We start from the raw sequence: 72,089 nt of genomic DNA, 5'->3' as shown, positions 1-72,089 counted from the left end.
AGAAATTCCTCTTTATAAATTAACAGTCAAAACTTTTCCAAATTAATCACCTGAACCCCAGTGGAGAAGAAATCCAAGTACGAAAGCACAGCCATGAGAGCACCAGCTCGTAAACAGGTGGTTGGGTGCTCCTGAGATATCTTCTTCAAAGCTTGGAGAGACTGTTTCCAGCATTTCAACCAGAAAGATAAGAATGCGGACTAAAGCAAATCTACAATATTCTACTTTCTAATTCGAGTCTACATCTATGAACAATGTAGTAAACTCTTCGTTATTAGAAAACCAGAAAACAGATAATTTTAATGGTTAGTTAGAGAACAAGCCAATTTTCCACGACACAGGCCCTCAGCGAAATGCATAAACATCTCAAATTTATCTCCATTCATACCAATTGGACCTAATTTCTAGTATAATTAGCTTGTTACACTCTAGTTTGCAATGAAATACAAGATATCATTCACTAAAAGAAGCTCATGTTTGATCACAAAAAAAAATTCTCATTATCTAATAATCAATAATTTTGAAAGTAACCAAATAAAAACCAACCTGTTCAGCCAAGTCCATATATTCTATAGTGAGCAACCTAGCACAAAAACACGAAACTGCACCATAGTGCACCACAGCAGCACATGAGGAAGGCAAAACATCACATAAATGAGTCAGTGCCCTTGCTGCAAGAAGCATGATATCAGGATTACTCTCATGATTAAGCAACCCAACGAGCACGGGAACAAATAAATCCACAGAAAACGTGCTCAAGGACTCTTCAGTCCCAATCGAAAGCATCTCACACAGCTGCGTCAACGCCTCCACTTGTTTCCCTTCCTCTCCATCAGCACGCAACCCGGAGAGAATCTTCTTCAACCTCCCGCTTTGATGAGATGAAGATGCAGAACCCATACCCGATGACGGAAGTAAATCATCAAGCCCAGCACCAAGCTTTCTCAACAAGCCTTGTAACGCGCTGCTTGCTGACGTCAGATTCTGGTGCAAAATACCTACACCTCCTTCGCTATCATTATCATCGTCTTCGCCTCCGGAGGTATCCAAAATCAACCCTAAATTTCTCTCAGGGTCGTTAGAATTGTTATTGTCTCTATTACCCTTATCTCTATCTCTGTCACGAACACTTGGATCACGTTCTTTCTCTTTGCCCCTATCGGAGGCGAGATTCGGACTGTCACTTGTTGTGGTCTGATTAGCTTTGCTGGAACGGCGATCGCGGTGAGAACCAGAAGAAGATTCGGTGGTGGTGAAGTCCATTAAAGTAGCGGCAGCGCGGGAAGAGGGAGAGCGAGTCGTGGCGGCAGTTGCAGCGGTAGAAGAGGAAGAAAGACGTGCGCGCTTATGAGAACGAGTGGTTGGTCCAGAGGGAGAAGATGAAGGGGCAACTGAGGAGGCCTCCGCCCGCTTCCGGCTCCGAGTTTCCATACAAAGGGGACCACCGCCCCTGGGTTAATCGGGAGGTCACCGCAACAAGATCAAACGATTCCTGATCCGATTGCTACCTGCGTCTAAAGAAAACCTAATTCGATACCCTAGAAACGAAATTAAAGCAAATCACAATTCGGATAAACGTGGAACACCCTGTAATAAACGATCAAGGAACGTGGCCTCAATCTTCGTTTAATTAAAGAAATTGGATTTCGATTATCAATTGAGGATGAATTTGTGAAGGTGGAGGTTAAAAAGGCATAGAAAACTGAAACCCTGAAGTGAGGAAGGAATCAAGAGGCCGAGGATTTTTTGGCATGGTTTTCAGAACCGGACAGGTTTCTATGCTACTGATTTATTAGTTCAATTGTTTGAATTAATTTAATCAGAAAAATCGAACGACATCATAATTATTTAAAAAATTAAATAAAAATATCAAAAATATTTAATAAAAAATAATTTTTTATATCACAAGTCATAACATATATAAGTTAAAATTTATAAAATCAAGTGAAACAAAATAATTCAAATTAACTACAACATAATAATTAAGGTAAAACATATTAAATAATAAATATAATTATATAACTATAATTAAAAATTAAATCTGAGGCTAAAAAAATCATAACAAAATAATATTGTTTGGTTTAATTTTTTTTAAAATAATCTCACATGGCTAAAAAATATAGAAGAGCATCCAAAAAATCTAAAGAGTAAAAATATAATAACAAAACAATCCAACATGGTTAAGAAACATAGAAGAGCATCCCAACTAACTTCTATAAATAATAGAGTTAATTTGACATTCAAAATCATAGAGTCTTTTGGTGAGCATTGAGTGGACTATTCTTTCACTTTAATCAAGCTCGAATTTTAGGCTTCAATCGAGCATCTAAATTTTTTTTGAGTTCAAACCTTTTCGAGTTCAAGTTTCAATATTATATTTCGAGTTCGAGTTGAACTTGATAATTTTTAGCTCGTGAGTTTGAGTCGAGTCGAGTTTACTTTTAAAGTTTTCAAGTTCGAGTCGAGCTCAACAATACTCGAGTTCGACTTGTCTCGTTTAACAAACGACGTTGTTTGGTGTAATTTAAAAAAAAACAAAATTGGCGGTTTTTCTGGTTTTTCCCGGTTTTTTCCGGTTTTCAGTCGGTCCGGTTTGAACGGTTCAGCGGTTTCAGCCGATTCACTAATAGCGATTCCCTGTTGAACCGGACTAGACAGCGATTTTCGGTTGAATCGGTTGAATCGACCAGTTCGATCCGATTTTCAAAACAATGCTTTTTAGATATATATTTTTTATTTTTATATATTTTCTAATGTGCATTAGTAAAGAAATATTATGATTAAAATAACATATTTTTTAAGGAAAAAGAAAAAGGAATATAATAGCTTCCTTCCACGATGGTGAATTCTTCACCGCTTGGACCATCTTTATCGGGTTGCTTTTCCGTATTTTTTTCTTTTCTTTTAAGCTGAGTCTGATGACAAATATTCGCCTTACAATTTTTTTATTAATTATAAATTTATTCGCTTAATTACGGTCATTTATTATTTTTATTAACTCAAAAAAAGTTATTTTTATCTATACAATATTTTTTATTTTTATATACTTAAAAAGTGTGATTAAATTTTGTATTATTAATTAATCGAAACTAAACATCGTTATAAGTATTATTTTAATAATGTTTCTGCTTTTATTCTTTTATATAATGTAATTAAAATAACTTAAGATTTATTACATAATATATATGAAGTATTTATCATTCTATCTAAAATTATTCGTTAAAAATAAATATTTATAATATAACTTCGCCTATTATATTAAAGATGAAATCATCTTTTATATTCATGTTATCTACCGTTTCTATTATAAAATAAAATTCAATTTTTATAATGGTTCTAATATCACTTTTTATAATTTTTTAGTATTTAATTTATTAGTTAATCTATTTATATTTATTTTTATTAATTAATCTATTTTTATAATTTTTATATCTATGGTTTTACCATTTTTCTCTTTGTCTTGTGACACGTCTTAGGGTTTTGCCCTCCTAATTTTTCTATTTTTCGGTCGACGAGTCTTGTTTTACTTCTGGTTTCTATTTGTGTGGGATAATGGGATACATTAAACATGATAAGGAAAATATATGATTAGGAGAAGGGGAGGAGGAGACGCTGTCATTTAATGTTAATAGGCAGGTTCCTACTTTATCTTTTGAGAATTGTTTTGTGGGGTTCTTCCTCACTTCAAGTGTGATCAATACCCAAGTGATGAGAACTACGTTGGCAAATGTTTGACATTTAATCGAGAGAATTACTCTTACATATATTGGGGAAAAAAGATTTTTATTACGGTTTTTATCATACGATCGATGTTGATCAAATTGAGATGGATGTGCCTTGGTATTTTAATTCTCATCTTCTGGTTTTGCATAGGATGGAAGCGGGCTAGGATCCGAGGGTAGTCCCTCTACAAACAGTGGATTTTTTTGTCCATATAGTTAACCTACCAGTTGTTTCTGAGGCAATGGTTAAACAACTTGGGGATTTCATTAGCAATTTTTTTTGCTTATGATGCAACCGTTGTCATGTTAGGATATAAAGGACATATCCAAACTCGTGTTTGGATTGATATCAGATACCCTCTGAAGAGGAAGAAGAAGTTGGCATTGTCGGATGGTAAGCATACTTATGCACTGTTTCAATATGAGAAATTGTGTCTGTTTTATTTTTTGTGCAACAAGTTAGGGCATAAAGAGGGCTTCTGCCCGATCCGTATTCTCAAAGAAAAACAAGACCATATTCTTTTTTGGGATATGATTATATAATCCTACTCATGCGGTTACTCATTTTCTTTATACTTTTATCTTGTTTCACAATGATGGAAGGCAAAAGAGCCTTTACATACTTTTTACATTCTTATTTTACTTATTTCATGCATACTCATAATGTCATTCATTCTTTACATATATAAACATGTTTTGATCATCACATATCATGTTAACTTACTTTATTATTTGCATCTTATGATAAGCCTAATGTCCATATACTTTAGACTTCATATATTGCATTTCATTTAGGTTGCGTAGCATGATAATAGCTAAATCTTGCATACATGAAATAAGCGACATCATGCATTTGATTCATTTATAGCTCACACAATACTAATTTACTTGTTTTCATGATTCATACAAGTGCAAGCAATGACAAGAAACCATATGGCAACTTGGTGATAAGGAACTCAAAGTATGATAATTCACACTAGTTAAAAGAAAAGGAAAATAAGCTCACCTTAGCTAAAGGAAGCTCAAAGGATAAGGATATTAGCTCAAAGCTAGCTAATAGAGTTGAATGTGAGCTAAATTTAGCTGAGAATAAGATGAAGACTTAGTAGCTAAGCTAAGGATTGGAGGTAACTAGAAGATAATTGAAGTGGTAGTTGAGTAGCTGGGGTGTCACTAGCTAGCTAGCTTGAGTCTACCTAGCTACTATTCACCAAACTAGCTACCTAAACACTCACCTAGTCACGAATTTTCTCAGATAAGGACCAAACAAATCATTCATCGGTGCTTGAAAAGTTGCAGGTGCATTGGTTAAACCAAAGGGCATCACCTTAAATTCAAAATGGCCATGATGAGTTTGAAAGGTTGTTTTAGGAATATCTTCTTGTGTAATCCTTATTTGTCAATAGCCTAACCTCAAATCCTATTTAGAGAAATAAGTTACCCTAGACAATTCATCTATGAGATCTTTTACCACCAGAATAGGAAATTTGTTTTTCACCATTAGGGCATTAAGCGTTCTATAGTCAATACACATTCTACAGCTCCCATATTTCTTTTTGACCAGTAAAAAAGGTGAGGCAAATAGACTCTTGCCGGTCTAAATCACATAAAAATATAACATTGTAGTCACTTTTTTTAACCTTGGTCTTCTAAAGCTATGGCATTCGATAAGGTCGGATGTTAACTACTTTAACACTAGATTTGATGACAATAGAATGATCAAGCTTCCTCTTAGGTCATAGACCAGAAGGTTCCTCAAAGACCATTTGATATTCTTGGAATACTTTTTGAATTCCCAGTAATAGATGTCTCACAAGTATCACTTTCCAGTATAAAAATTTCACCACAAAGTTTCGCATCATTCTCCACCAATTTTTGCATCTTACTGCCTGAAATCAATTTGACCATAGGAATAATTTGTTCACCCTTCAATGTGATTTCTTGACATGCACTTTGAAAGGTAATGGTCATGTGATAAAATCTATCCACATGGGGTTATAGTTTTTTTAGCCAGTCCACACCAAGAACTACGTTGGAAAAACTTTGGCATTTAATCGACGGATCTTAGGAAAGAAAGATTTTTATTCTGGTTTTTATCATGCAATCGATGCTGATCGAATTGAGATGGATGGGACTTGGTATTTTAATTCTCATATTCTGGTTTTGCATAGGATGAAAGCGTGGTAGGATTCGAGGGTAGTCCCTCTACAAATAGTGGATTTTTTGGTCCAGATAGTTGACCTACCAGTAGGGTTTGTTACTGAGGCAATGGTTAAACAACTTGGGGATTTTATTGGTAATTTTTTGGCTTATGATGCAACTATTGTCATGTTAGGATATAAAGGATGTATCCGAACTCGTGTTTGGATTAATATCAGATAACCTCTGAAGAGGAAGAAGAAGTTGGCATTGTCGGATGGTAAACATACTTATGCACTATTTCAATATGAGAAATTGTGTCTGTTTTATTTTTTGTGTGCAGCAAGTTAGGGCATAGACACTCGTGCAATTACTCATCTTCTTCATACTTTCATCTTGTTTCACAAGGATAGAAGTCAAAAGAGTCTTTACATACTTTTTACATTCTTATTTTACTTATTTCATACATACTCATATTGTTATTCATTATTTACATATATACACATGTTTTGATCATCACATATCATGTTATATGACTTTATTATTTGCATCTTATGATAAGCCTAATGTTTATATACTTTAGACTTCATATATTGCATTTCATTTAGGTTGCATAGCGTGATAATAGTTCCAAATCTTTATACTTAACTTATATTATGTTTTGCATTATTTCCTAGCTCATTTGCATACATGAAATAGGTGGCATCATGTATTGATTAATTTATAGCTCACAAAATACTAATTTACTTGTTTTCATGATTCACATAGGTGCAAACAATGGCAAGGAACCATATGGCAGCCTTGTGATAAGGAACTCAAAGCATGATAACTCACACTAGTTAAAATAAAAGGAAATGAAGCTCACCTTAGCTAAAGGAAGCTCAAAGGATAAGGATACTAGCTCAAAACTAGTTAATAGAATTGAACATGAGCTAAATTTAACTGGGAATAAGCTGAAAACTTAGTAGCTGAGCTGAGGAATGGAGGCAACTAGAAGATAGTTTATGTGGTAGTTGATTATCTGGAGTGTCATTAGCTAGCTAGCTTGAGTCTTCCTAGCTACTATTCACCAAACTAGCTACCTAAGCACTTACCTAGTCACCTAACATCCATTATGTGCTAAGCATGCCCATAGTCGAACCTATCATCAACTCTTTAGACATGGAAGGCATGTGACATCAAGGGAAAAATCATATGCAAGGCTATATCATGTGCTTACCATGTAACCCCTCTAAACTCCAAGTGAAACCAAGGGATGTAATTATTCGGCTAAGGCTTGTGTCACTCTATCTAGGAGCCAAAATGAAGCATTACAATGCCTATTCAGCCAAAACACATGACCCCTCATTCTAGCTGAACCAATATCTTTATTCATCATCTTTGTAATTGAAAATCATTTACATATGAAGGGAAACAAGGGCTAGCCAAAACATCATGTATCCATTCGATCTTAATTTTCAATTTCCTATAAATAACCAATTTATTTGGCATTTGTAACACATCTTTTTGCTTAATCAATACACTTGTGAGAGTTTTTCTCTTCAGTCTTTTTATGACTTTATCGACTTATCAAGTAGCAATACTTGTGTTATCAATCACCTTCATTTTCATATTGATACTTGTAGTTCCTACCTCTAGTATCCAAAGGCCAAATCAAACTTTATGTTTTTCTTTTTTCCTTAGTCGATTCAGCTAAAGATAGATTATTTTATTTATTGCCTAATTTAATTGATACATGGATTGATATGTCTTGATTGTTTCTTGATAGGTTTTTTCCTACTGCTAGAGTAAGAGAATTAAGGAGAAGCATTGTAGGGATTCGACAAAAAAGATAACGAGTAATTATATGAATACTAAGAATATTTCAAGAAATTGTGCATCAATTGTCTGCAACATGGCTTGATAGAACAAACATTTATACAATACTTCTACGAAAAACTACTCCTCATAAAGATGAAAATGATTGATACAATAAATGGATGAGCTCTTATGAACATAACCCCCCATGTGGCTAAAAATTTGATTTCAACTGTAGCCTCACACACATAACGATTTTATCCATCTAATGAACCCACTTGATAGATTCATGAGATAAATACTCATTCCATCAAAGATAAGATTGATAAACTTACTAATTTGTTTAATCGTTGCTTATAGAAAAAAGAGTATGGCTCACTTATTTGGAATTTGTACCATGCCTGCTCATCTGACGGATTGTTGTCCAACACTTTAAGAGGATACTACGACACATGTAAATACTGTAGAGAACTTCCTATGACCTCCTCAAAGGGATACAACCCTAACTCAAATACATATAATTTTAGTTTGAAGGTCTATCTTAACCATAGTTATGGGTCAAATGCTTAATTCAATTAACCTTATCAACCGCTACCACATATTCCATAACAATGTCAACCACAAAAATCATATTTAGAGTCAAAAGTAGAGAGGCTTGCACTTTCCCAAGAGAAGCTTCAACAAAAGATCAAGGAACACTTTTAAGAAATTGACAAACAAATGAGTCAACTTACATTAGATGTAAGTCGTTTGGAGTAACACGAAAAACTTTCATCTCAAACGAAACCAAATCCAAAACAAAGTGTGTGAGCTATTACCCTTCGTATTGGAATTGTCATTGAATATGGTTCCCTATAAGAAGTTGGCACAAATCCCATAAAGAAAAAAGAAAGAACCGAAAGCGTTGGTGGACCACCTGTTTTGTTGTTATATATCGTACCTCCCTTATTCCCAAGAAGACTCATCAAATGTGATAAGGAGACTGAAGAAAAAGAGATCTCGGTGTATTTTGGAAAGTGAAAATCAACATATCCCTTATCGACGTCACAAAAAGTTTTACGGTGCATGAGGTTTTTGAAAGATCTCTGTACCGAATAAAAGAAAGCTCAAAGGGGATAAAAAGGGAAATTTATGTGAGAATGTTTTTGTCGTTATTCGATGTCAAATCCCATCTAAGTACAAGGATCAAGGTATGTTTACAATTCCCTACAAAATTGGCAAGGTTGGTATAAAAAGAGCTATGTTTGTTTTGGAAGCTTCAATTAATGTTATACCGTTGTCGATCTATAATTTACTGAGTATTGAACCTTTGAAGGAGACATGTATGACGATCCAACTTGTTGATAGATCAGTGGTGTATCCAGAAGAATTAATAGAAAATGCTTTTGTAAAGATAAATAAGTTAGTATTTCTAGCCGACTTCTATATCATTGATATTATGGATGATCGATCAAACAACTCTTCCAAAATTCTCCTCGAAATACCTTTCCTAAGTACGACTCAAACAAAGATAACTCATTTTTATTATTTTGTCAATTTTATTCTTTTATTTTTAGGTACCCTAGTATTTATCTCATCAAACTTGGAATTAAAGATGTGACGTTAGTTCAAATAAAATTTTGGATTTTATCGCGAGCAGGGAGCAATGTTCTAAAAATTATCGTGCGAACCTATTTCTTCTTTTTGCTAAACATGCATTTCGTTAATTCGAATGACTCAGGTGCACGATAATATTTCTCTTTTCCATCTCAAGTACATGTTAGTCTTTCCCAAAACATCTATTTTTGCATAGTTTTTCACCAAATTCAAACCATAAATTTTATTCTTTTTGGGTATCGCATACTTATATAATAAAATAAACTAAAACAAATTCCACCGTTTGAGTTCCAAATTAACAACCATGGGCCACACGCTGATTTTTAGGGCATTTTTACCCAAAAATCACCTTACCATTAAATAATTACCTGTCACGCACCGATTGCCATAATTTTACTGATTTAACACCCTTTGTGATAGTGTGACAAAAAGGTGCGATCACTATCTGCATCTTTATGGGGTTCGTCCGAGCTGATGCCACGTAGGGGTAAAGGGCGGATCACCATACGTGGCTTCCTGGGGTTCTGACATACGATCGTCTGCCTTAATTACCCCCTCCCCTCCCTTATAAATACCCCTTCATACAACCCTCAAATCACACCAAAACAAAAATAGTATTTTCTTATCACTCATTTTAACAAAGCTCTAGTAGGTTATGTTATTATTCTTAGAAGGTAAAATTATTGTTATTATATTATAATTATTAAATGGTTAATTATTTTATTATATTTTACAGTTATAAAATAGAAGTTAGATTGCTACGTTTAGATGAGAATCATATCGTGAGTCATTTTACTGATACAATAACAATTTATTTAATTTGTATTAGTTTTATTATTGTGTTATGTTAATTATTATGAATATTTTATTTATTTATTTATAATATTAGTTTATATTTTAATTTGTATACTATTTATTTAATTAGGGGAATGACCGTATATTAGACTCATTTATTCGTAATGCTAAGTTAGATATACCAAGTTGTGTCTGGCCGTACAGTGGAGACTGGATTCATTTACATAGCTATATATGAAGGGCATTGTAACCTTGAAAGTAATCTTATTTCTGCACTGGTCGATAGGTGGAGACCGGAGACATACACGTTCTATTTTCCGTGTCAGCATTATAAGATTACGCTGGAGGATGTTTCCTTACATATGGGGCTACTGATATATAAGGATGTCATTTTGGGTATGGCAGATGATGACTTATATTCGTTGTGCGATGAGTATCTTGGAGGTATCTCGATTAATTTCAATAGTGGTAGAACACTGTTATCATGGTTGGCGACATATGTTGAACATTTGAGTGAAGACCGTTCCTAGGAATAGGCTAAAAGCGTTGATTGGGCTTGCATATTATAACTGATAGGAGAGGTATTGATGCCCGATAAATCTCGCAACTAAGTTCATTGTAAGTGGTTGTGTCACATCGCCAATTTTTGAGTTTTCAGGTCATTCAGTTGGGCTCCGCAGTTTTGGCATCTCTGTATAAAGAAATGTGTCGAGTAACTGATTATCGGAAAAATGTTATCGGCAGATGTCGCTTGCTTCTATAATCACGGGCATGGTATCACATGCCTTTTTTATGTCTAGTGGTGAAGAACTTGTTAGTCTTCTCGTTTTTGCTAAGGTAATTTCAATACTGAGTTTGTATATAAATAATTTTTTTGAGTATATAATGAATATTTTTTACACTAAATAGGTGGTCATGTGTAAAAAAAGATCATCATGATATACCAGACGAATTAGAAAAAATTTAACTATTCATTCATCAAAAAGTTGGTACACGGGTATGTATTTAAATTTTGTTATTTACCTTTAATTATCATTACATAATTAAAATATTATTTTGAAAAGAATAATATATATTTGTTGTAGTTTCAATGGACTCCTTATTATACTGATGAAATGAAGCACTGTACCTACCTAATATGAGTGGCCCACTGGATATATGGATGGTAGTGGTCCCTCTTATATGTTATGCTATTGTCGAGTGGTATACGATTGATCGCGTGCTACGATAATTTGGTTTCGTATAATCTATTCTAGAAGTACCTATGAATCTCGAAAATTTGCATAACATCGATTAACGGGGAAAAAGAAGTCAACTGGCTGATGAAACACAACGAGTGAATGATGATATGAGATGATCGATGTGGACACATTCCCCATAGGGAGGCAATTTATGTGGATCAGTATTCGATTATAGATTACTACTCTTAGTGGTTCAACACGAACGGTAAGTTGTTCATGCTATTCGAGGAAGCACGAGCATGGAGCATTCATCAACGTCGAGAAATGCATCCACCGTCACAGTCGCATGGTCCCTTGACTCGTGGACGAAGAGCAAGCGTTTTTTGTCCACCTTCAGCTGCTACACTGGAACCATCACAACAACCACCGTCTATATAGAGTTATATTCTATAGCCATTTTAGATGGGGATGCAGCTATTTCAAATGGCTTCACAGCTATTTTAGACACCATTGCCTCTATTTCAGATGCCACCACAGTAGGTTTTGATGCCATCACCGTAGGGTTTTATGACCCCTCTAGATGAATATTACAGTTCCATGCTTGTAGATCCAACGTAGGCTTCATATATTATTTATTTGGCGGGTGATGCGCCACGACAGACTCAGACACCTCCGACCCAGTTTTCGTATTCATCGATGTCTATGTTTTCACAATTTTCACAAATTTCTATGAGTAGGTGGGATAGTTAATTATACACCTCCAGGGTCCTTATTCTGTGGAGATGGTACATCATCATCAGTCTTTGATCAACAAAATGTACATGCTACTACTGTTGCTACTGCTATTGCTGCTGCTGCTGAGAGTGAAGAGGAAGAATTACTTATACGAAGAAACCCTCATCAAAATAGACAACTATCGCCATGTGAAACACATTCGAGACACATACATTGATAGACTTATTTAGTTTGTAATGTTTTTATTTAGTTTTCTTTATTTAACAGCAAATGTAATATTTTTATATAATAATGACTTTATTTATTTATTTTGTCTATTAATTAATTTGTTGAATTATTTTTATTATTTAGTTTGTCTAATTTTTGTATTAATCGTCACTTGAGTAGCTCATTACTTGAACATAAACGAAAATGAAATAACACAAACTGATATTTCAGAAAAGAAAAAAAACAATTTCATCAGCACAACATCAATTGTTACGTAATGATAAAAGAAGTGGACATTTTTTTTTCCTATTATGGCCAAGGTTTGTACAATGCCCACATATTTTATTTTCTTTGGATGTCTCTTGAATATCTATATCATAGTGAATCCGAGTAGATTTTGGATGACATGCTTCCCTTAATAAGGAAGTATCTGGTACAATCGGAAGCCAATTCTGAAGCTCGTTTGGGTATTTTTCATTACCTATGGGGGAGCTCAAATTCATATACTTTAAATACTTCTGAAAGCCAATATATGAGATCCACAAAATGGTTAAAGTCTTGATGGGTATATGAGCAAACTGCTTGGAATGGGTACATGGATACTTCAGAGCTTGAAAAAATCCACCGTCGTACCACCTGTCGTGTAGATTAACTTTAAACGAGTTAGATTCAATCCATTGAAGAGGTCGTGGCATTTCTTTAACATGAAATAATTTATGGACTCGAAATAAGCTAGTTACAGACATTCAATTTGAAACAATAATTCTTTTTTGTAGATCTACAAATAATCTTGGGTGATAAACATGACTATTTTGCGTTCAAGTTTGAGCTTGTCCACCGAGCTTGGCAAAAAGTACCCCCAAACAAAAATACGTCATTTTAACCAAAGTTGTAACTGGTAAATGATGTGCCCTCTTTAAGGTTGAATTGATAGCCTCAGCTAAGTTGATCATTATATGTTCATATCGATATCCACCATCATATGCATTTGTCCATATTTCTTTGTTGATGAGGCTGATATAATTGTATTCTTGCTCATTTTTCCTCGTAATTCTTTAAGCCTGGATTCAAATGTCTGAGGTAGTAGTTCGTAATCTGAGCGATTTATGCAGTACTTATTGTTAAGTTCCCATAAAATAAGAAAATTCTACAGAAATAAAATTAAGAAATGTGATATACCCATGTGCACAAGTAATTGGCGTTTATCATTCTTCATGAACTTTTCATGATAGTTTACAACAATATATCAGACACGATACCGATGTTAGGCAAAGGGTGGTTGTCACATTGGACCCAAAGAGTCTATTACTGCTTTTATCCTAGCTCCGCGATCTGAAATGTCACATATTTTTTCCCTCGTGACAATATGTAAGCGTAAGTTTTTGAGGAAAAAATCCTAAGAATATGTATATTCTCCTTCAACAAGGGCAAAAGCAACTGGAAGAATATTATGATTATCATCTTGAACAACTGCCAATAGTAGAACTTGCTTGTATTTTCCATACAAGAATGTCCTATCAATCTGGACCACAGGTTTGCATTATTTCACTGCATTAATGCACTGAGGGTAAGTCCAAAACAGTCGGTAGAATTGACATCGATTGCGAAGCACTCAATCATTATTGTATGCATGAAAAGTTTCAAAGTCCAATATTATCCCATGATTCAGTATGCGCACTACCCTAAACTAACTTAATAGATCATTATAAGATGAATCCCACTCATCGTGCAGTTTGTTAATGTCATTTTACTTTTCCTTCCATATTTTCCTGTAGGAGATGATGTACTCATATATAGATTGTATAGCTGAAATCAAAACAACAATAGCTATATGGGAGCTTGCTTTGACTATTGGTACGATGTATTGACAGATAATGTCAGTTTCTATGTTGGGATGATCCTGGTTGATCATTCTAACACTGCATGTATTAGGACCTTTGTATACTATTAGTTCCCATATATTATTTTTTTTCTTTTCCTTTTCGATACACGAACCGTCCAGTTAATCCGTTATCATGTTGGACACAATAACATACATACTTTTTATTGGTGGATCGGTTGACTCTGGAGTGAACAGAATTATGAATGTTGTAATTCTTAATAGCAATCATCACTTTTTCTTTCGATGAAAACTCCATTCCGATATATAAATCACCATCATTGACTGATAGTTAAATCCATATTCACCAACATTAGGCATATATATAAATTATGGATAGTACATTGCTCTATAGTCAGCTTCATACATGTATGTTGGAGGTTTGGTGCGTACCGTAATTGTGGGAACTTCATCTACATCATCATCATCAGAGTTTATACTAAATTGCGGTGATTTTGGCTCAATAAATAGTCCAATCTCAATACCATCTGCACCTGGCTTACTAAGAGGTTCTTCTGGTGGATATGAGGGTTCATCTGCGATGCATATATTTAGGTCGAACAAGCTGATAGTTGAATGTTTTCCCCTTGAACTTGAAGGCATCATGTCATACGGGTTTTATACTTAGTGTTGTGTCACAGGTATCTCAACATTTAGGTCAAAGAAGCTCGCAATTGAATGCTTTCCCCTAGAATTTGAAGGCATCGTGTCAAATGAGTACTGAATAGATTGTTGTGTCGATGGCATTCCCATTTTCAAGTAAAAAAATTGGGAGACGAATAGATTCCCCTTGAACTGGAAGCAACGTTGCCATATGGATTATTCATAACAAGTTGCTGATGAATGTCTCCCCATTGAACTTGATGGGGTGGTACCATGATTTGGATTTCCCATTATGGCATTAAAATCATTACATATTATTGTAGTTGGTTTGTAACCTTGATCAGCTTGTTAAGTCAACCCATAGTGAAAACTTAATGACATACCATGAACTGCAAACAGTTCAACAAATGTCGCATACATCTGTGTATCGACGTCTGTATTCTGATTATGATAATCAACCATAATATCAACATCGTCATTGTTGGAGAGTTTGAGCACTATATAAGTTAATGAAAATACTACTGTTGGAAATTTGTACTGAAGTGAAGACAATCTTCTAGTACTTCCAACATGAACATTCCTTAAACTTTTAGTGATCATCTCCTCAAGAGTGATGTTTCTCTTTAAGGATATTTTGACAAAATGATTTGATGCGAATACAACATCTATTTCATCTTTCCTACTATCTCCATCATAGTAAACAATAGATGAAATACGCCTCATTTTTAGAGTTTGAAAGTTTGAAAGATTGAGATTCTTATATATGCAAAAACAATAGATTAAATATGCCTAATTAAATAAATAATATACGAACTTAAAAATAAACTAATGCTAAAACATTTAAAAAATTTCACAGTAAATTTAATAACACAATTTAACATTGTTACTGTCTCGGTAAAATGTCTCGAGATTTGATCCTGCCTTCCATTTTAAACCCACACAAAATAAAACAAAATTATTAGTACAAAAACTTTAATCCAATAATTAAATTTAAAATAGAAATAATATAATAAAAAATTAATTTAACCATCTAAGAACTATAATCTACTTAGTTTGATAAAGGAAAATTATAGAAAGAAGAATATCAAATTAAATTTTTGGTGTGGTGTTATTTTTATTAACGATGCTATTTATAGGGGAGGGGTGAGTAATTTGTAGGATTTGAGTAATGATAGAGTACCCAATAATTGAAGGAAATAATGGAAGGCGTGGATCACCGCATGTCAGAACCCCATGAAGGCATGAATGGTCATCCGTGATTTACCTCTACGTGGCGCCAGCTCAGACGAACCTCATAAAGGTACTGATGAGGATCCACACATTTTCACCACACTGTCACAAAGGGTGTTAGATCGGTAAATTACGATGATCATTGCATGATAGGTAATAATTAAATGGTTGGGTATTTTTGGGTAAAAATGCCGATTTTTAGAACAAAATTTTCATTCATAATCTCATTTATTTATTTATTTCTTCAACCCTACCCGTTTGACCACAACCAAAACTCAACCTTTTATATTATGGACCTCACCTCACATCTTTCACTCATTTTCTAATTAAAACAACTTTTCTTTTTCTTTTAGTAAACTCTCTCTGCATGCTTTAATAAAACCCCTTTTCACCTTTTACCCTAACCCTCATCATTTTCTTGCTTTCTTTCTTTCAACACCCAACCATTCCAAACTAGAAGTTGTGCTTCATCATCGCACCACTCATCGCTATTTGTTGCTCATCTTTAATGACAAACTTCAAGCGCTTCTTCATTTTCTCACAGTAACCACTATGATTTGTGTCGCAGAGATCCTTCGTGTGGTCTCAGATTTGCATTTCAACTTGGAATCGTGATGATGGAGTCGCCACCGATCATTTTGAACGAAGTATATCAGACACCTTAATTTTGGCCACTTAGTGGATCTGTGCCTTATAAGAGATGTATCGGATTCGGGAGTCAGTTACAATCGGAGAAGGATGAGCACCCCGTGTTGCCTTTTCGATACCACACGGTTACCGGGTTGTTTAAATTGTGAAAATTAAACATTTAAATAAAAATTTAAAATTCGATCCTAGTCAATTATCTTTGTTGATTATCGAGAAATTTAATGGGTTTCTAAAAAGATGAAATCAATATTAAAATAAAATAAATATGAAAAAGAAAATAATAAAAAAGCTGAATAAAATAAATATAAAAAAATAATTACAATACTGCAAAACAAGGAAAACAAAATTAAAATAAATAATAAATAATAAATAGGCATAATGCAAACAAATACCCCTAACGTTTGACAGTATTGTCAAATTTACCCATATTGTTTTAGAACATTTGTCCCCCAAACGTTTCATTATGGGTAAAAAAGAACATTCGTTGGATGAAAACCTTAGTCAACTAACGGTCAACGTATGGTGTTGACCAAACAAGAACACCTGGACTCAGATGCTGATGTGTCATGTCCAAGTCATGATAGATTATGACGTGGCACTGCCACGTTAGATTTGTAAATAAAAATTAAAATATTATTTTTAATATTTATATATTTTTATTTAATATTTTTTGTCCAATGATATGATGACACGTGTCAACACCAAATTGGTTTAAATTTAAACCAAGCAAAACATGCTTTTATGGGGAGTTTTACTGGGCCAAATGCTTGGAACCCATCATCTAACCACCAAGCCAACTATTTCATTTGTTTATTTTTTGCATTACAAAATATTTAACATATATGTTATGTCTCTCACACATTTTATCAAATACCTTCTTCATCACTCTTGACATGCAATTTCTTCTCCCTTTGCGTGATTTTACACAATGCATCTCTCCCTGTAAATTTTGGAGGTGCTAATTTGGGTTTATAGAACTTATCTTACAAAAAGATTTCAGGGCCAATATCATCAGGTTTTACGAAGCAAATTCCTCATAAAGCTATCATTGATCTCTCATTCAATAATTAACTGTGCAATCCCGGAGTTTGCAACTTTGATTAATAAGAAAACTGAGACTTTTTCAGGTAACTTGGATCTATGTGGGAAACCATTGAAAAACCCTTGCTTAATTCCTTCAACACTTTCAACTCTACCCAATACGTCCCAATCCATATTACCAACCATTGCAGTGATACCCAGGTTAATAGACTCAACCCCAGTTGCAAGCTCAGCACCTGGAGAACCAAATAACATTCAAAACCAAGTGAAAGTCGGTCTAAATCCAGACACAATAACAACAATAGTTGTAGCAGATTTATCTGGCATCTTCATTATCGGCATGATCGTTCTCTACGTATACCAACTCAAAAAGCGAAAAGCTCTTACACAAAGCATCACAACAACAACAACAACAAGCAACGTTGAGAAAAAACCAGACGTTTCTTAGAGAGAGTAACGAACATAGATAAAGAAATGAGGATGTATGGCCATCGTAACAAGTGGATGGATGACGAACAATGGCTAAAAGGGGTGGCGATTGGTTAATGGTGTGTGCAGGTTGTTGGTTTCATGGAAAAAATGCAGATAAAAGGTCAAATAAAATAAAAAGGGTTTTTGGTTTAAAATATAAAGAGCACGTGGGGTTAGGGGTGTTGTAGAATTTAAATTTAAAAGGGAATGGATGGATCCGTCAAAAGTTTTAAGAGAAGGAAAATTGTTTCAAAATTTGAAAAAAAAATCTCGACAATAATGCCATCGTCGTGTTAATGCATCAAGTTAAAGCGCTTTTAGACAGATCGAAGACAACCAATTCTGATAACGAAATTGAAGAAAAAAAATAAGGGTTCAATGTGAACTAGAAAGGAGGGGAGTTAGTGACGGTGAACGAGGAAATGGAGCACTTGGAGTTAGAGACTTTGTTAAAATTATCAGCTTATGTTTTAGGTCGAGCATCATGTATAAAGCCGTGCTTGAAAACAACACTGCATTCGTCGTGCTTGAAATCCTTTGTCTTTTTCCCTCTTTTACTGCAAGAATCATCAAGTTGTGTGATTATTTACCGTATATATTAAGAGGAGAAGAAATTGCATGTCAAGAGTGATGAAGAAGGTGTTTGATAAAGTATGTGAGAGACATAACATATATGTTAAATATTTTGTAATGAAAAAAAAACAAATGAAGGAGTTGGCTTGGTGGTTAGGTGATGGGGTTCAAAGCATTTGGCCCAGGTTCAACTCCCTACAAAAGCATGTTTTGCTTGGTTTAAATTTAAATCAATATGGTGTTGACACATGTCATCATCTCATTGGACAAAAAATATTAAATAAAAATATATAAATATTAAAAATAATATTTTAATTTTTATTTACATTTCTGACGTGGTAGTGCCACATCATCATCTATCATGACTTGGACTTGCCACATCAACATCTGGGTCCACATATTCTTGCTTGGTCAGCATCATACGTTGATCGTTAGTTTACTAACTGTTTTTATCCAACGAAGGTTCTTCTTGACCCATAATGAAATGTTTGGGGGTTAAATGTTCCAAAAAACATTACGAGAAAATTTAACAATATTGTCAAACGTTAGGGGTATTTGTTTGCATTATGCCTAATAAATAATGTAAAGGATGAAATTGAAATGACATTACAATTAAGAGGTAAAATTAAAAATGATGGCAAAAACGAATTAAGCATCAAAAGGTGAGGGCTGATAAAATAATTTAAGAATCTTGAAATTGCACACCAGTCCCTTATATATATATATATATATATATATATAAACCCCAATCTTCCCATTTTAGCTCATTTGTAACACTTTCTTTCAGGCTCTTCATCCCAAATCCTCTCTAATTCCCTCTCTCTCTCTCCGGTCGAAACCTCCTCAAGCCACCACCATATGCTCGCCGGGCCACCTTTCCGGCCACCAACCACGGTGGCCGAAAATCCTATGACTACCCATAAACGTTCGCCTTACACTCCAAACACAGAATCCAACCTCTGTTTAACCCGAAAACAACCACATCAGCGAGGATCTAACAAAATAAGTTTGGTTTTTATTTTCTCCGACTGTGACGATTCGTTTCCCGACAACGATCTGACCTCCAGGCAACCCTCAGAAGCTAAACTCTCTCTTTTTATTTTATGGTGTTTTCGAATGATTCCCCTTCCTTTTGATTTTTCGCAGGAATATATAGCCGACTGGAGATGTTGTTTTCCTTCGATGTGTGATTCGAACCGCATAATCTATGAGATCTGAAATGATTTCGTTACTTGCTTGTTTCATTTTCTTGTTGATTTGTTGCTTTCTGTTTCGGGGTTTAACTTGCTCATGACTTATTTCTTGTTTTGGATCGATTTACTGTCACGATTTTATTCCTATTTTGGTGAAATTTGATTTTGCTGCCCTTTTGCGGATTGGATTGAATATTCATTTGTTGCCATTTTGTTCTCGGTTCGAATACGGTTGCCTTTGGTGTGGGTTTCTTGCCAAAATAATATGGAAGTAAACTTTGAATTGGCGCGTGTGAGTTATATTGCTTGTGCGTGGCTCTAATTAACCGATCGGTGACATCCAGACTTCTGGAACATTCTGGGATATGATCTCTACCGTTGGATTGGTTACAGATCCAACGATCTAGATCTAGGTGCAATGATACCTTGAACTGAGGTTAGACCACGAATTGTCCTAAAAATTAAAATAAAAAAATAAATAAAAGTAAATGAAAATAAATGAAAATAAAAAATAAAAAAATAAATTAGTAGTAATAATAATATGTTTTATACTATATATATATATTAAAAATTATAGATTTTCAAAAACTACATAATATATTATATAATATATTATATTTTCAAAAACTAAAGTTTTCAAAAATTATATATATTATATATATTTTCAAAAATTATATTATATATTTTTCAAAACTATATATATATATTTTCAAAGCCATATATATACAATAGCAATTATTGGGGTGACTTCTAGACGAAAATGGGTATATACAATTATTACTTCTTGTCCATTGTCGTGTAACAGTAATAGGGAAAAGATAAAAGACACGGGTTTTTGTCCAGTTCTCAAGATAAACGAATCATGGAAGCAAGGTTACTCATCTAATGTTGAGTCATTCAGTCTTTCTTCGAGGATCGAGTTGAATTTTTGTAAATGATGGTTTTAGCTAGAGACTAGTTCGTCGTTACAAGACTGCAGTTGATCTTGAAACCTTGATCGAAAGATAGTTCTTTGTAATTAACACGACGACCAATGTACTTTTGAGTTGAATGGAATCGAACTTAAAGGTTTTGGTTGACTTGAACTCTGTCGCAATATGGGATGGGAGGTAATTCTTCATTTCTACCATACGATTAATGTGCCTTCGAGCTGAATGAAGTTGAACTTGAAAGCTCTAATCCTTGGTCCTCTTCTGGACCGAAAGACCTCAGTTTGATGCTTGATCAAAAATTAGTTCCTCGCTACGACCATGCGGTCGGTGCACTCTCGAGCTGAATGGAATTGAACTCGAGTCTTCTTCTTGACTTAAAGACCTAGGCTTGATGTTTGACCGAAGGGTGATTCCTTCTTGTTACCATGCGGCTAATGTATTCTTCAAGCTAAGAGGAATCGAACTTGAAAGTTTTTTTTGCTGGATAGTTCTCCTCACCTTGAGCTATGTCGAAATTTAACTGGGAAGTGGCTCATTGTTGCCAAATCGCAGTCAACCTTGGTCTTCTTCTTGGCTTAAAAACCTCGGTTAAAAATTCAACCGGAAGGTAGTTCATCGTTGCTACCATACGGTTAATGTGCTCTCATGTTGAATGGAATCAAACTTGAAAGCTTTGTTTACATATAGCTCTTCTCGACTTAAGTTATGCTGTAAATTAGGCAACCTAGGTATTCTTCTTGGCTTAAAGATATCGGTTTGAATTTTTACTGAAAGGTAGTTACTCGCTGCTACCATACGGTCAATGCACTCTCGTACTGAATGGAATCAAACTCGAAAGCTTTGGTTTACAGATAGCTCTTCTCGACTTTAGTTAAGTTGTAAATTTGGTAACCTTTGTCTTCTTCTTGGCTTAAAGACCTCAGTTTTGAATTTTGATCGAAAAATAGTTCCTCACTACTATCATGCAGTCGATGCACTCTCGTGCTGAATGGAATTAAACTCGAAAGCTTTGGTTTATAGGTAGTTCTTCTCGACTTAAGCTATGTTGTAAATTAGGTAACCTAGGTCTTCTTCCTGGCTTAAAGACCTCGGTTTTATATTTTGATCGGAAGGTAGTTCCTCACTGCTACCATGCGGTCGATGCACTTTCGAGCTGAGTGAAATCAAACTCGGAAGCTTTGGTTGACATATAGCTTTTCTCAACTTAAGCTATGTTGAAATATGACTGAAAAGTGGTTTCTTGTTGCTAAATCATAGTCAACCTAGGTTTCTTCTTGGCTTAAAGACCTCGATTAGAATTTTGATCAGAAGGTAGTTCCTCGATGCTACCATGCATTTGATGCACTCTCGAGTTGAGTGAAATCGAACTCAAAAGTTTTTGGTCGATAAATATCTCTTCTCATCTTAAACTATGTCGAATTTTGACTGAGAAGTGGTTCATTGTTGCCAAATCACAACCAACCTTGATCTTCTTCTTAGGTTAAAGACATCGGTTTAAAATTTAACAAAAATGTAGTTCCTCGCTGCTACCATGCGATTGATGTGCCCTCGTGCTGAATGTAATCAAACTCGAAAGATTCTATTGACAGATAGCTCTTCTCACCTTGAGTTATATTGTAAAAGGTTCCTCCAAGTGAAAGATGACTCCCCTTCGTGGGTCTAAGCCAAACAAGATAACTTTCCTTCGCGGTTTAAGCCAATCTTGGTTCTTTGGATGACTCCTCTTTACAGGAAAGCTAAGTAAGATGACCATAAAGTAATTTTTTGTTACTACATTGCGGTCGACGTGTTCTCGAGCTAAGTGGAATCGAACTCAAAAGAGTTGGTTGACAGCTAGCTCTTCTCGACTTAAGCTATGTTGTAGATGATTCCTCCAAGTGAATGATTCTTTGAATGGCTCCTATTTGCGGGTTTAAACCAAGCAGGATGACTTTTCTTTGCAATTTAAGTCAATCTTGATTCTTTTGGATAACTCTTTTTCGCGAAAAAGCCAAGTGAAACGACTCCCTTTCACGGGTCTAAGCCACTCTCGAGTGGTATTGGGTTTGATATCCTTTGTCATGAAGATGAAATATTGACCAAAACCTGAGTTGGAAGTAATTCATTGTTGTTGAGTTAAGCTAAATCGTGAATAATTTGGGGTCTTTTTCTAGGCTTGAAGACTCGTAAAAAAAATAGCCCATCGTCATTAAATTGGACTATGTTGTGGATGACTCCTTCATCGTGAGTTGAGTTGATCTTGGGGTGCTTCGAGTGTAATATTATTCGTCGTGAAGTTCAAATTGACTCGAACAATCTGTAAAATTATGATGCATAGAATAATGAATGTGATGCTCCTAAGTATCTCTAAGATGTATGCAAAAATGTATTATTTCTCATTTTCATTCTTTGTCTGTTGGTCTTGTCTTTGAAATTGATCATGCCCCAGCACTGACAGCTTCATGGAAAATATCTAATCTTTACTCATTTTCTTGCCCAATCTAGTGATCATGTACTGATTGTATGGATCAATTTTAATCATGAGATTCTTAAGCGCTCTTTTAGCCTTGGTTTACTCGAGGGAGCAAGACTCTTTTTCATTTTGATTGATGATCGACTACTAGAACTGGTTGAATAATCATCGTAGTTGACACATCAATATTCAGTGAAAGGCTTCCTTACACGGCTTGGAAGATCAAATGTCAACCTCTACAGCCAATGCTACATTCTCTACTGCTTGTAAAATTATTCTGATTGTCATGGAAAAAAGACTGGAGAACAAGAAGACATGCTGCCTTGAAATTATATCAAGCACAATCAGTGCTTCTTGTGAGTTCTCCGATTCCTGTATTCGCAAGGTACTTTGAATTTCTTGCATGAGAATTTGGCAGCAAAACTTATCTCTACTTAAGTGTATTTGAGTTATAAGGTCATCTTTTTTTCATCCTTTCAAGCTCATTTGGACTGTCATTGTCATCAGGGCTTGCGTTTCCATTGTCTCTATTCGACATGGCATTCTCAAGTACAATAGTAAACTCATGCTTGTTATTTGGAAGGGTCTGATAGTGACCAAACTTTTCTCGCCATCATAGGTGAAATTCTTTCCAGCCAACTCATTGTTGTAGGTCTCTTGCACCTTCTCGGGCGACCATTTTTATAGTAAAGAGATACACTATAATGAAAGAAGTAACCATCTGTACTTCCCACATTCAGTTTGAAATGATTAGTTAGAATAATTATCTTTTATCCATTTGATTTAGTATCACGTTTGGCCATGGATTGTAACACTACCTTTTTCTTCATAGCGTTAGACTCTACTTTGATAAGAACTACATCATGAGGCATATGTGATGGAAGGGGAAGAGATTGGGATGCCTCACTTTATCTTGTGTTCTTTAAGTGAACCTTCGAGAAAAATATGTCTTGTTTGATAAATGTCTTGAATAGTTTGATGTAAAAGTGATGTCAAAGCGATTGAAGTAGAATATCAGTTCATTGAATATCAAATAAACAAATCACATATGTTGATTTCAAAAATTATAGCCCTTTGATAAGTGTCAAGATCCATGGGTGATCTGAGTTTTATCTTATTAGGATTTCATGGTTTTTAAATGATTTTCGAATGGCAAACGGACAAAATAACGCAACTGTCAAAATTCATTGCAAAACTTCTTAGAGAGTATTTTTATTTTAGTTCTCAAGAATATTCCATTTGTTCAAGTTTCATAAACTCCTTAAGCAGATATAGTGTATAAATATCGATCTAAAAACAAAATTCGTGAGTGCTTTTGTGTAGTCGACTATAATAAATGTTTTTTGACTCCCTTAGTCAACATTTCATCAAAACTCATTATCAATCCACATTTACTTTAGGCCTTACCGTCTTTCTTTAAATTATACCTTATCAACTTTGATGTGCTCTCTTTAGATTTTGTTGGAAAATTCATCTCGACACATAGATACTAATATCATTATCTGAATATAATCGTATTCATAAAGTTAGGGAAATTGACATGGCCCATTACTTTAGCAGAATACCCTTAGTTAAAGGATTCAAGTGTCAGAAAGTCTTTGACTTGACAAACTCGAACGAAACTCACTTCATAAAGCTCAAACATTATCTCCATATCTGCTTTGGACATTACCTCTGAAGATTAACAACTTACTATTTTTAGCGGAGTGCCCCCAACAATGTTAAAATTAACTTTCATTAATACCATATTATTCCTTGAGTTTTTTATTTAAAGATTTTCTAAGCTCGTCAAGAAGAATTTGTTATAGTCTGAGTAGAAGTGAAAATCAGGAAACTTCATCGTTAGAGCTCAATTTTCAAGCAACTGGTCTAAGCCAAATTCTTCTATCCCACTATTCCATTTGTGAAGAAAATATATCGTCACGAAATGTCCTTAAAAGATACGCAAGCTAATCAGTCTTGCATTGTCATGTATCAAAATACGCTATTTTGTCTGGTTTTATACTTACCTAAATATCTGATGACTTTGTTGTGTAAGGGAAATGTTTTTTTTTATTTTTTTTTATTTTTAGGGGTCAATGATGAATGGACCTTGTCTTTATGGGAATTTGATCTCATCATATGTCAAAAGGTTATAATCTCGTTTCAAATGTACATTTAATTATATTTGATATTCACTAAATTTCAAAAAATGCTTCATTGCTCAAAGAAATGTCATCATTGTTTTAAAAAAAGTTTAGGCATATAAAAGACAAACTCAATCAAGACATATTATGCTTTAGGTGGCATAACTCTGTGATTTTTTCTTGTTTCCTCACAAGGATGCCCCATTTGATTTGCACCCTATTTTTTGATCAATTCTTGATTTATCACTCTGCGAGCTTCTCGATTTCCTCTGTGAGTGATACACATCTTCCAGTAGGGTGACTGAATGCCTCCATGGATCATAGTTGTATACAGACGAACTAGTCAATACTCTTGAACGTTAGGAGCTAGATATCGTCCTTTCATCAAATGTGGAAGCAAATCAGGAATAGGTTCTTGAAACACCTCGAGAGCTGCATTGGCTGAAGACCTCTTCCATGGTAAATATTGGCACTGAGTCATTTTTATGTCGTTTTGTCTCTTTCATACTGTTTAAGATGTGACCTCAAGATTGGAACAATGCATATTCTTCTTACCCTCTTGGCTGACACTTTGACTTCTTTGATGTTTCTCCTTCCATTATTCCCACAACATCCTCTAGGATTGACGTCGATCTCTGTCGCATCGTGTTTTGCTTTTTCCAATCTTTTGAGCGTTTAGCAATGTCTCATGAACTGGCCCCAAACCATTCTCTTTTTTTTTTATCAGAATACTTCTTTTGGCATGCGCAACCATCATGCTCATCATCTTAGAGATTTGCCCCATTGATTCATCTTGGAACCTCTTCGATTGATCACTCACCCCCGTTAAGTTCAGGCCATATATACAATGTCTTCATGATAAATGTATGCAAAATAATTAATATGATTCATAAAATAAAATACAAATATGCAAGATGCAAGAGGTACAATAGAGCTAGATCCTCTGAACTCTAGACAACTACTAGTAGGTCGATAGGTCTTCATACTCCACTGGTCACAGGCTGAATGCCTTGTTTCACTACCCCCATCTTCTCTAGTCAAATCCTACAGTGATGGTTTACTTTACGGACTTGCCCTAGGAACTCTCGCATAAGTGTTTCACTTACATTAGGTTCATTCCTTACTGAAGTCCTCCACCTAGTGATCGCTATTTTTTTTGTCTTTTTCCATGATATTTTACGCTTTTTATAGACTCTACGTTTAATGATTTCTTTAATATCACCATTTTCTGACTCGATCTACTCTTGCAGTCTTCGTTATGTTTGAAATGGATTCAACACGTCATGTATCATGTCTTCATTTTTATCATGGATTTTAGAATTATACTAGAGCTATAGAAATGCATTAACACCTCATCTCGTGTTTACCCCACATGCTTTGCAGCTCTTGGTCGTCATTTTGCTTGATTGATGAGAAACAGGCTAACGTAGATGTCTCGTGATCTTGTTTTCTTTTGGGTCTTCTTAGATCGCAATAAGTCCTTGCGTCATGACCCCTTTATCTATTAATGAAGATTATTCAGGGTTTGACAAACACTTTGTGGATCAATACCTCTTATGAAATAATGCAAATGATAAAAAATAAAAACAAAATGAAAAAAACAAAAGAAAATAAGTTAGTATAATGAATTAATAATCTCAGTAAAAGAAAAAGGAGTTAGTGTGATGAATTAATAATTTTAGCAAAAGAAAAAAATCATAACGATTCCTACTTGCATGATATCTACCCCACATGCTTTTGTTCCTACCCAGACATGGTTTCTAATCTGCATGCTTTTCAACATACAATAAAATAGAGTCATGAAATAAGACAACTACATCATAGTGTTTGTATGAGGTCTAGAGGTAGACTAATTCCGGTAGCGACATGGTTTAGGTTCTAAAAAGGGACCTAAGTTTTCCTTGTCGGTGCCCTCTTGGGCTTGTCGGACCCTTGATCCTAAACCCATCATAGGATTATATGGATCGAGTTAAACTTGAGGGGACATATTTCCTTATGTCTGACACAAGGAATAAATTCCTACGAAAACATAAGGCGTATGAATCCCGAAGGCTAATAGCTAAGCCTGACACGAAGAATAAATTCTCACGAAGGCTTCGCATTCACCCACACTTAAAGGGTTTGGAGCTCGGGTATAAAGTCTGAAAAATATGGAAACAAATTTTCGTTGAAGAAGACAACCGAGTAATTGATTTTGGCCTGACCCTAAAAGTTCCCAACAGAGTTGCCAAGCTATCGTAACAATCTTTCGCGTGGTCCTGAATTCACATTTCGACTTGGAATCGTGATGATAGAGTTTCCATCAATCATTTCGAACGAGGTAGATTGAACACGTGATTTTGCACAATTACCGGATATGCACCTTAACAAAGATATGTCAAATTCGGGAGTCGATTACAATCGGGGAAGGATGAACACCTCTGAGTTGCCCTTTCAGTACCACACGATTACCAGGTTGTTTTAATTGTGAAAATTAAAAATTTAAATAAAAATTTAAAATCCAATTCAATTACCATTGTCGATTATAGAAATTTAATGGGTTCCTAAAAAGATGAAATCAATATTAAAATAAAATAAATATGAAAAATAAAATAATAAAAAAGGGAATAAAATAAATATAAAAAGAAATAATTACAATGATACAAAACAAGGAAAACAAAATTAGGCGCCAAATTAAAATAAATAATAAATAATGTAAAGGATGAAATTAAAATTAAATTAAAATTGAGAGGTAAAATTACAAATGGTGACCAAAATGAATTATACATCAAAAGGGGAGGGATTGAGGGAATAATTTAAGAATGTTGAAACTGTACATCAATCCCTCCTATATATAACCCCAAACTTCCCAGTTTAGCTCATTTATAACACTTTATGTTAAACTCTCCATCCCAAATCCTCTTTCATTCCCTCCCCCTCTCTCCGGGCGAAACCTCTTTAAGCCACCACCTGTTGCTTGTCTAGCCACCGCCCACGGTGGCCAAAAATCATATGACTATCCAAAAACATTTGCCTCACACCCTAATACAGAATTTGTCCTTTGTTTAAACTGAAAACAACCACATCAGCGAAGATCTAACAAAATAGATTTGGCTTTTATCTTTTCCGACGGCGACGATTTATTTCCCGATGACGATTCAACCTCCAAGCAACCCTCAGAAGCTAAGCCATCTCTCTCTTTATTTTTAGTGTTTTCGAATGATTCCCCCTTATTTTGTTTTTTTACAGGAATATATAGTCGATGGGAGATGTTGCTTTCCTTCGATGTGCAATTCGAACCCCATAATCTATAAGATCTAACATGATTTCGTTTCTTGCATGTTGCCTTTTCTTATTGATTTGTTGCTTTATGTTTCAGGGTATGACTTGCTTATGACTTATTTCTTGTTTTGGATCGAAATGTTGTTACAATTTTATTCCTATTTTGACGAGATTTGATTTTGTTGCCTTTTTTGCCGATTGGATTGAATTTTCCTTTATTGCCATTTTGTTCTCGATTCGAATTCAGTTGCCTTTGGTGTGGGTTTTTTGCCAAAATAATCTGGAAGTAAACTTCGAATTGGCGTTTGTGATTTATTTCACTGGCGCGTGAGAACTACGCGCCGTTAATTAATCTATTAGTGACTTTCGGGATTCTAAAACATGATGGGATTTGATTTCGGCTGTTGGATTGGTTTCAAATCCAACGGTACAGATCTGATTGCAGAAGGATTTCTTTTCTAGGGTTTTCACTTTCGCTTTATTTCAATTCTGTCGATCCTTGAATAAGATTTTACTCCGGTTAAATGTCAGTTATAGTCCACAAGGTTCAATCCCTGTAGCTTACTTTTCTCTTCAGTGATTGATTTTCCCAAAACAATTTTAGAAATCTCAATCTTTGTTCGGATTAATTACGACTATCGTTGTTAACTTAAAATAGTTTAAAAGCTTTGGAAAACCCTAACTTGAATTATGTTTTCTCTATGAAAATCGAACCTGATCCTAATTTCCCTTAGCATGTCGGTTCTAAATGTTTTCAAGGGAATTCGAATCAATTTATTCTATAATCCCAACGATAAACCATAACAACATTCAAGCCAAAGCCATTTTGAAATAAAACCATTATGATTTTAAGAAAGATTGTTCGCTAATCTAGTTTCCAGAAAATTGAGAATTTAACTCAATGGCATGAAGTGCTTTTTAATCCTCACAACTGGAATTGATTCATCGCTTAAGCCCTTGGCTTACGAGAAAATTACTAAGAATGATAGAAATCATACTTAACATTTAAAAATAAATAAAAACTTGAAAAGTAAAAAAGTAAAAAAGCAAAAAAAAAAGTAAAATTTTTATAAAAAGAAAACAAGAATAAAGAAGTTCAGAAAATCTGAGATGTCTTTTCAGACTTATCTCGATGTGGTATTTATAGTCTCCTGAAAAACTTAATACTAAAAATTCTAAAAGATAATTCTTGAAATTAAATCTTAAATATAAATATAATTTCTAAATTTAAATTCGAAATTACGGCTGAGTCTTTTGCCTTTACCCAACTGTAGATAGGACTTTCTAGAATATGTTGACTGGATGCCACGTCAGTGCTTTCATGCCCGATTTCATGGCCACTAGGTCTCCCTTGATTCCAAAAAAAAAACTCCAGAATTTCATCCTTTTAATCATAGTTTATGGAATTCAATGTCATGTACCGAAAATAAATAAAAACACCCAAATCAGTAGCAATAATAGACAACACGGAGTAATTAATAGTCAAATAATAACGAAATCAAACACTCATCAAATTCTCTATCACTTATCCAATGCTTGTCCTCAAGAATTTCCCAATCAACACATCAAAATCGCAAGTTGCCATTTCTTTATTTCACAACATTCTCATGATATCCAAATAAATCAAGATCAATGCAATTATCGAAAATTAAGAAACAATCAACTAAAGGCAAGACTAAGAACATATTTAAGTAAAACTAGACATCCCAATAATCTGCTAATTTTCAATGAAGCAAAACTTAGTACCTCACAAAGGTGCACTCATTATGCTCAAATTGTTTTGGGTGAAAAAATTGCTCAAGCTGGAATTAATCAAAACATTACCATAAGCTTGTACTAAATCAAATCTCCACTACTAGAAATGAACATAATGCAAAAATCAAGGGGTCTTTGAAAAGGGTTGTAACGGGGCTTAGGTTCAAGTAGGAAAAAGGTCAAAATATGAGTTTAATGTCAAGACAAGAGATACAAATAACTAAATCAAGTCCACGGATAAACAAAATTAAATAAAAGAGATGCAAAAATATAAACATCAAACAACCCTAAGTAAATAAAATGGATACAAAAATACAAACATCAAACAACCTTTTTTATTTTTATTTATTTATTTTTTGTGTGGATCATGAACATACATCAGATAACTCATTCTATTGTCCTAACTAGGGTAGAAAAAGAGCATAAAATAAAAAGGCTCGGGTTTTCAGTGGGGGTAAAACAAAGAAAATGAATAATGCTCAAAATTGGTTTATCTAAGGGAAAATCAACAAAGGGTAGGAAATTTTTTTGGGAATGGAAAATAGATAAATCTTAAGTGCCCCATATCACACTAAAGCATCAGATTCAAGTATGTAATCTCGACAAGTATTACGTTACAAGTTCTAGAATTTTAAGAACTAGTTTGACACACTCAATGAAACAAAGAGCAAGAATGAAAACATATGCTCGTTAGGCTCAAAGCTCACATGAAAGGTGAAATATGTACTAAGTCATGCAATAAATCAATTAACGAATATATGGAATGTCAAGTAAATTTTTTAAAGAAAATCAATAGTCATGCCATTTAGCTATCATGTATCCTAAATTCCAACAAAAACAAGATTGCAATTCATAAGGAAATAAAAAAAATAAATGCAAAATGTAGGATAGACAACCAGAAATTCTAACATAGTTAAATCAAGAAAGCTTAATTTTAACCAATCGAATAAGCAAGGAAAAATTTGATGCAATTTCTACCATTCACTTAAATCATATTGTCCCAATATGAAAATGAAAGCACATGAGAGGGAACAAAATTACTCCCATTTTAAAGACGACCAATCGAAAATTGTATGATGACGATAAGACAGTTCGGAAGAGTTACCGTCGAAGGATGTACTCATGTTAAAAATTTCCAGCAAAGCCAAAAGTGTAGCACACCAATAATGGGTAATAAAACTGAGCTCATTTTTACCAAAAAAATTTCTAATTCGACAATTGGTAACGGTGTTCATGGTTATCTGATGTCGATGTCGACCGAAACCTGTAAGGTATGAACAATGGCGCTTATAAAATAAAGTGATGTGCGATCGATGGAGCAGTGGCGAAATGTTTGAGTGGTTTGGAAAGAAAGGATTAAATTATGAGTGGAGTCCAGGGGTGTTAAAACTTACGTGGGGTGTTGGGTTTCAAGAGAAAAGAATTGGCTTGATTTTAATAAATAGGCGTAGGGCGCAAAAATAAATAAAAAAAGGTGAGTTTGAAAGAAGGGCTTCAATTTCATTATTGTTCGCACGCATGTTTTGTTCTAGAGATGAAAATTTTACACTCTTCGACTGAAAATACAATATCTTACTCTATTAAAGCTCGATAAAAAAATATCGAGTACCTGAAAATTCAAGACAAATAAATAAATACTCGATAAAAATAAATAAATAATAAAAATAAAGTAAGAAAAGAAAAACAAAAATGGGTTGCCTCCCATTAAAGAGCTTTGTTTAACCCATTAAAGAGTTTTGTTTAACATTGTTTAGCTTAACTACAGGTACTGTGAGAGATGTTTCCACTTTATTCACTCCTTCCAACTAAGAAATTCTTTATGATAAATTCAAACATTCTCATAAGCATTTCTTCGGATCTTTATCAGTTTTAAAATAATGGTCGCCAATACATATTTTTACCAAAAATTGAGTTCTTCAAACGATTCCACGATGATTTTGACTTCATTTTTGGTGCCTGTAAAAGGGAAGGTAAAACTTTAGACTTAGATGGAACTAGGCGTAAATCAAATCATCAGATAAAATAATTTTCAACTCATTATATTCGTCTTTTTATCCTCCGATTTCCTGCATAAATTATCAACAAAGTTAGATTCATCAACAATAGGTTCAATAACGCCAACAAAATTAATACTATGCACGTTATCCGGATATTTCATTATTTTATAAACATCAAATTTTACAATCTCACCGTCAAACTCCATAGTAATAATATCGCTTTGAACATCAATTTTTGCATTTGCCGTGCTCAGAAAGGGACGACCAAGGAGAATTTCAGAACCAGTGCTGCTACGATCATTTTCCATATCAGCTACATAAAAATCAACAGGGAAAATTAAGTCATTTACCTTTATCAGAACATTCTCTAGGAGTTATTCGGGATAGATAATCAATTTGTCGGCCGCTGAATCCTAGCTCTCGTCTCCTTCAAAGGCTTATTGGAAATCATATTATAGACAGAGAGAGGCATAACATTAATAAAGGCACCTAGATTGCATATAACTTGCTTGATTTTAACCTCACCAATTTTACAAGGTATTACGAACATACTTTGGTTCTTCATCTTCGGTGGAAGTCGTCGCTGGAAAACTGCTGAGACATTTTCGCCTAAGTCCAGTTTTTCATTTCTGGTAAGTCGCCTATTATTAGTGCAAAGATCTTTAAGGTATCCGACATACCATAGCACTTTCTGAATCACCTCAAAAATTGGAATATTTATTTTCACTTTTCGAAACACATCAAAGATTTCATTCTTTTCAGCATGCTTATCTCGTTTCATCAACTTTGATGGAAAAGAAGGTGGTGTCGCATAGGGAGATGACGCGGGAGGTTCCTACAATTCATCCTTCTTTTTCTAGGATTCTGTGTTAGCTCCATTAGGGAATTTGTGTTGACTTCCTCTTCTTCTCTCTGGGATCTTGGTTCTTCTTCTTTCTTCTGGGATTGTGTGACACTTCTCTTTGGGACCTCAGGTGCGATAACGGTACCATTCTAGAGGGTGTTGGCTATAGTAGCCTCTCTTGTGACTCTAATCGCCCTATGGTTGAGCCAGTTGGCTCATTTGCTTTTCGAGCTCCTAAAAGCGAGATTTAGTATGATTTTAGAATTTCTCCTATGAAAGGGCCAACCACCCAACAATGGACTCCAATGAAGATTTCAATAGTTGATACAATTGTTATGGAGGTGGCCTCGATTGAAAGACTTAATTTGGTTCATAGCTTAAGTTCAGATGAACCCTCCATCATGGATTATATGTGTTGGCGTAAGGGTTGTAAGGCCTCTGAAGAAGTACATAAAAAGTTATCCATTTTATTTACTTGTGCGTCATCATCTCCTTTTAGTATCGGATAATAGTTCATCGAATGATATGGTATTATGCATATTATGCATAGCCTCGTTGCTCCAATTTTTCCTGCAACAAGCGAATTAACTACTTCAGTTAATTTATCAATTTTACTCTTAAGGAAAATAAAACTTATCTCATAAACTCGTTAGTTGGGTTCACTTGAAAATTATTGTGAATTCATCGTCATTGTCGAAATTAATTCTCTTTCTGCATGTAGCGTCATATTAACTAGAGCTCTTCCACTAGCTGCCTCAACAATTTTCATTTCTAGGGGAGAAAGCCTTCATAGAAGTATTGAAGAAGCATTTTCTCTGTTAATTCGTGTTGCGGACAACTTGCGTAAAACTTTTTAAATCGTTCCCAATAATCATAGAGTGATTTTTTTATCTTTTTGTTTAATTCCCAGAATACTTCTACTTAACTCATTTGCCTTTGTTGCTGGGAAAAACTATCAAGAAAGTTTTGGGTTAAATTATTCCAAGTATGAACAGAATTTGATGGTAAATAAAATAACCACTCTTTAGTAATGCAGACTAAAGAAAAAGGGAGTGCTCTTAATTTAATTTGGTCATCAGAAACTCCCTGTGGTTTCATGCTTGAACAAACCAAGTGGAATTTTGCCAAATGCTTATACAGACTTTCACTGTGAAGACCGTTAAAGGTAGGAATAAGATGAATGAGCCCCTTTTTTATTTGAAAAAGAGTTTTGCCTTAAGGAAAGGCGATACAAAGGGGTTGTTAAACTACGAGGAATACAACTAACTCTTGAATCATTTGATTGTCCATCAATTCCGGTGTTTTGGTATTTTGTGGGGCATCGGGTATATTGCTCGACACTTCGGGAATATTGTGTAAAACGGCTTGTGAGGATTTACTGGAATGCTTCAGGTCTGAATGGGAGGTGGCGTCGGATTCTTCAGAACTTAGTTGCTCTTGTCACCTTTTTCTTTTATCTCGAAGCGTTTGTCTGTAAATTCTTCTAGCTATTACTTTGATCTCTGAGTCAAATTCTTCTAATGTGTCCGGGTTTCGCTTGGTAATAAATCAAAAAACAAAAATCAGGAACTTTTACCGAAGTCCTAGACAACAGTGCCAATTTAACAAGCGTCGTTTGAATGTCAAATAAATTTCCTTAATCTCAATAAAAATAGAATAAAGTAGTAATAGATAGGGTAAGGTTTGATCCAAATGGACTAAAGAAGTTGTCGATGTAGAAGGTTTTTATTATTCTGGTGATAGGCAAAAATTGTAGGAATAATGGGGGGATTTTGTTAGAAAGATTAAGATTAAAGATTTTAACTAAATAAATTTAAAGAAAGTAATTGAGATGAAAACTTATATTGTGAAAATAGCCTCAGGCTTTCGCTTTGCTTCAATTCCATCAATCCTTGAATAAGATTTTACTCAGTTAAATGTCGATTACAATACACAAGGTTCAATCCCTATAGCTTACTTTTCTCTTCGATGATTGATTTTCCCAAAAGTATTTTAGAAATCTCAATCCTTGTTCGGATTAACTGCGATTATCATTGTTAACTCAAAACAGTTTAAAAGTGTTGGAAAAACCCAGCTCGAATTATGTTTTCTCTATGAAAATCGAACCAAATCCCAATTTCCCTTAGTTTGTCGTCACTAAGTGTGTTCAAGGGAATTCGAATCAATTGATTCTATAATCCCAATGATAAAACATAACAACATTCAAGACAAAGCCATTTTAAAGAGAAAAAATTATGATTTTAAGAAAGATTGTTCACCAATCTAACTTCCAGAAAATTGAGAATTTAACCTAAAGGTATGAAGTGTTTTTCAATCCTCACAACTGGAATTGAATCATCGCTTAAGCCCTTGACTTGCTAGAAAATTAGCTAAGAATGGTAGAAATCATACTTAGCATTTTAAAGAAAAATAAATAAAAACTTGAAAAGTAAAAACACGAAAAAGAAAAGTACAAACTTTTATAAAAATGAAAGCAAGAATAAAGAAGTTCAGAAAATCTGATATGCTTTTCAGGCTTACCCCGATATGGCATTGATAGTCTCTTGAAAAACCCTAAAATAATAATAATAATTATAAAATATAATTCTTGAAATTAAATCTAAATTATAAAGATAATTTCCAAATTTAAATTTGAAATTACGGATGAGTCTTTTGTCTTTACGCAACTGTTGACTGGACCTTCTACAAGATACTGATGGGATACCACATCAAAGTTTTCATGCCCGATTTCATGCCCATTAGGTCGCCCTTGATTCTAGAAAATAAAAAAATGCAAAATTTTGTCATTTTAAGCATAGTTTATGGAATTTAATATCCTGCACCAAAATGAATAAAAACGCCCAAATCAGTAGCAATAAAATAGACAACAATGAGTAATTAACAGTGAAATAATGACGAAATTAGACACTCGTCACAATAAATCTATCAAATACCCAGGTAAGTATAAAAGCAGACAAGATAAGGCATCTTTGATACATGACATTGAAAGACCAATTAGTTTGCGTATCTATTGAGGAAAATCGATAACGATCTATTAATTTTACAAATGGAATGGTGGAATAGATGAATTTAGTTTATGTCGGTTTCTTGGGAATTGAGCTATAAATGATGAAATTTCCTGACTTTCAACGACACTTATAGACTATAACAAATTCTTCTTGATAAACTTAAGAAATCTTTAAATCGATAACTCAGGAAAATAATGTCATAATAATGCAAGTAAATTTTATTATTGTTGGGGGCACTCTGCTGAAAGTAGTAAGCTGATAATCTTCAGAGGTAATGTCTGAAGTAGCTATAGAGGTAAGTCCAAGATTTGTGAAGTAAGTTCCATTCAAGTTATCAAGTTGAAGACTTTCTAACATTTGAATCCTCTAATTAAGGGTATTATGCTAAAGTAATGGGCCATGTCTAGAACCCTAACTTTATGAATAGGATTACATTTAGATCATGACACTAATAACTCTGTGTCGAGATAAATCTCCCATCAAAAACAAAGCGAAGATAAGAACATCAAATTTAATGAAATATAATTGAAAAAAGGCATTAAGGCCTAAATTTTGAATGAAGAATGAGTTTTCATGATAGGTGGACTAAAAGAGTAAGAAACATCTGTTATAGTCGACTACATAAAGACGCTCAAGAATTCTATTTTTATATTGATATTTTTGCACTATCTCTACTTAAGAAGTCTATAAAGCTTGAACAAATGGAAGATTTATGAGAGCTTGTTGAGTTAATCGATCGATGGAATCGGCCAAGAGGGGGTGAATTGGCAATTAAAAATTTGGTAGAAGCTTTTGCAGAAAATTGAAAGTAATTGCACAGCGATTTAGGGTGATTCGACTTTCTCAATCAAAGTCTACGTCCACTACCTTAGCTATCCACACTAAGGATTTTCCACAAATTCACTAATTTGTATTTCTTTTGAGGACAAAGAGTAAGCTTACAAATCCCTCAAGAATTATACCCCAAATTCTTGAGAACACTCTCTCCCAAAGAGAACAATACAAATTTTGACAACTTACAAGAAAATCCTCACAAGAAAAGATGTTTGCAAAATTCTAGAATAAATAAAGAACACTCAAGAATAATACAATTGAGCACAATAAGTGTTCTTGAAAGCAAAAATGAATATTAAACGAAATTTGGCTAGAAATTGCTCAAAATTGAGGTTTGATGTTTTCTCTTTGATTCTCTCTTGATTCTTGTTTCTTGTTGTTTCTTCTTGTTGATCAATGGCTTCTAAGCTTGCTTAAATACTCCTTCAATTGATTCTGAATGTTGGGGATGATTAGTAGAGTCAATAGAGTTGTTTAAGTGTGAAAACATTTAATAAAACAGGTAGGAGTGTATGGTGCATCGATGCATAGGGCTAGTTCATCGGTATACTATGTGTAAATTTAAATATTTCGACCGTTGGAAGACTTAGTGCATCGGTACATTGAGGTGCATCGATGCATAAAATACATTTGGTGTTTTAAAATAGCCTGAGTGCATCGATGCATAGCTTGTGCATCGGTGCATTGAATGCATTCAATGTTTCTATTTGTTCAAGAGTGCATCGATGCATAGAGAGTGCATCGGTACACTAAATGCATTCGAAATTCAATTTAATTGAGAGTGCACCGATGCATGGACTAGTGCATCAGTACATCTCTTTGAAAATTGAATTTTGGCTCGTTTTTTGTTCGAAATACTTTGTGAAAATTATTTCAAAAACATTTTTAGATGAAAACACAACTTTACACTTTAGTAAGGATTGAAATTGAATTTTGAAAGACTTGGAGTAATATTTTGATATTTGAATAAATATATCGAATATACTTTAGAAAATCTTTTGTAAAATATTAAAATTCATTTAACTTAATTTGTTATATCGAAACATCAAAATGTTTTCAACAATCTCCCCCTTTTTGATATAACAAAACATTTTAGTAATTTTAAGATTTTCTAATAAATTTTGAAATCAAGTTTTGAAATTACTCCCCCTTATTTTAACACTTCTCCCCCTTAACACTTCTCCCCCTTTGTGTTAAATAAAAAAAACTCTAAAACGTTTTTAAACAAGGTTTTAAAAAATTAGCCAATTGATATTTAGAAATTTAAAGCTTAAGCTGCTAAGATCGCAATCAAGAGAAAGGTTAGTCATTAGTTGCATAATTCAATATTCATAATCATAAATGTGAAATGGTAAAAATTGGTCATATGCTAAATGATGCAACAATTAAGATAAAAAAAATTCAAACACACTAAATATGTATTAAGTTCAAATATCCAAGCATCCAAAACATAAATCCAAACATAGAATCATCCAAAATCAAACAACCAAAGAATATCAAAATGTTTATCAATCCAAGTTCTAAATCCAATAAAGCATGGCAAATAAAGATATACTCCATCGGAGGATCAGGAGTAGAAGGATAACATACTCGCATCTCAAGTGTGAGCGCATATAAACAGTCATTCATCTCTCGTTGTTGAGCCCCCATAAAGGATAACTGGGACTCGATGGATGAAAACCTTAGATCAAATGTCTCCATAAAGGACCAAAAGTATGGAGGCATTTATTCCTCTTGCTGTGCTGGTTCCGGTGCCGGAAGATCATCGTCTGGTATTTCCTCGTCAATATCTTGCGTAAGCTGTTGAAGCTCGGGAATATCGTTAGCAGCCGGTGTCGGAGGAGGTGGAGCACGAGAATAACTAGGAGCAGGAGGAGCACGTGAAGAACTGGCTCCGGGAGTTTGCTTATTGGGTTGAAAGACCCATTGACCAGTTTCCTCATCCTGTTTCCAATCAGCTTTCTTCAAAGAGGTGAGATTGATTTTATTTTGAAAATGGATGGGAATATTGAGAGAGACCCTAAGACCGAGTTTGATAAACAAATTACTATGTAGACATCCATAAACTAACGTTTTAACATGTTTGGAAGGGATAATGTTGATGGTATCCACTAGCTCACTAAAGATAATTTGAGGCAAATTTATTTTCTTTTTATGTTGGATACAATGTATCCACCATAAATCCCTAACACGAAGAGTGGAGTACCTACCTCCGGATGGTCTAAACCACCAAGAGATCATTAAATGCAGAAAACGATCGTGATGTAAGGTACTAACACTAGCATTAGGAAGATAAGGAGATGGCACAGTCTCTTTCTCATTATATAAATCATCGTCATCTAGTCCAAACTATTTAGCGATAGTCTCGGAGTCAACATGAACAAATTGGCCTAAAAGGTATGATCTAATTCCTATAGTCCCACATTGACTCTCGTTTTGAATATATATCGCATTAGAGTATAAAATGTGGACTAATTGGTGATAGAAAATGGGTTGAAGGTGACAAAGTTTATCAAACTTCCATGAGCGAAGGGTTGGAAGATATTTGAAGTCGATATCTTTCATAGCTTGAATTGAGGGTATACGCTCTTCCCGAATTCTATAAGACTAAAAAGAGTTATGGTACCTATGGTATAGCTCTTCTCTATGATGACCATGTACATTAAAACATGAGTTTAGAATGATCATATTTGGATCATTTGGATTTTGAGGTTGAGGAGTAATAGGATTAGGAGGTCGGTTAGAACGACTCGAAGAGGACCTAGGTCATTTTGGATTAGACATGGTTTAAGGAATAGAATGTGATAGGTAACCTGCATTTTGAAAAACATTTATGCAATATAATCAATCCCAAAACTCAATTAAGTCCGCAATAATTCAAGGTTCTATAAACTGAATCCTAATGGGCAAAGTTTTTGAATTTTTTTGAAAATAACGTTTGAAAAAATTGAAGTGTAGTTTTCAATTCAGCATAATGAAAAACAAAAACATCAAATTTGAAATTAAATTAAGATTTTCAATTTTTTTGTATTTTGAAATTCTTAAAAAAAATTGAGAAATTTAGTGTTTTTGATGAAATTGATTATATAATCTAGTTTCTAAACACTAAACAATCAATGCTCGATATACTGTGCATCTTAGAACTAATCAAAACTAGTTCTAAGTTAAAAAAATCAATAAAAAAGAGGTTTGGAAATAATACCTTGAAAATTTTGGATTGAGATGAATGTGATATTGTTTTGCACGATTTAATGATACAAGCAGATTTGGAGTTGAAAAACGATTGAAATCCGTCAAAAGTTCATTGATTTGAGGCAAATGGAGAGTTTAGAGAGAGAGAGGGGGGGACAAACGGCGGTAAGGGAGTGTTTTAATAGAGTTTGAGAAAATGAAGAAAAAATAGGGTTTTTAACCAAAAACCCGACGGATGCATCGATGCATGTCATTGTGCATCGATGCCCATTCAAGAGGTGCATCGGTGCATCTTCATGATGGATCGATGCACATTAAAAGGGATGCATCTATGCATTTCATAGTGTATCGATGCATTATGCACAAAATTGTCAAAAATCCGTTTTAAACACTTAAAATGCTAAATAATTTAGCTCTAGTGGTATTGGCAACTCATATATTGAAAATTAATCATGTTCAATCAATCAATTTTATCCTTAAACTACATTTAAACATATAATTAATTTTCACCAAAGATCATAAACTCCCCCTAACTAATAGCAAAGAATGCAATCAAACAATATTATTATTATAAGCATTTTTAAATCTAATTTAAAAGTGCTAAAATTATTTTAAACACTGAGTGAAGATAGGTCAGTTAAACCTAATTCTCTCCTAAGTGTCCAAAATCTTTCTTTGTCTAAAGGTTTTGTAAAGATATCCGCTAATAAGTGCAAAGTATCAACAAATTCTAGAACTACATCTTCCTTAGTGACATGGTATCTAATGAAGTGATGTCTAATTTCAATATGCTTAGTTCTAGAGTGTTGGATGGGATTTTTAGTGAGACAAATAGTACTAGTATTGTCAAACTTGATAGATATGGTACCTACTTCAATTCCATAATCAAAAAGTTGTTGTTTTATCCATAAAACTTGTGCACAATAACTATTGGCTGAAATATATTCCGCTTCAGTGGTAGATAATGCAACACAATTTTGTTTCTTTGAAAACCAAGAAATCAGCATATTTCTAAGGAATTGACAAGTACCGGAGATGATTTTCCTATCTAATTTGCATCATCCATAATCCGCATCAGAGAAGGCATGCAAGCTAAAGCTAGAGTCTCTAAGATACCAAAGTCCTAAACTGAGAGTGTCTTTAAGATATCTAAAGATTCTCTTAATAGCTAGTAAATGTGATTCCTTAGGACATGATTGAAATCTAGCACATAAGCAAACACTAAACATAATGTCCGGTCTACTTGCGGTTAGATAAAGCAAAGAGCCAATCATTGACCTATATAATTTAACATCCACACAGTTACCTCCTTCATCTTTGTCAAGCTTTGTTGATGAGCTCATTGGAGTGTCATGAGGTTTCCAAGTTTCCAGTGCAAACTTCTTGAGCATATCTTTGACATACTTAGGTTGATTTATGAAGATGCCATCTTTTCTTTGCTTGATTTGGAGTCCCAAGAAAAATGAGAGCTCTCTCATCATGCTCATCTTGAATTCACTTTGTATTAGCTTAGAAAATTCTTGGCAAAGAACATCATTAGTAGAACAAAATTTTATATCATCAACATAAATTTGAACTACTAATAAATCTTTACCTTTATGCTTTAAAAAAAATGTAGTGTCAACCTTCCCTTTTGAAAAACATTTTTCAATTAAAAAGTTTGACAATCTTTCATACCAAGCTCTAGGAGCTTGTTTTAAACCATAAAGCGCTTTTGTCAATTTAAGAACATGATTTGGAAATTTTGAATCTTTAAAACCAGGAGGTTGTTCCACATACACTTCTTCTTTTATAAAACCATTTAAAAATGCACTTTTAACATCCATTTGATATAATTTAAATTCATTGAAACATGCAAATGTTAATAACATTCTAATTGCTTCCATCCTAGCTACGGGAGCATATATTTCATCATAGTCTATGCCTTCTTCTTGAGTATACCCTTGACCAACAAGTCTAGCCTTGTTTCTCACTATATTACCACTTTTATCAAGCTTATTTCTAAATACCCGTCTAGTACCTACAGTAGACTTATTACTAGGCCTTTCAACTAATGTTCATACTTTACTTATATCAAATTGATTTAACTCTTCTTGCATAGCCATAATCCAATGTTCATCATTTAATGCTTCTTTAATATTCTTAGGCTCTATGCATGAGATAAATGCAACATAATTACAAATATTTCTAAGAGAAGATCGAGTTGTTACCCATTTGGATGGATCACCTATTATTTCACCATCCTTGACATAGTTGTATTCCCTTGGGTAAGAGACTTCCCTTTCTTCAATGGTTGGATTCTCAAGAGGATCTTGAGCTTCCTCATCTTTCGTTTCTTCCTTTGATGATGGTTCTCCAACGTCATGTCCAACGTCATTTATGTTTATAATACCTACATCATCATTCACACAAGAATTTTTCCTTAGAAGGAGATTATCATCGAAAACAACATGTATAGACTCTTCTACAACTAAAGTTCTTTTATTAAATACTCGATAAGCTTTAGAATTTAAGGAATAACCCAGAAAATTTCTTTCATCACTTTTAGCATCAAATTTTCCAAGATTGTCTTTATCGTTGTTTAAAACAAAACATTTACATCCAAAAGGATTAAACTAGCTAATGTTAGGCTTTTTATTTTTAAAAAGTTCATATGGAGTTTTCTTCAAAATAGGCCTAATCATTACTCGATTAATAACATACAAGCAGTATTTGTGGCTTCCGCCCAAAAATATTTTGGCAAATTATTTTCTCAAAGCATGGTTCTAGCCATTTCTTCTAAAGTTCGATTTTTTCTCTTAACAACTCCATTTTGTTGAGGAGTTCTAGGTGCTGAAAAATTATGGCTAATACCATTAGAATTACAAAATTTAGTAAATTGAAGATTTTCAAATTCAGTTCCATGATCACTCCTAACACTAGTTATAGAGTAACCTTTTTCGTTTTGGATTACTTTTGAAAACGTGATGAATTTTTCTAATGCTTCATCTTTAGTACTTAAGAATAGAACCCAAGTATATCTAGAATAGTCATCTACCAGTACAAATTCATATTGTTTTCCACCCAAGCTAGTAGTCCTAGATGGCCCAAAAAGATCTAAATGGATCAATTGTAATACCCTACTAGTGGATACATCATTAATGGATTTAAAAGAAACTCGCTTTTGTTTTCCTTTAGCACAAGCATCACATATTTTATCATTATCAAATTTTAGTTTAGGCAACCCTCGAACTAAATTTCCTTGAATTAACCGTTGCAAAACACTCATACTAGTATGTCCTAGTCTCCTATGTCATAACCAACTATCATGCTCATCCTTAGCAACTAGGCATAAATTTTTCATATCTATAGAATCTAAATGCACCATGTAAATGTTTCCTATTCTATGAACAACAAGCATAATCTGATTAGATGCAATGTCAATGACTTTACAACTATTAGTATCAAACATGACATTGAATCCCTTATCGTACAATTGACTAATACTCAATAGATTATGCTTTAATCCATTCACATATAAGACATTCTTAATTTGTATGGAAGAGGTATTACCTATAATACCTATACCTTCAATGTGACCTTTTGAGTTATCACCAAAGGTCACCTCTTCTCCATTTTTGGCGTTGAGCTCTATGAACCGGCTTTTGTCTCCGGACATGTGTCTTGAGCATCCACTATCAAGGTACCATGAGTTTGAATTTGTTTCTCGTGCCTTGTAGCAATGCTCCTTTTTCTACAAACATAGATTAATTTTTTATTTTTGGTACCTAAATTCTTTTGGGTCCATATTCATTAGTTTCCAAAATCCTAGTCTCATTAGATATCCATTTGTGTAGGATATACTTATCTTTAGTAGTAATGAGTTCTTTAGGAACCCATATACTTCTAACGATTTTTCCATTAGAGATTCTTCGGGGACCTCTATGATTGTAGTTTTTAAAACTTTTCTAACAAAGTTGGTTTTAGAATTTTCTCCTTTTTCAAAATGTTTTGATCCAACTTTATCAAAAGAAGCTTTAAGATATCAATTTTATTTTGATGATCATCATTGACTCTTGAAAGTAGATTATGCAAATCAAATTTTCTTTTCAAATTCATTTAATTTGATTTGTAATTCTTTGTTCTTACTTTCAAGATCATTGTTGGTTTTGGACATAAGACTATTTTCACTTTTTAGTTTTGAAATATCATTTTTGTATTTTGAAAATAAAGTCTTATAATCCGAAGCCAACCCATTATAATCCTCTAATAACTCATCATAAGATAATTCATCTAAATCGAATGAGTTAGAGGTTACCTTAGAATCTTCCCTGAATGCTATCAAGCACAAGTTTGCTACTTCTTATTCCTCTCCATCGGAACCTTCTTTATCACTCCATGTAGCCACATGAGCCTTGTGCTTATTCTTTGATTGACCCTTTCTCTTCAATTGTGGGAAATCATATTTGACATGCCTCGGCTTTTTGCATTTATAGCAAATGATCGGGTCCTTCTCTTTTGGTTCATTCTTGAAGCATTCATTTCATTTGAATGTTCTTCCTCGGTTTGGCCTCATTAATTTTCTGAACCGTTTGGCAAACAATGTCATTTCCTCGTCATCATCATCTTCATCTGAATCACTCTCATCCTTTGTTGATTAGAGAACAACTCCAACGTTTTTCTTCTTTTCGTTCTCCTTTGGTGTCTCATCAATCTTATCGAGGTCTACCTCATCTTGAAGCATCATTTCATGAGTGAGGAGTGAACCGATTAGTTCTTCAAGGGTTAAGGACTTTAAGTTCTTAGCCTCGATGATTGATGTCTTCTTTGATTGCCACGATTTTAGAAGTGAGTACACCAACTTCCTCACAAGCTTTTCATTTGAAATGATCTCTCCATATGATTTGAGACCATTGACAATCGTGGAAAATCTATCCGTCATAGCTTTGATGTCTTCATCCGGTTTCATCCTGAAATTTTCATAGCTATGAGTTAGAAGACTAATTTTAGATTCTTTTACCTCGTCGGTGCCTTCATGAGTGACTTGTAGTTTGTCCCATATCTCCTTGGCGGTTGTACAAGGTGAAACTCTCTTATATTCATCCGGTCCAAGAGCACAAAAGATAATATGGATGGCTTTGGAGTTGAGCTGAAATATTCTTGTGTCTCCTTCACTCCATAATCTTGGATGACTGGAAGGTTTGATGTATTCGTCTTCTATAATATTCTATGCTCCCATGTCACTTGCTTGAATGAAATCCATCATCATATTCTTCCAATAAGCATAATTAGCTCCATTGAAGAAAGAAGGCTTGTTAATGAACAATGAATCAAGACCGAAGTTGAAGTTTGAAGTGGAGGTCATTGATGACTTGATTATCAATGTAACTCTTCTCGGATCTACTCAAGAGGCGATTAAACCTTCAAATGAGTCAATCTCTGATACCAATTGTTGAGTTAATCAATCGATGGAATCGACCAATATGGGGTGAATTGGCAATTAAAAATTTGGTGGAAGCTTTTGCAGAAAATTGAAAGTAATTATACAGCGATTTAGAGTGGTTTGACTTTCTCAACCAAAGTCTACGCCCACTACCTTAGATATCCACACTAAGGATTTTCCACAAATTCATTAATTTGTCTTTCTTTTGAGAACAAAAAGTAACATTACAAATCCCTCAAGAATTATACCACAAATTCTTAAGAACACTCTCTCTCAAAGAGAACAATACAAATTTTGCAAACTTACAAGAAAATCCTCACAAGGCAAGATGTTTGCACAATTCTAGAACAAAGAAAGAACACTCAAGAATAATACAATTGAGCACAATAAGTGTTCTTGAAAGCAAAAATGAATATTGAACGAAATTTGGCTTGAAATTGCTCAAACTTGAGGTTTGATGCTTTCTCTTTGATTCTCTCTTGATTCTTGTTTCTTGTTATTTATTCTTATTGATCAATGGCTTCTCAGCTTGCTTAAATACTCCTTCAATTGATTCTGAACGTTGGGGATGATTAGTGGAGTCAATAGAGCCATTTAAGTGTGAAAACAATTAATAAAATAGGTGGGAGCGTATGGTGCATCGATGCATAAGACTAGTGCATCGGTACACTATGTGTAAAATTCAAATATTTCGACCGTTGGAAGACTTAGTGCATTGGTACATTGAGGGTGCATCGATGCATATCTCGTACATCGATGCATAGCTTGTGCATCGGTGCATTAAATGCATTCGATGTTTTTATTTGTTCAAGAGTGCATCGATGCATAAAGAGTGCATCGGTACACTAAATACATTCAAAATTCAATTTAATTTAGAGTGCATCAATGCATGGACTAGTGCATTGGTACATCTCTTTGAAAATTGAATTTTTGACTCGTTTTTAGTTCGAAATACTTTGTGAAAATTATTTCAAAAACATTTTAAGATTAAAACACAACTTTACACTTTAGTAAGGATTGAAATTGAATTTTGAAAGACTTGGAGTAATATTTTGATATTCGAATAAATATATCAAATATACTTAAGAAAATCTTTTGTAAAATCTTAAAATTCATTTAACTTAATTTGTTATATCGAAACATCAAAATGTTTTCAACAGAGCTCAAACAGAAATGATCTTTAAGAAGTCTAGTAGTGAAATAAACTAGTTGCACTATTATGTATACATCTTATATGAAGATCATGCCAAAATAGTGTAGTATTCCAAAAACGTTCACAAGGATCATGAATTAATAGACATCTTGATGATGAAAACTGAAAAAGATGAGACAAAGACGAACCAAATTACATTTCCTTCCCAGATCAACCCATCGATCTTGACACTTGTCAAAAGGCTATAATTTTTTGAAATATAAATGTGTGATTTATTTATTTGATATCGATGAACTGATATTTTGCTTCAATTTTGAGTCTAAATGGGAATCATTTTACTTTATAAATATTTATATCAAATTTTTTGAATACTTTGCTACAAAGAAGAATCTCTTTCTCTTACATTAATGTGTCTCTCGATGTGATTTCACTTAAAATTCAACGTAACAAAGACGAAGATTGCATAATTTCTCATAAAAGCGGGTCTCACAACATTGAGTCAATTAGAAAATAGTCTCCCATGTGATAAAGAGGGAAACCTACTCACGAGTTAGACTTGAAAATTGATGAAAATAAAGTGATCAAATCAAACTTTTAGAGAGTAACTTTGCTACAAAGGTTTCATGCAAGTAACCTGAAGCATCTAAGGTGTTTGACATCTTTTTAAGGCAACCGAGATGCCTACTAGCTTGTCAATTTTAATTCCATTAGAGAATATATCCCATGTGGTAGGAGTTTCTATTCAAATTTCAAAGTCATCCAAGGATGTCTTTAGCCCGACGTGGATCTACAATGAAATCCTATCTTGTTTCAATACCAAATATCCTGGTCCCATCAATTGAAACCAAAGCTAAGTTAGTGTCTTCGGATAAAAGTCAATCCATCTAACCAAGAGTAGAAGATTTCTGGGTTGAGAAAAATGATCAGATTATTTTCTGGGAAGCAATGTTATCTGATTTATAATGACTGCATCAATGTTTGGGAAAGTTCATCTCCAAGAAATATGTGATACAATCAAGACTAACAAAAGAATATTGAGACTTCTCTTTGAAAATAAGAAAGTAAAAAATGGTGCAATTGCATTTTAGGCATATATAAGGGCATTACATTCATGACATTACATGAATATGTACAATTTTGTAGATTACTCGAGACAATTTTAACTTCACAATAAAGGATATTGAGCTCGGAGTACACCCGAGATCGACTTAACTCACAATGGATGAGTCATATGCAATATAACTTAACTAAAAAATGAGGAGTTATCTTCCATCCAAGGTTTTCAAGCCAAATTTCAACTTCACAGCGAAGGATATTTGAAGAAAACCTAAAATCGATGGTGATTTAGCTTAACTCAACGATGGAAAACTACTTTCCAACCCAAATTTCGAGTAAGATTTTAACTTCATGAAAAAAGTTATCAACTCAAGTTGCCCAAGATCGACTTAACTCGTGATGAAAGAGTCATCTGCAACATAGCTTAACATAACAACGAGAATCTATTTTCTAACCAATGTCATCAAGTCGAATTTCAACTTCACAGCAAATGATATTGGACTGAAAGAACACCCAAGATCGAATGCAATTTAGCTTAACTCAACAACGAGGAGCTACTTCCCAACCCAGATTCCGAGTTAGATTTCAACTTCACGACGAATTATATCAAGTTTGAGTCACTCAAGATCGACTTAACTCACGATAGAGGAGTCATATACATCATAGCTTAACTCAACAACGAGAAGATATTTTCCCAACTGGTTCTGAGTTAGATTTCAACTTCACAACGAAGGATAACTGACTCGAGGAACATTCGACCTTGAATTCACTCACAATGGAGGAGTCAACAACACCATAGTTTAACTCAACAATGAAGAGTTGTGTCCTAGGCCAGATTAACCCTCAGAGGACTCACAAATTTTTAAGTCAAATTTCAAATCTACAATGGAGAATATTGGACTTAAAGAATAATCATCTTCGAGTCAGATTTCAACTTCACGATGAATAATATAAAGCTCAAAGAAAATCCAACTTTAACTCAACACGAAGAACAAGTTTTCACCTAATTTAACCCGCGAAGGGGAGTCACCCGAAGATTGATTCGATTCCTGAAGAAAAGTCAAACATCTCAATATCGGATGAGCAAGCTTGCTTTCGGAAATCATCTATTCTAAAAATCAAACGAAAATTTGTGTCTTTTTAGTTTGTTCTATTTTTGATACACGATAATGACAAAGGGGCAGCTATAGACACTCATTTTTATTCGAAGTTTTATTTCAAGTTTTAATCATTTTATAATATTATGATATAGTGTGTGTATATATATAGCCTTTTAAAAATGTATATATTAATATATATATATATATATATATATTATGAAATATATATATATTAAAAAATATATACAATTTTTAAAATATATATAGTATATATATTATATTATATATATTATCATTTTAAAATTTATTATTATTATTGTTACTAATATTTTTTTTAATTTTAATTTTCAGGTTTGGTTTAACTCTCAATCCAAATTCAAGGTCCAAATTATTAGATAGAACCCAACAAAGTCCAGAAGTATGTCCAGCAAAGGTTCAAACTCGGAAAGTCCAACAGACATGCTCACCTGGCCTAGTGAGCGAGCAAATAGGCCCAGTTCGAATCAATCCAAAAGTCCAGAAAGAAACGGGTCGGGATGAGAGCCCAAGAGGAAGCCCAAATTGCCTAACTCAACAAACTAAGGTTCCTAACATAGTCATCAAAGCCTCACAACAGAGAGCCGTTAGATCGAGATGAGTATCAATGACTAGAATCATAAGAGAGATATGGTTTCTAAACCCTAATAACACTATCATCGTCGACTTCATCACATGATCCAAGTTGAGAAGCGAACCCGGGACTACCCGAAGCACCGTTGCGACTGTGTGGATATAGAGTTTAACAACATAATTACTTGCTTCTAAATTTTCTTTTGTTACAAGGGAAAACTTGCTTCTAAATTTCACGTACAAGCTTGATATGATTGTTAGACATGGTGTATGAAAGAAAGATCTTCACCGGTAAAAGTTCAGCTGATGGTCATGTAATTTGTATTATAAGTTCAAAACAATTGGGCCATCTTATTTTTATCTAACTATATAAGATTGAGTTCTTGTGGCTCCGTTAGGTTTGGGCCCTGGAGGTTCAGTTGGTACATTGTCTGTCGCCTTAGCTAACAAAGAACCATCTCTTTTAACTTTCAAGTTGACCTTCTATTGTCTCCTTTAGACGAAGTTTATTCCAGCTTTTGTACAAATCTGTTGCTAAAAAGTATTTGAATACATACACACACATATTCATACATTTCTATCTTCACATGTATTGTATGTTATTTATGTAAGAGTATACAGCTGAAAAGTAAAACATATTTTATTTATAATTTAAGTTATTTATTTTGGCTAAGATTTCAGAGGAAGTGCGGGCTAAGCATTCCAAGATCACATATGCAGACCTATACCATCTAGGGATGGAGTTGAAAGAATTAACAAGCCTTTTATTTGAGATTTTATTGCATCGTGGTGGATCAAAAAGTATACAGTCTATTCATTCGACTTTATAGATAAAATCCTGAGATGAGGAAATTAAAAGACAGATCTTTTGCCTTTAGCATTAAGAAATTACGATGATGTTGCACAAGAAAGTTCTTAAACCGAAATTCTCTGTATCTTTTGCCTTTCAGAGGATATCATTACATACTTCAACTGGACTTACATGAAAAAAGGGTCTTTTTTTTCTTCTATTAAGCTATGAGGCTCTTAGAGAACTAAAGAGACATTCACATACTGAGTTGATAGGAAAACTGAATTGAAAACCTCCTTCGTGGAGTTTAAGGATAGGGTTTGTGGTGCAGATTACTCAAAACAGGGCTTCTTGTTTATCTTTTAACTAATAGCAGATTGTCTCTATTATACATTATGTGGCGATATTAACTATAATATAAAACTAAATGCAATTGTGTTAATACAAAATCTTGGACAGATACTAAAAATGATTACTGGTACTTAAATAGCCACTAATTCTAATCTGGTGTTAACGGTTGCAAAAGAAAATAAAGTTGTGTATCTGCATTTATAATTCTTCTGTTGTGTTACTTTAAACTAGATGGAAGAGATAGAACTAAACATGACCTTAATAGAATATATTATGATTGGACTGTCATCATTATCCTGTTTGACAGATAAGGTCATGTTTTGTAATCATTTAGAGCTGTCAGTTGATCCTAGTAAACATGTTCTTGAAGAATGCTTAGTTTGGATGAAGAATGTGTTTCTCTTAACAGATCCAAAGATTATTTATGTGCCTTCTTATATTTCTCTATATCAACTTGGATCTTGCTCTATATATTATGACTGATGAACAAATAAATGTCTGGATTATCATTGTTGACTAAAGGTTCATCACTCCCTTTTTCGAGGTTTAATAAGTCTATTCGGTAAAACAATCCATAAGTTTGCCGTTCGGCTTTTCCGTCAAGTTTGTCCCTCTGTGTGGTGCCAGGTATGGTAGTACAGGATTCATTCAGCAGCAAACTGTTTCCTAGAAGCCTCTTCTATACTCGTCAAGTGACTCCAACTAGATTAGTTAACAATAGTTATGCCTAATCTTATCCTAAACAAGGAGAGAGTGGTTTGGTACTTGTATCCATTCAATTTGGTTCATTGACGAATCAATCTTTTGTTTTTGTAAACTGCTATAGGCAAATTCCAAAGGTTTCTGTATTGGAGAATCGTGATAATCAATTCTTGCACTTAATAGGGTATCCGTGGAATCCAAACTACACTTACTAGTTCAGGGAACAGTTTCAAGTATTCATCTTGTGCATGTTACCAGCTTACATTGAAAAGTGCATATGATCTTATTTTTCTAATTTATGAAGTGGATGCTTAAATTTTCATTTCTTTTTTGGTGGATCCTGGTGTTAGGTGCACCTCATAGGAGGGACATCTTTTATCGAATGGGTCTATCTGACAAGGATATTGTGGCGTTATTGACCTTGCATGTTCTTGTCTTTTCCTGGTTTTGTTGGTTATAACTCAATATCAAACTTTTGCACTCATCCAGAGAGATCAGTTTTTGATGGCCCTTGGACTAATGAACCACTGAAGTTTTGGTGACTCTTACTTTGTGTAAGATAAATCTTCTATTGGCAGACTAATATGTTTCCTAATTACTTGAAATTCATGCGAAGCCATTTACTAAGTTGAAATCAGAAGGGCTATTCCAACAGACATAGCTTTGTTGGATGACCCTGAGCTCTATGCAAAGATAAAAACTACAACAGTTCTTCGTTTTTTTTTTATGTTTCTCTTACAGCTCTGTTTGGGCCACTTTTGCACTGGTAGAAGTGTCAGAACCTTACCTACATGAAGAGGTTGGACCAATATTTGAGCGGCAATTATTTCATCTTACTGGATTTAACCTTTGCTTCAGGTAGGGTTTGTGCTGTAATATCTGCTGAACACTTACTGGCCTGTCCTGTGATCCTAGGCTAACGTTTGCCAAATTGGGTCAAACACTGGCTAAAGCCAACCACTATCATGGAGTACCAATCGTGGACAAGGTCATTTTGCAAAATGCAGATAAATATATTTTCTGCTATAATTCCCTCGTCTGGTAAGCACCTATTTCCCAGGTTGGTATCTGGTTAAGTTGATTGAAGTGTTCGGTTGGCATCACCCAATTCTCGGTTAAGATATTCTCTTTAATTAAGCTCTTATCACCATTAGTTTTCATTGTTTTTATCTTCACCTTGAGGCAGCTCTTTGATGCCCAGAAGGAGAGATTAAAAACTGAAAAAAGTGACCCGTAGTCCCAACCAGGTCAGCACTGCCTCTGTCCCAGATAATGCCAACCAAATTACATGGGAAAATAAAGAAAAATTGAGGTATGGTGTGAATTTGGACGTCTGAAACAGACCTTCCACTAAGGTTAAAAGAGTCCCACATGGTGGGGGCAGCCAAAAGGTAGGTAAGTAGGTAGGTAACGTAAGGGTCTTGATCACTTTTTGGACAGCTCTTCTTGTTCATAAAGTCTTTGTTCAAATTCAATACCTAAGCACATGATATCCACGTTCTGCTGTATGGGCACCACAACCTGATCATTGCAATCCTTACCTAAGCCTTCACCCCCATTTTAAGGACCTTAACCAATCATGTAGTTATAAAATCCCATTGATATTTTCTCTTTTGGTTGGGTTAACAAGGCCAAATAATAATTTTGGTCCCTCTACTATGTTTAAATTTGAGATTTAATCCCTATATAATGTCACTAGTTAATCCAAATACTTAGCACTATTAGCTATTCTTGGTTTAAATGTCTACTTGAATTTTACCTTGCAATGCTCGTTCTAAATCATCATACTGATATGTGTAGTAGGAGGACCAAATTCATAATTTAACCAGTTAATAACCAAAGAATTCTCTTCTAAGTCTTATCTTTTATACTTTTAGGAGAGTTATGTGGTTGTGCGGTGGAGATTGGGACACCTTGGGTGGGGAAGAAGAGTTTTGGTTAAAAAGCCAACCTAACTGATTGCGATGATGATGATTTGCGCCGTCTGATTGAAGCAGGTTAGGCACCATTCAGTTAATGCGTTTAGGTACTTGTTGGATCCACCATTTTTTTATAGGCTTCTTATTTCTCTCTTATTCTCTTCATAATATTGTCTTTGTTTTTACCCTTTTTGTGAATACTTTAGAAACTATAAAAGGATGAAACAAAACAAAATGGACAGGCATAGGCGGGTTTTGGATGAAAAGATGAAAGTAGAGAAATTTAGGGAGAAAATTGAAAATATTAAAATTGTATCCTTGTCTGCCTCATCATATAGTTTAAACATCGAAGTGTGGCTAGTGTCAGCACCAAAGATTTAAATAGCGGTTTTGATGTCGTCTGAAATTATTATTGTACGATCTAGATATTTGTAATGATCATAATAACATCTTCTATATCCGCAACTGTGATAAATAAAACGAAATCAAAACATGACCAAAATCACAATTTAAATCTCTGATAAGAATATCCTATAAAAGGTTAAAAGTAGGTGAAACCTCACTTCTTTCTACCCTAAAAACAACTTGGGCTCATCATCCTCGGCTCTTACCTCCCACTTGAATTTCGTGATGAGAGAGAGAAGACAGTTTTGTTGTGTGTGGTGGTGGGTGACAAGTTGCAAATGGGTGGAAAGTGAAGTACATAAGATAACAACAAAAAGTCTAAAATGAATCTAAGGTGAAATTCTATAGAAGGTACCTATATAGGAGATCAAATGGTATTGAATGTCCTTTTGTTATGTGTTTTCAGCAAATTTAATCCCATTTTATATTTCTTTGCTCGATTGGTATGTTTGTTATTAAAAGTGTACACGGAAAAATTAATTTTAGAATTGGAAATATACATTTTAAGAGGTATACACACAAAAAATTATAACAAGATTCTATTTACATAAATGCATTCTATATGGATCTCTTATACAATTTAAGAGAGAGAGGTTGAAGATGACAAAAAAAAAGTTGAAAATAATCAACCATTCACCAACAATTAGTTGATCTAATGGAATGATTCAATATATTCGAATTCTATCAATAGTGAATAGAGCAAATTAGGTTGGAAGGGTCGCCTTTGTCTCTACAATACTCAATCAAGATCGATTGATCGATAAATCAAATACAGATGGTTATACCAAAAAAACTAATCAACCCTTTCCATCCCTAACCTTTGCTGCCCGTTTGTTGCCTCAACTTAAACCACAAGGTTTGGGGAAAGAGAAAAGTCCCCCCAAAATTGAAGGGAAAGTGGAAGGTGAACCAAAGCCCACAAACAAGACAACCACAACCACACTCGTATCACATTGGACTGTTTTGAGTATATCTTTTTCCTATTCTCTCTCTTCTCCTTTCATCATCCTGTCCTGAACCCCAACCCCCAAGTCTTCTAGAAACCCTCTTTTCTATCTCTTCCCACATTTTCTCTCTCATGCATGATGATGGGTGCCAATAGAATAAAGATCCACAACTACCATCTATTTATCAATGATTTATTCACAAATATAGCCTATCCACTTTGACATTTTTCTTTCCCATATCACCACTCCAATTAACTAATATGGCAATTCTTTATATATATGTTTTCCCATCAACGCATAAAGTGTTTCCATCTTTTATAACTTTGCTTCAAGATTTGATTTCTGTGTAAACCATAACTAGTCAACTAGACAACATTCATAGATATTAAATATCATAAATTACACAGAAAACATTTGCTAAGGATGTTAGTTCCAACAACTTGATAAAATATACAAGTTAGGGCATGTATTCAGGTACATGTTGTCTAATGAGTTAGGGAAAAATTATGGAAGCTAACTAAACAATTAATATAAAGTACTGCAGGTTTAGACAGGGGGACCAAAGGTAGTAAGAAAAAGTAGAAAGAAAAATGGAAAGATAGGGTGGGAAAGAGAGAAGAGATCAAACTTTGCCCTACCCATACTTTAATATAACCCTACTTTACACCTACCTAAAGTTACCTACAGTTAATATATATACCCTTTAGCTTTATTATATATATATTAAATTTAATAATAAAATAAAATGTTATTTTTTTTAAAATTTTGCGTTTTACCGTCTTATAAGGTATCTATTACTAATAGAATAAGAAAATTCTATACACATATTATTTTTTAATAACTCGAACTATATATATATATATATATAATATCCATCAAAGAGTGAGAGGCCACCATCCACACTCCCTTCAAACCTGTCCCACCAACTCACATCTAGAAGCTAATTTAAGGTCACTGCCCTCTTGCTCTGTGTTCGAGTATAATAGTCAAAAGGCTATAAAAACAGCTTCTAACCTACTCTTTCTCGAAGGGCCGGCCTCAATATTATGTTGCTGCAACACACAAAAGAAAAAGCCATTCTCCACCCTTATTCTTACTACTAAATTCTCGATATAATAATATCTAGTGTTGAAAAACAGCAAACGTCCAGGTATAGTAGTAGTAGTAGTAGTACTGCTAGTTTCCACTGGTTGAAGAAGGGTTTGTGTTCAATTATGGGAAGGTCTCCTTGTTGTGAGAAAGCTCATACGAACAAAGGTGCATGGACCAAGGAAGAAGATGATCGTCTCATCGCTTATATTCGAGCCCATGGTGAGGGCTGTTGGCGTTCACTACCTAAAGCTGCTGGCCTTCACCGTTGTGGCAAAAGTTGCAGGCTTCGTTGGATCAACTACTTAAGACCTGACCTTAAACGTGGAAATTTCACTGAAGAAGAAGATGAACTCATCATCAAGCTGCACAGCCTACTTGGTAACAAGTAAGTATATATATAATATGTATATATTTAACTTTGGTGCTGTGTAGTGCTTGAAATTTTTATTGGTTTTTGAGGGATTTACGCGGGGGATTGTTCAAAATTTGTATAGGTGGTCTCTTATAGCGGGGAGATTACCAGGAAGAACTGATAATGAGATAAAGAATTACTGGAATACACATATAAGGAGGAAGCTATTGAGTCGAGGGATTGATCCGGCGACTCACAGACCGCTCAATGAGGCTTCTCAGGATGTAACAAAGATATCTTTCAGTGGAGTCAAAGAAGAGAAAGAGAAGCTCAGTAACCCTAATGGATTCATCAAGAAAGAAGAAAAGAAAATCTCAGTTCAAGAAAGGTGCCCAGACTTGAATTTAGACCTCAGAATCAGCCCCCCTTACCATCAAACCACCCAACCAGAGCCATTGAAAACTGAAGGAAGAACTCTTTGTTTTGTTTGCAGCTTGGGGGTTAAAAACAGCAAAGACTGCACTTGCAGCAGCAGTATAAGCAGCAGCAGCAGCAACAGCAGTGGCTATGATTTCCTAGGGTTGAATTCTGGTTTATTGGATTACAGAAGCCTGGAAATGAAACACGATAAAAGAGGGGAAAGCTTGGATTTTTAACTGTTTAGAGAAATGATATGGAGATTGATATTAGTTTTAAAAATCCCTTTCATTTTTGTTCTCTTATATCTCTAATCTGTATGATTATGATATATAATCAATATATACATATAGTGAATAGTATAGATGATCATTGTTTATGAACGTGTATGCGTCTTCTTTCGATGTAAATCATTTCAACAATTTGAAGTAAACAAGGACATCCCTTTACATTATTGTTGTTTGTTGTAGTTCATTTGCATGGGCGTGAGAAGGTTGAATTTGCATACCCTCTTAAAAAAGAATCTTTGGAAAAGCATTACTAATGTGATGAATGTTGGTTCATTTGACAATGTAACCACCTTTTCTTTCCTATTTGATATATTATTATTAATTTAGGGTTTTGCCCTATTGAAATGGGGAAGGGTTGGTTCTGATAATGTGGGAAGGCAAACGGATAAGCCATGAGAGGAGGAGAAACGAGGAAGAAGGGAGTGGTGGACAACCTATTTCTTCCACTCTCCTTGTTCACAACACAACAAAAAGGCATGAAGAAACTACACACCTTTCTTCCATGTACCTACCAACCCCTAACATTAATCATTCACCACCATGGACCCCTCCAACCTACCTAACTATTCCCGTTTCGGAATCAATCTCATAAATATCAACTATGAACAAAATTTGAAAATATGTAATTATTTTTTTAAAAGAAATAATTTTATAAATCAGATCAGATGAAAAATCATTAAATCTGAGTATCATAACCATCACTAATGATGAATGAGGAGTTACAAAGTGCATTCATGCTCAACATTTCAATAACATTAGTTTATATTTTACATTAATGTTTGAAAACAAAACAAGTAGTTTTGTTTTGATGGAAAACGATAAATAATAATAATTGTAATTGGAAGAAACAAGACAAGTGAAGATGAAGTTGAATTTGGTTAAGAGAAGATGGGGGCATTGATGAGGGGAGGCAGAGGTTACAATCTTCACTTTAATAAAGCTATAATTTCATAATATAAACAAAATAGTATCTGTTAACTACCGGTTGTTATGCAGATATCTTATGAGACTCGAACTTCAACTCAGTATCCCAGCATGATTAACTGATTTGGTCATAAAATCTTAAAACGATCAATAGGGTTTGTTTCAAGTAGTAAGTAGATTGATATCGTTTAAGTAATGTCTCGAGTTGACGTTTAAGTAATGTCTCGAGTTCAAGTCATTGTGTATGCAGAAAATCCCTGCCGAGAGACTCACCAAAATCAAATATGCAACGCGGGTTGGTCCGGATTAATCAAGACAAAAACTTGAAACCGAGAGGACAACAAAATAAAATTTTAAAACTATTCGTTATATATCATAGGTTACATCTTATATTTTGTCCACGTATTTGATTTGATCAAACTAAAATTAAATTTAAAGCGACTCTATACAAAATTTATATATAATAAACTTAAATTTAAAATCTCAAAATTAATTTTAACACAGTAATTAAATCAGAACATCATTAAAAAAAATTTAAGCTTACATGTTTTCTATTAAAAGGTATTTAAATTTTATACGTATTTATACAAAATTATTATCAATGCTTTTATTAGGTCTTTGATGGACATCAGGATAACGTACCAAATTATAAAAATAGTTGGCAACAATACAGTCCATTATGAATGCTGTATACCAACCAAATATTAAATCAATTTTGTAGCTCATCTCTAATAAATAATGATAAGATAGAAAGAAGATAATTCTTTTTATAAAACAATAAATTAATATGTAAATTGAAATGACATAAATAAATAAATATTAATAAGAGACTGGACGTGAAATTTGAAAAACTCACCAACTTGGAAAAGCAAAGCCAAAAGAAAAGAACCCTTCACATGTTGAAAAAGGAAGGCACTTTTCCACAATTTACCACTTTTATTTAATTTTTAATAATTAATTATCTCTTTTTTCAAAGGTGTTAGGTAGAGATATTAGAAGCTTCATAAGATTTTTTTTTTCACATACCCCTTTTTCATTTTTTTATTTAAATATTATCTTTTTTATTTTTGGAATTAATATTTATTTTGAATTAATTCTTTGAATCGAATTTTTTTATGATATAGAACAAATATAAATTACATCAATCACACCTTTAGAAAGGGTCTTACATATCGGCTTTAATTTTATCTTTCTTTAAGGTGATATTCTAATAAGAAAATTTTACGTTTAATAATTATATATTTGTTATGCTTTAATAAAAATTTAAAGTTTTTTTTTGTTAGTATGAAATGATTATAAAGTAGTATTTGATTGATAATAAATGATCATCCAGCTTAGTTGGTATAGAACAAAGTTCTTAACCTTGGGGTCGTAGGATCGAGTCTCATGGAATGCATTTCATAATTCGGAGGTCTCCTACGGAAATTGCTCTCAACCTGGTATTAGGGATAATCTACTATCTTACATCCCCTTACCTCATTACATAATTTTTTAACTACATTGCAGTTATTGTGTTTAAACTTAAGATTTCTAAAAATAACTATTATGTTTTAATGATTAGAATCATTTGACTCGTATAATAAAAATTTCACAATTAAATTTTGAAAATAATATCATAAATCTCAAATAAACATAAATTTTAAATATAAATTCTAAAATAAATATAAATCATCTAAAAGATAATTATATAATATAAAATAGTCTTTAGTCTCAATCACTAGGCTAATAATTGTTCATCTGAATTTTTATTTTATTACTTCCAACTCCAACCAACATCACATGCACCACTCTTGAGGTAGGTCCTTTTTGGTTTTTCTTGTCCTTCCCAATTCACCCTTTCACTTTCATCTTAATTAAAAAATAATTTGTCAACGAATACTTCAAATTTCCCCTTTTTTATAAGCTTATTTTGTTGATAAATATTAGGGTAAACTATACCAGATATCATTCAACTATAGTCTCTTTTCATTTTGATCACCATTTTTGAATTTTTGTCAATCAGACCACCCAACTATTTAAATACATTCAATCAAACCACTAGTCGTTAACAGTTAAAGAAAGTGCTGATGTGGCAGTTAATAAAATTAGTATAATTACATATTTGATCATTATTATTTATATATTCTATCAATTTAATCATAATTTAAAATAAATTTAATATTTAAATCCGATCATGACACCTGTACGTGTCACCCCTCTGGCTGAATGAAAAATAAAGGCACCAAATGAGGGTAATGGGATTCAACCTTGGGTTGGGTGGGTGGCCAAGAACAACATCAACCACTTTGATGAAGTTGATTCTTTGCCTTAAAGTGAACTACATGTAATATATAACTTGTATCTTAGTTTAATTTTAAATTCTTAATATCATATATATCTTAACTTAAATTCACATCTAATAAAATTGAATATATATTTTATTCTTAAAATAAAAAATATTTAATCTTTTTTAAACTTAAAAAATATATGTTTTTTACCTTAACTTAAATATTACATTTTATTCTTATAATATTTTACAATTAAGATAAAATAAATTTTATAGTTAAGATAAAAATAAAATATATATTTAAAATTAAAATAGAATAATATATATTTTTTAAAATTAAAATAAAATATATATTTTTAAGTTAATATAATAATAAATAATATTTAATAATTTAAGGTAAAAATATAATATATTTATAAATTTATAAATTAAGATAATATTAAAATATATTTTTAGTTAAGATAAGAATAAAATATATTCAATAAGTTAAGAAAAAAATAAGATTGTCGAAACGATTTTTTCGTGGGACGAGATTTGGAAAATCACGTCATTTTTAATTATTCTCTTTACGATTGAATTTTTAATTAAAAACAATGTGATTTAAAAAACCTTTCGTCTCGAAAAATTGGAAATTCCTTTACGAATAAAAAAAACATAGTTCGAGGAGTTGCCACCAATCTTTGATTAGGGTGTGATTGGGCATCCAAAAACGTTGTCATTTTAAATAAAAATTAATTTTAATTAAAACAACAAATTGAGGCTTGCGTTATCAAATCTGAGTTCGAGAGTCGATTACGCGTGGGGAAGGATTAGCACCCCCACAGCCCCCTAAATCGGTACCTAGTCGATTAATTAATATCTTTGCAACGAAATTTACAAGTTCGAGTTTAATTTGATTTATGATCCCTTTAAACAACAAAATGTGGATTTTATAATATTCAAAAGCAACGAAATAGGTTAAATTAAAATTACCAAACCATTAGAAAGATAAAGAATATTCGATTATTTAAAAATATTGAGACCAGCTCTTTAGGTCAGTTCTAACGATCTTTTCTCAACAAATTTAAATAGTCAAACATTTGTTTTTCTTTCATTCCCAAATTTTAAGGTGATGAATCAAAATTTTAGCTGTCACTGATGAGATACACTTTTAATTTAAAATCGTCTAAACGGCTCTCTAGTAAGTTAAAAAAGCCATTTAAACAATTTTAAATTAAGAGGGTATTACCCTTAATCCGATTATGTAATGATGCCGAGTTATGCTCATGTGAACATCATACGAATTATGCAAAATGATGTCATGTGATTTTACTATTGAATTATTCACATACTCATACATATGTAAACATATTATTATTATGCATAATAAATATAAACAACCAGTTAAAAAAACAAGCCTAATAATGGACTAAAATAAATTTAAATATGAAGACTAAATCTACAAGATAAACTGATCTAAATATGCGAAAATAAAAACATGAATTTAATTAAAACTAATGAACAAGAATAAAATTTTAACAAACTAATTAGCAAAAAGGTTAATCAATAACATAAATAATCTAAGGACTAAATTAAAGTCAGCAACAAAATTCAAAGACCAAATTTAAATGAATTCAACAAATTCTGACATAGTTACAATATTGAAAGTGAAAGGAAATTAAGCAGGCATCGAAATTATGAAAGTGATCTGAATAGAAAAACAAGGCAAAGATATGAGGATTTAAAATGTGATTTACCCAATTCTAAGCCTAAACAGGTTCTAAAAAAAGGAGAAATAGCACCTAAAGGCCCATAAAATTGACATTAAATCGGGTCAGACCAAATCTAGTTGCCATGATGTAAATAAACGCTTAAATTAAAAGTACCCAAAGCAAAATTACCCCTAAACTCTAAAATAAAACTAATTTCACTAATTTAAAACAAAACCTAAAATCAAACCTAATTATAACTTAACTAGACCCTCAGCCGTTTTCATCTCCCCCTCAAACTGCCGCAGCTCTCTTCTTCTACTACCTCTCACGGCAGAGAGCCTCCAAAGGCCTCCATAGCTTCTACCGACCACCAACGAATAAAATGGGGAAAAAATTGTCCCCTAAACAAGACCAAACTAACTCCTCTTCTCCACTCTTTCTTTCCACTCTCGACCGAGATTTCTAGAACTCTCTATTCCGGCCACCAAGCTTTGGTGGCTACCTCCATCTCCGACTATCACCATGGTGGTTACCTTCAAGCGACCGACGACTGACTATTAATCCAGGTAAACGAACCTTCACCCCTCCTCAATCTGTTTTTTTATTTCTCAAGCTCTCCCTTAATCTTTTGAATAACGTCCATGTTCCAAGGAACATATTGCTCACCGACACTCGACCGGCCACCATACGATGGTAGCACTCCTTACCTCAACCACCACAGGACTTGACCACATAAGGTAACAAAACTAAATCTCTCTCTTTCATTTTATTTCTTGCTTAGTTCGAATGATAAAAAAACTTGATACTTGATTTTTCAAAAATAAAAGAAAATGGTAGAAAAAGTTGTGCATTACTCTCTGCGTAAAAAATGAAAGGGAAAACTCTATTTTCCAATTTCATTCATTTTGAAATAAACACGCATACACCGTTAGCATACTAGGACCTGTAAAGAAAATTCAAGGAATGCCTCAAAGATAACATTTATTGTTTTGGAAAATAATAGGGAATTACACTTGTTACAATGTTTTTCTTTCTTTGTGTTGATGAAATCCCCTGTCGTTGATAATCGAACCTCTCTCTGTTGTGTTTTTTTTTTCTCCTGTTCGAATGGTTCTTGCTGCCTCCTCTCTATTTTCTTTTGACCGAGACCCCCTCTTTTGTTGGTGATTTTTTTTTCTTTTTTTTCCTCCCCTTAATTCTTTGCTTAATCATCGATTTTATCTCCATTTTCTTCACCAAACACCTTGACTATGGTTGGATTAGGTAGATAAGATGGTGGAAATCCCAGGTTTTAAGGGATTAAGTTGCTTTCTTCTTGACTTTGGTTGTGATTTTGGTTGACTGTAGATGATTTGTGTAGTATCAGTTTCAATTGTGGCATGATTGGAGGCGACTCATACGCGTGGATGGGAGCAACACTGAAGCACAGACACATCTCTGGTGGCTGGCGGGTCTTGTAATCGGGTTTGGATTTGGGTCTGGATTCGGGTCTTGGGCTTGAACCAACATCTTGTAATTGGGTTGATATATGTAACTGGGTCTTGGGCCTTATTGGGCTTCTGGGTAATTGTTGGGCCTGTAAAATATAATATGTAACATTAATAATAATAATTATAATAATAATATATAATTAATATTTATAATATTTCTTAAACCCGGTCAAAAACGGGTGTCTACAGCTGCCCCTCTTTGCCTATTCATGTGTTAACAAGAATATGGCAAAGACGAAAAAGACAACCAGATTTTGTCCAGTTATTTCTTCTTGCTTTGAAACTTGATGAGGGATTTGCTCCCTCTTTTTGAATAATCTTCGACCAGCGGGTTCGCTCCCTCTTGCTTCAGGGAGTGTAAAACTCAAACAATCTTCATAAAACGGGTTTGTTCCCTATTCTTTCAGAGAGTATAGGACTCGATCTTCAACAAATGTGTCCGCTCCCTATTCCTTCAGAGAGTATAGGACTTGAACAAATCTTCAACAAAAGTGTCCGCTCCTTATTCCTTCAGAGAGTATAGGACTCGATCTTCAACAAACGTGTTTGCTCCCTATTCCTTCAGAGAGTATAGGACTTGAACAGCCTTCAACAAACGTGTCTGCTCCCTATTTCTTCAGAGAGTATAAGACTCGAACAATCGTGTTATCTCCCTATTTCTTCAGAGAGTATGAGACTCGAACAATCGTGTATGCTCCCTATTTCTTCAGAGAGTATAAGACTCGAACAATTTTCAACAATCGTATCTGCTCCCTATTTCTTCAGAGAGTATAAGACTCGAACAATCTTCAACAATCGTTTCTGCTCCCTATTTCTTCAGAGAGTATAAGACTCGAACAATCTTCAACAATCGTTTCTGCTCCCTATTTCTTCAGAGAGTATAAGACTCGAATAATCTTCAACAATCGTGTCTGCTTCCTATTTCTTCAGAGAGTATAAGACTAGAACAATCTTCAACAATCGTGTTTGCTCTCTATTTCTTCAGAGAGTATAAGACTCGAACAATTTTCAACAATCGTGTATGCTCTCTATTTCTTCAGAGAGTATAAGACTCGAACAATCTTCAACAATCATGTTTGCTCCCTATTTCTTCAGAGAGTATAAGACTCGAACAATATTCAACAATCGTGTCTGCTCCCTATTCCTTCAGAGAGTATAAGACTCGAGCAATCTTCAATAATCGTGTCTGCTCCCTATTTCTTCAGAGAGTATAAGACTCGAACAATTTTGAACAAACAGGTTCGCTCCCTCTTTCTCTAGAAAGTATGGAACTCGAACATCTTCTTCTTACGGGTTCGCTCCCTCTTTCTTCAGGGAGTATAGAACTCAGACATCTTCTTCAAACGGGTTCGCTCTCTCTTTCTCTAGGGAGTATAGAACTCGAACATATTCTTCAAACGGGTTCGCTCCCTCTTTCTCTAGGAAGTATGAAACTCGAACATCTTCTTCTTACGGGTTCACTCCCTCTTTCTCTAGGAAGTATGGAACTCGAACATCTTCTCTTGCTTCACTACTTATTTATGAAGGCTTATAGATGATTTACTTCACTACTCTTTCGTGAAGGCTTAAGTTTGATTTGCTTCGAAGGTTGAACCTGAAAATCAAACATTATCAATCATGAATGTATGCTTGAAGATTTGAAAAGCATTATACTCAAATATTTAGAATTTAAGAGAATCCTTTCGAATCCATTTCTCTTGTGAGAACTTGTTTTGCCGCAACTAAATGCCAGAGTCTTCCTTGACTTGACTGCCATTTGAACCTCTCCCTTCCTATGACCTTGAATCTGTTAATGACTCTTCGCGAGCATTTCCTTTTAATCACTTGATCATCTTCCTTGTACTCGAGAACTTTTCGATTTCCTTCCACATCTGATAATCTGATGGTTTGCTCCAACATTCTTCTTAGAAGGCTTAAAATGGATTTGCTTCACTACTCTTCGGTGAAGACTTAAGATGGTTTGCTTCACTACTCTTTGGTGAAGGATTAAGATGGATTTGCTTCACTACTCTTCAGTGAAGGCTTAAGATTGACTTTGCTCCAATCTCATATGTGCAAGTCACTTCAATCGATTGATTCCTCTCTTCATACACGAAAATATTTGTTTTTATTCTACATATGATGGTCTTCACTTCAAAGAAATGCTTCTTCTGTATATTAGACCTCTCTGTTCTTCAGGGTATACCTCTTTAAATGTAACTTCTTGCGTTTGAGGTTTGAAATCTTCCTTTCAATCGTTGGTATTTTAACATCCTGCATCTTCTCTTTTCACCGGAATATTTGTCAAAATCATGTATTTATGCATGAAACACAAATGCAATTAAATGTATCAGTGTAATGCATTTTATTTTATGCAAATGATGTTCTCATGAATGCATAAATGTCGTTTTAATCTTCATTTGCCTTCAAAGTGGCGAACTCAATCTTCTTCTACTTGATCATTCTTTCTAAGGTCTGATTCATATACTCGTGTAGCAACTCATAGTTTCCAACTTGCATTTTTTACGAGCCCTTTAATCTTCTTCTATCTTCTTGTCGTCTTTGTTTTCTGCCTTCATTTTGGAGAAAGTGTTTTCTCTCTCAACTTATTGCTATGGTCAGAAGCATGACTGTGTTGCCTCATTTTTGGAGACTATGTATTTGACTGCGCCAAACTCCACAAAGATCAATGGGATAACAACATCTATTCTGATTTGGCTCTTACAACATATCACAAGGAGGACCACATCTAATCAGATATCAAACAAGGCTCAATTATACCATATCATGTCGAGAAGTTTAACAACAACCTATCATTCAACTTTAATTGGTTCCACTAGTTCATTTCTGTTAAAATTCTATCGCCACTTCTATTAAAAGTAATCTTCATCATTTCTCATTTTCAACCTTGGGATTGTAGAAGACCATCTTCGTCTTAGGTAATAGAAACAATCCATAATCGCAACACTAATTCATCACCATATTCACTGTTCGTAAAACATTTGACAATGCATTCATCTCTTCATGTGGCTTCTGCTCATATCTTTCAACCAGAGAAGCTCTTTGCATAGCCTTCAGAGTTTTGTATGGTATTACAAGGATAGCAAAACAAGGTGGAAATCACAAGAGTCATGCAACTAATGATTGACAAAATGATCATATACAGTAAACCCTACTATCATTGCTTCTCCATTTTCACTCTTCATACATTCATGCCCCGTCGAAACTATTTGTTCAATTCAATGATCATTCTACAGGTCTTCATAGGCTTCCAAAGATGCCCCACATTAACACCTCTAGCTGAAACAAGCCTTCACTAGTGCCGCAACGTCAACTTATACTGGTACGGGCCTTCAAAATGCCACAACACCTCAAATTGTAAGGCCCATTCTCAAGGCCTTCTTGGTCTGTATCTTGTCATCTCAATATGATATGGGTTCAGTCGTGCCCCAATATTAACTTATACCGGTACAGGCCTTCAAAATGTCCCATCACTTCAAATTGTAAGGCTCATTCTTCATATCTTCTTGGTCTGAATCTTATCATCTCAACATGATGTGGGTTCAGTCGTGCCCCAATATATCCTAACTTAAATGTTCTCATTCTGGTGTCACTTTACAACAGTATAGTTGAATATCTTGAGGGCTTCTCTGCATGTTACCCCAAACACTTAAGATGCGATTAACTCTTGTAACAAATTATCTTGCATTTTTATACAAGCTATAATATGTGTCTCTTCTGAATAATGAGATCATCTTCTTCTTGATAGGTTCCCGATGACATCCCAAGAAAGGGTTCTTCATCCATTCTGATCTCTTAGACCATCTGCTTCAAGATTATAGAATGCTTCGTATTATGACATTGCTTATTCTTCTTCTCCAATAGAGGCACAATGAGTCTCACTAGCTTCAAGGACCTTTCACATTTGAACTGTCCTGTTTGAAAATGTTTTCTCTTTCTCTTATTTTAGGGATCAACGAATGAATTTTTTTTATAAAACATTGCCCCTTAATTCAGGCTCACAATCAAATCAAATTATAATCATGAGTTCACAAAATATCAAAAAAATTAATAACTCTTTAATGTTTTTAGGGTTATAGCTCTTTGACAAGTGTCAAAATTGAGGGGTCGGATTCAGGTTGGCTTCCTATTTTATAAGGTTTCGACGACCAAAATGCCATTTCTTTCTTGATCATTGTGAATATCGCAACATGCCCTTTTTTCTTGGCTTGGTATTTTAATCGGATGCGGACAAAATAACGCAACTAGTATAATCCATTACTAGACTTTTTAGAACACTTCCATTTCAGTTCTCTGAAATCTTCCATTTGTTCAAGCTTCGTAGACTCCTCTAACCAAGGCAGTGTAGAAATATCAATCTAAAAATAAAATTCTTGAGTGCTCGTGTGAAATTGACTATAACAGGTGTTCCTCAACTCCCTTAGTCCATCTTTATCGCAACTCCTTATTTAGATAAACTTGATTTAATTTGCCATTGTCTGGCTAGCTGAAATTAGCTTTATTGTAATTTGCCTTTATCGGGCTAGCTGAAGGGTTCATCTCATCACAAAGTCTTTGCTTGATAATCACAGTGGAGCATACACCGAATTGCCAGGTACCCGATCAGGGTCATGGTTTGAATAGAATCTATTCATAAAGCCAGGGCTTTCGAGTTTCCTCTATAACCAATTGCCTTAGCGGAATAGCTCAGCTTTATTATATACACATAATATAACCACCTTTATCAGACTTCATTATATATATAATATTTTAATATGGGTATACGGATCCAATTTCTTAAGGTTGTCAAGAAGAACCTGTCATAGTCTAGGTGTTGTTCAAAGTCAAAAAATCTCATCGTTAGAGTTCAATTTCCAAGCAGCTGACCTAAATTAGATTCACCTACTCGACTATTCCATTTGTAAAGATCATAATCATCATCGAACGTCGTCAACAAAAGTATGGTCTAGACAGTTTTGTAACATCGTACACAAAAGATGCCCCATGTTGTCCGCTCCTATGCATACCTGAATACCAAGCCTATGGTTCATTCCTTTATGATAGGAGGAGGCTATATCGGTCCCTGCAATAAAAAGGTATGGTGTTCGAGTGTATCTTCTGGGGGTAAGGTCCAGGGTCCTTGTTTTATTAGATTTCAACCTTGTCATTTTGTCAAAGATTTGTAACTCTAATCATTAAAGAGCTTTTAATTCAATTGATATTCAAGGAATTTCAAGTCATAAATTCGATTCAATGCTCATCATCCTTAAAGTAACATGAGTTCACTTAAATATCATTACAAAAAAAACTGATGAGAAAGTCCAAAAAACATGTTCAAACAAGATGTTGCAAATGACAAAAAGTTTCGTGATGAACAAAATGATTTCTGTATAATTAAGATGCCCTCATTATTCTTCTGATGGAGTGACGTTTGACTCGATCAGGTGTTATACGTTGCACTCCGATGCCCCACTCTAGCTCGTCATCCATTGTTCCACCAATTCTTGTGTCAATGTCCCATTTTCTACAAGCGTCTCTATCTCCTTTAATAGAGGCCTACAATTTCTGGTTGAATGCCCCAATGCCCCCAAGTGAAAATCACAAACACTATTTTGATCATAGCTATGAGCAGAAGAGTTTGGTTGTACTTTCACTGGCCTTGGTGTGAGGTATTGACTTTTAATCAAATGGGGATACAGATCCGCGATAGAAGCTTGGAGCACTTTCAAAGCATTTTTTGATCTCGGGACTTTCTTTGGACGACTTGAGTAACCAGCTGCCCCTTTTCTCTTACGGATGTAAGAGCTCTAGACGTGGCATTCCTTCACCTCATTTACTCTTCCCTCTTGATTTCTCGGGCATTTGGAAGTGACTTTCAAGTTTCCTTTACTGATTGCATCTTCAATTGATTCTCCAGCCACCATAAGATCCTTGAAATCATTCATCGAATTTCCTAGCATTAACTCAAAGAAAGGAGCTGGGAGAGAATCATGAAACATATATGATATTTCTTCTTCTAGCAAAGGAGGCTGAACTTGTGCCACCACTCCTCTCCATTTTAGGGCATACTCTTTAAAGCTCTCAGTAGCTTTTATCATTATCTTTTGAAGGTGATGACGTTTTGGGGCTAAGCCTTTAACATATTGATATTACCCCAGAAAAGTATCAGCTAGGTTGACCCATGTCTTGATCTGCTCTCTGTTCAAGCGTTATACCATACTACAGCTGGCCCAACAAGACTGTCATGGAAGAAATGAATCAACAAATTATCATCATCTAAGTACCCTTCCATATTTCTGCAAAACATTTTCAGATGAATTAGGGGGCAACTAGTGTCATCATATTTCTCAAAATTAGGCACCCTAAATTCATGTGGGATGACCAAATCAGGGACCAAGCTGAGTTCTCTGGCTTCTAACTCCTTGTGAGTGGCATTGACAACCTTCATATTTTTTAACGGCTTCATTCAACCATTTGAATTCATTTTCAAATTGCTCATAATTGACGAGTCTCTTCCCTTGGTTTGAGTTAGATGTTCTGGGGTAAATTATCATTCTTGATGCATTAGTATGATGACATTGAATTTCTTTATCCTCCACTTTCTCTTTACCAGCAACTTGTGGTGTCAGTATCTTGATCATTTGATTCGATGCATCTTGTAGAAAACCCAATGCTTGATTCCTTGTATCTTGTTGTGACCCGACCAACTGTTCTTGCAACTATTCTTGTGATTTCTCATTAACTTGCTCTGTCGCTTCCATTTATTTGTTCATGATGATGAGGAACAGTATGAATGAATGATCTTGTTATTACTGAACAAAAATCTTTCATAAGTTATTTTCGTGTTTTCATAGTTAATGTATATAAAATGCTTAAATAAATACATGCAATGCAAAATGCAAAATGCAAAATGCAGAGTGCAAATGCACGAGGTGTTAATCCTAAAAGTGACCACTTATAGAACAACCGTTCACTTAGACAACAAGAATTCAGTAAGTACACCATGTAATCAAAATACAACTGTGATTCTTCATCTCTCTTCATTTCCTCAAGTCGTACTCTTCATGGGATCTGGTATTGCACCTCCAAAATTGTCGGCGTATTCCATCACCTTTGATGACGTCGGATGTCCTTAAATTGAATCTTGAAATCTTCATTCTTACCTCCAATGTGAAATGATCTTCATGTCTTTATGAAGGGTCTTCATGTCTTTATGAATGGTCTTATCATCTTTATGAATGGTCTTCTCATCTTTATGAATGGTCTTCTCGTCCTTATGAATGACTATATATATCTTCTGAGTCAACATCTTGGCCTTTGCACCTTTAAAGGAATTCTCCAACCAGCTTCAGATCTCTTCATTCCTCGGGTGCCCTTCTTCATGGATCATTTGAACATCTTTGGATCTCCCGGTTTTGACTACATGGTGGAGAATTTCTTGCCTCAATATGGTCAGCCTTCTTGTTAGTCAATCACTTGCGAATTAACACCCCTCGATTACATGAGGATGCAAATGCAATAAAATCACAATAAAATAGACATATAACAGAAACAGTTAGAACAAAAACGGGTTAGTGCACACAAGATAAACAACAATATAGTGGATACTGTAATCATCAAATAAAATCTACCCTCACATGCTGGCTACCCAATCATGCTTTAGTAGATCCTACCCAACATGATATCTACCCACATGTTTGTCATTCACAAAAAATCCTAACCGCATGGTATCTACTTCATATGCTTTTACGAAAATATAAAACCTAACCGCATGCTTTTCTAGTCTCATACTTCTTGAAAAAATAAATAACTTCGAGGAAAATGCTAGAGTGAGTTTCCCCTTTGTGTCTGCGGACAGAGATTCAACATAAAATGGGCAGAGTTTGGTATCATTAAAAGGGTCCTCGAATTATCCTTTGCTGGTGCCCCTTTGAGCTTGCCATACTCTCGATCCTCACCCATTATAGGCTTAAAATGGATCAAGTTCAATTCGAGAGGATACACTTCCCTATGTCCATACGAGAAAACTCAATGTTTCACTCGTAAACATAAGGCATGTACCCCAGAGGTTAATTGCTAAAGCCCATGCAGAGAAAAGTAATTTTTCTTACGTAAGCGTAGCCTTCACCCCTACCTAACGGGACAGAGTACAGTAAGAAGGCTCTAAATATCGAAAGGTTATAGCGACAGTAAGGGGAAACCCATAATCCTTTGCCTCGATCCAAGAACACAACAAACCAAAGTGAAGGTAAAAAAAGTGAAACGTGTAAATCACCCGTTAATACAACTATTTATTCTTTAATCAATCCACAAATTAGAATGCAAACAGAAAATTTAAAACAAACGAGGGATCAAAAACCAAATTAAAATGAACTTATAACTTTCATTTGCAAAGACAATTAAATAATCGACTATCGGCCTGACTCTCTAAAAAAATTCCCCAGCAGAGTCGTTAAGCTGTCGAAACGATTTTTTTGTGGGGCTAGATTTGGAAAACCACGTCATTTTTAATTATTCTCTTTACGATTGAATTTTTAATTAAAAACAATGTGATTTAAAAAACCTTTCGTCTCGAAAAATTGGAAATTCCTTTACGAATAAAAAAAACATGGCTCGAGGAGTCACCACCAATCTTTGATTAGGGTGTGATTGGGCACCCAAAACGTTGTCATTTTAAATAAAAATTAATTTTAATTAAAACAACAAATTGAGGCATGCGTTATCAAATATGAGTTCGAGAGTCGATTACGCGTGGGGAAGGATTAGCACCCCCATAGCGCCCTAAATCAGTACCTAGTCGATTAATTAATATCTTTGCAACGAAATTTACAAGTTCGAGTTTAATTTGATTTATGATCCCTTTAAACAACAAAATGTGGATTTTATAATATTCAAAAGCAACGAAATAGGTTAAATTAAAATT

General features: G+C 34.1%; 2 protein-coding genes across 12 annotated transcripts in view; one reads left to right on the top strand and one right to left on the bottom strand.

Annotated features, from left to right (window-relative positions):
• Positions 1 to 1,623, bottom strand: part of LOC120203440 (E3 ubiquitin-protein ligase UPL3-like) — a 10,610-nt gene extending 8,987 nt beyond the window's left edge. For all 11 annotated transcript variants that reach the window (XR_005523821.1, XR_005523820.1, XR_005523826.1 and 8 more), the window contains exons 1-2: positions 547 to 1,623; positions 51 to 161 (exon numbers count right to left, since the gene is read on the bottom strand). Coding sequence is in view for 2 of the 11 variants with exons in the window: in XM_039203734.1 (XP_039059665.1) it covers positions 51 to 161; positions 547 to 1,431 (996 nt within the window). In the remaining 9 variants the exon portion in view is untranslated. The remainder of the gene's footprint in view (positions 1 to 50; positions 162 to 546) is intronic.
• A 53,921-nt stretch (positions 1,624 to 55,544) lies between these two features.
• On the top strand, positions 55,545 to 56,829 carry LOC120203439 (myb-related protein 308-like). Its single transcript, XM_039203733.1, has 2 exons — positions 55,545 to 56,142; positions 56,252 to 56,829. The coding sequence occupies exons 1-2, from the start codon at positions 55,880 to 55,882 to the stop codon at positions 56,763 to 56,765; spliced, it is 777 nt and encodes a 258-aa protein (XP_039059664.1). The 5' UTR covers positions 55,545 to 55,879; the 3' UTR covers positions 56,766 to 56,829.
• The last annotated feature ends 15,260 nt before the right edge of the window (positions 56,830 to 72,089 follow it).

This window comes from Hibiscus syriacus, unplaced genomic scaffold (assembly GCF_006381635.1).
Source record: "Hibiscus syriacus cultivar Baekdansim isolate YM2019G1 unplaced genomic scaffold, ASM638163v2 tig00009942_pilon, whole genome shotgun sequence".
In the NCBI taxonomy this organism is placed as follows: domain Eukaryota; kingdom Viridiplantae; phylum Streptophyta; class Magnoliopsida; order Malvales; family Malvaceae; genus Hibiscus; species Hibiscus syriacus.
The sequence above is the reverse complement of the archived record's forward strand: the minus strand, read 5'-3'. Positions and strand labels throughout refer to the sequence as shown.

Excerpts from the sequence above, each read along its gene's own strand:
- LOC120203439 (XM_039203733.1), top strand. The coding sequence starts at position 55,880 with ATGGGAAGGTCTCCTTGTTGTGAGAAAGCTCATACGAACAAAGGTGCA. Across the intron at positions 56,143-56,251 it reads CACAGCCTACTTGGTAACAA|GTGGTCTCTTATAGCGGGGA; the intron begins GTAAGTATATAT and ends AAATTTGTATAG.